This window comes from Nannobrachium achirus (assembly GCF_963921795.1).
Source record: "Nannobrachium achirus genome assembly, chromosome: 3".
NCBI classification, from domain to species: Eukaryota; Metazoa; Chordata; class Actinopteri; order Myctophiformes; family Myctophidae; genus Nannobrachium; species Nannobrachium achirus.
The window spans coordinates 17,589,939-17,662,027 of NC_137812.1; the positions used below are offsets into that span (position 1 = coordinate 17,589,939).

At 41.3% G+C, this 72,089-nt stretch overlaps 1 protein-coding gene and 1 pseudogene across 2 annotated transcripts; both read left to right on the forward strand.

The window, feature by feature from the left end:
- Positions 1-5,129: 5,129 nt before the first annotated feature.
- LOC308282034 (GTPase IMAP family member 8-like) lies at positions 5,130-31,300 on the forward strand (the record flags this gene model as incomplete). The annotated part of the gene is made up of 3 exons (XM_080722382.1): positions 5,130-5,156; positions 5,287-6,016; positions 30,199-31,300. Exons 1-3 carry the CDS (start codon positions 5,147-5,149, stop codon positions 31,298-31,300), a joined length of 1,842 nt encoding a protein of 613 aa, XP_080578508.1. The 5' UTR covers positions 5,130-5,146.
- A 9,715-nt stretch (positions 31,301-41,015) lies between these two features.
- Positions 41,016-51,617, forward strand: LOC308282035 (GTPase IMAP family member 9-like; annotated as a pseudogene). Its single transcript has 3 exons — positions 41,016-41,204; positions 45,252-45,928; positions 51,516-51,617. The product of its transcript is annotated as a GTPase IMAP family member 9-like (transcript).
- Positions 51,618-72,089: the final 20,472 nt, after the last annotated feature.

Genomic DNA, 72,089 nt, shown 5'->3' on the forward strand with positions numbered 1-72,089 from the left:
CCGCGGAAAATTTAGGCCCAGGCTTCAGAAGGCCTCGGATCATTAAAAATAGGTCTTTTGTTTCCTTGTTAGAAGGGACGAAGCTTGGGTCCTCGCGACCAGGGCCGCCGCTCTGTCCACCGGGTCGGAGCTGCGGCGGTCCCGGCCGCGACAAGCAGCTACTTGGTTAAGAAATCGCGGTGGATTCGGCCACCGCGGCTCGCTCCCACCCGGCCACCGCGGCGAGCTCCGCGGCTCGCTCCCACCCGGCCACCGCGAGCTCCCACCCGGCCACCGCGGAAAATTTAGGCCCAGGCTTCAGAAGGCCTCGGATCATTAAAAATAGGTCTTTAGTTTCCTTGTTAGAAGGGACGAAGCTTGGGTCCTCGCAGTCTATAACGTCACATTTATAGTGCAATCCAGGAACGTTAAGACTTCTCCTTGGACATGTTGATAGCAAAAATGTTCATAGAATAAAAGTGAGTGAGAGCACTGAGTGAGCAGCCCCAGAACAGTAAGCCAGTTGCAGATGGAAGTGGAGGCTAAGCAAATTAGAAACAAATGAGGGGCTGGGTTTAGAAGAGTAGCTCTGGTTTTTACCCGAAGGGCGGGGGGGGGGGGGGGAATCCGTGTGACACGGATCAACTCTCAGAACAGCACTGTTCTGAGAACCCGTGGAAAGCTTTTCATCTCTGTCTGCCCAAAACCAGAGAAAGACACAACGGTCAGAAATAGGACTTTGTGAGGATAGAAGGTGCCAGTGGGACCCCAAAAAAAGGTTTTAAAATAGAAAAAGTGAAAATTCATGGTGTAGGTCCTTTAAAGGAATATTTCACTTTCAAAAAAACTTTTGGTCATTTTATTGTTTAGTAAGGATTTTATGAACACCCTGAACAGTTTTTAATTTGCTTAATTCAATATTTAGTAGGGTTGGGACTTGATTAATTGCGATTAATTAATTACAGAAAATTAACGCGATTAAAAAAATTAACGCATTTTAATCGCACTTAGTTTTTGCTCCACAGAACCTTCAGTTTCGGGCATACCGATCATAGCAATGCACCAACCAGGAAGAGACAACAAACGCAAAGGGAGAAGTAGCCAATCAGAGCGGTTTGCTTGGCCCAGTGGATGCGAAATTTAGATTTAAAAAACTCACTTGTTAATTCCCTCGTACAACAAAATCTAAATATTTATTTTTAATAATATTTAATTGTATTTAATTTTTTCCATTTTCCAAAATAATTATAAAAAATAAATGAAAAACGTTATTGAAAAAACACGGCCTGCTCACGTATTAGGAGGGTAGTATGAGTCACCAGAAGAAAACAGTAAGACTCCCTAATCGGGAGATAAGCGACCGTAGGTCGCTTATCTCCACAAATAGGGCAAAAATGTGTTTTTCCAAAATCTTCCTGATCCATGTTGATGACATGAGTGTAGACATACTGTGTAGTGATTTTCGTGATTTTAGGGCCAAATCTGTAGGAGCAGTGTCCAAAAATGTGTTTTTAAAAATCGGCCTGAAGGTGGCGCTATATGGGACAGATTCATGTTGATGGGATGAGTGTAGACATACTGTGTAGCGATTTGCGTGATTTTAGGGCAAAAACTGTAGGAGCAGTGTCCAAAAATGTGTTTTAGAAATCGGCCTGAAGGTGGTGCTAGAAGAGGGCCATGTGAGAAATGAGGGGTGGGGTCTCCGCCTTGCCTTGGCGGCCGAATAGGTACCGGCCCCGGCTCTCCCGGACCCTCCTAGCCCTAGTTACGGCATTTTATGTGAGCTGCAGTGGAGGGGGTCCTCCACTGGGGGCGCCACCACTTTTGCATCCGTTCTGGAGCAGCAGGAGTCGGTGGTCCCCGGGAATTCCCCGTGAGCAGCCCCGTTGGGGTGGTCATTTGGTCATTTTTGCACATTTGGTCATTTTTTACATCTGGGGCGAGCTCCGGGGGTCCTTGGAGGTTGTAATTTGGAAGCCAAGGAGCGTGTGTGCAAAATTTGGCATGGATCGGGGCAACGTTTGCGGAGATATGAGCAGGGCAATAGTGTGACGTGTGAGGTGTGACAGACAGACTGACTGACTGACTGACGGACGGACGGACGGACGGACTCACAGCTGGTGGAGGTTTTGATAGTAAATGCGACCTACGGTCGCAATTAATCTGTCATGGTTAGAATGGAGTTTGAAGTTACAATGGTTGTGTATGTGGAGAGGAACTGGGCCTGGAGGGCCTGATAACATTTACATAAAATATCTAAATATTGAATTAAGCAAATTAAAAACTGATCAGGGTGTTCATAAAAGCCTGATTAGACAATAAAATGACCAAAAGGTTTTTTGAAAGTGGAATACCCCTTTAAGGCTTTTAGGCATAAATCTTTTTATGGAAACACTTCAAAATTCGAATACATTTGCATTATTCGCAAAAACATTTATGCGCTTGGAAGAGGTGGATTTTGAGGCTTTATCGAAAAAACTAAATGTGCATTAGTGAATGGAAACGGGTCAGCCAATAAATGGGAATAAATGATGACGTTCTGGTTCATTGTCCTCCAAGTTAACACTTTCCCTGCCGCATAACATCCATTGTATAGCATTAGCCCACAAAACAAACCGGTTTGTGTGGACACACGGAAATTCCTCCTGTTTTCACGTGCCAGCTGCAGCTCTTTACAATGAATACGTTTATGGAAATGCAACAACTGTCTCTCCACTATAACGACAACCACATTATAAGTTAATGTAATAATAACTAAAAACAATATTATTCTATATTTGTTTTACTGTATGTGTGGTGCTGTTCACTACACCACTAAGATACCCATGTACCTGGCAAAATACTTTAAAAACTTTAAAGGACCGGTTCACCTCTGGGACAACCTATTTTATTGTTGTTTGGGACACGATCAACACAATCGTGAGTACTTTTTTGTGTTCAATCTGTGTTTTTAGATATTTTCGGATTTCAGCATGCTTGTAGCATGCTACAACTGGTCATATGATGTATTTTGCATCATATGACCAGTTGTAGCATGCTGAAATACTAAAATATCTAAAAACACAGATTGAACACAAAACATTACTCAGAATTGTGTTGATCGTGTCCCAAACAACAATAAAATAAGATCTGGTTGTCCCAGAGGTGAACCGGTCCTTTAAGGATGTCCACAATTACAACACCAGAGGCAGCGCCACAGATCACGTTCAACCCAGAGTAAACTCAAACAAAGGGTCAAACTCGTTCTTCTGCTATACAACAAAAACGTGGAATGCCCTACCGAAGGTCTTAAAAGAGTGTGGATCACTAGCATCCTTTAAAATCACCATGAAAAACCACTTGCCAGGCAGCAGCCGTTCGCAACTGGTAAAACAAACCTAGCCCAGCCCTACCCTCCCCTGCCCCTTCTTTGTATATACTTAGTTTAGTCTGTTTAGTCTTACTGTTTTTTTGTTTTGTTCTTTCTTTCTTTTTTTTTACCGAATATATCTACTGCATAGTACTGTGTTCTATACGTCTGTCATTCAATGTTATATGAGATACTTAAATGGTTTCCTGTGGAAATAAGCGTAGTCTTTTCTAGGATCTCGATCTCCTTTTAGTAGACCTTGTACCAGTGAACTGTACCGTCATGAAACTGTACCTTTCCTATGCAAACTTCCAATAAAGTCTTCAATCAATCAATCAATCAATCAATCAATCAATCAATTCAGCTATTTGTCTATGATTTAATGCACTGCATTTTTTTTATTTTTTTTAGATGGGGGAAAAAACAGAACATGAGTCATACAATTCATACAATTAATTTGAAATGCATCAGCTCACAGCATTTAGAGGAAATGGCCCTACTTCTTGTAAACAACATCTATCTCTGGCTCCCCCCATCAAAGGAACTGAAAACTACAAACTGATAGATAGACACCAGAGGGCTGGTCCTTGTTGCTGAAGCTTCATAGCCTGTCTTTATACTTCCTCTGTCTCTCCAGATCTGGATTTGAAGGATTGAAGCAGGTAAGACACTGAGAACTCTTATCTTTTAGTGACAATGTGATAATGTGTGACCTAATCTCTTTAATTGATATTAATGACAGCATTCAGTCACTGGGCAGCATATATGCATTTTTCCAAATGTAACTTAATATCAAGCTGTGAAACTGTTGACAAAAGTTACTGTCACAGACAGTTGTGTACTCTATATGAAATGACAATTACATTTTTGCATATACATTTAAGAAGCCCCAGAACGGCCATTCATACTGTATAATATATGTGTGTGTGTGTGTGTGTGTGTGTGTGTGTGTGTGTGTGTGTGTGTGTGTGTGTGTGTGTGTGTGTGTGTGTGTGTGTGTGTGTGTGTTAAAGTTAAGTAAAATAATATGAATTAATATATTACTCTTGCTCAGACAGTAATATGTAACAAAGTGTATTACTTTAACCTGAAGGTAATAATACATTACTAATATAAAGTAACGCACACAAATCCAGGGGTGCTTCATACAACTTTTATAATATTTAGAATTTATAAATATCACTTCAGTTTAACCTCTTAGATCCTCTATAGTTATTAAAAACGGATCTGAGTTACTCTGTACTTGGTGCAGCATCAGTCTACAACAAATATCTTTGCCAAAAATAGCAGATCTACATGCATGTGACGAGTTGTGAGCTTGTAGTAGAGCGACTATTTTTGGCGAACATTCCCTCCAGAATAGGGATGCGGTGGTTCAGGTTTTTAAGTAAGAGTATAATGTTATTATCAATCTATCCCAAATGATATTGTCCTTGTGATATTATATTATTTGATGTGCATTTTTGTTATTCATTGTGCGCATGTTAAAAAACAACATTCCATACCCTCTGCAGGGAATCATAAACATTACTTTTTTGAAGAGGAATAAAAATCAGTATCCTACAGACAGGGAACAAATGTAGAAATGTATGTGTAAAGGAGGTGTCCCAACTATCTTGAAAGGGATGTGAATTGTCCACACAGAATTTATGGAGTGGAGTATAAAGCATCTGTCTTCCTATGCAGATTTATAAAACCTGTCTGTCTGTCTGTCTGTCTGTCTGTCTGTCTGTCTGTGTCTCTCTCTCTCTCTCTCTCTCTCTCTCTCTCTCTCTCTCTCTCTCTCTCTCTCTCTCAGAAAGTAAGAAAAAAGAAGACATGAGTAAATGTAAGAAACTTGCCATGAGACAAAGAAAAACTATACATTTTTTAAACAATGTAATGTACCGGTAATTTTCAAAGCCATTTTGGAAACCTAAAAGGTTAATGTCCATAACCATACCATTTCTATCCTCCAGCTCTCATATTAAATGATGAAGACGTTCGGGTTGTGCTCGTGGGGAAGACTGGAGCTGGAAAGAGCGCCACTGGAAACACCATCCTAAGTCATAAAGCTTTTGAAGCCAAGTTTGGAGCTATATCTCTGACAGTTAGATGTAAGAAGGTCAGAGGTGTAGTTGCTGGTAGAAATGTTGCTGTTGTTGACACACCCGGCTTGTTTGACACCAGGTTCAGCACAGAGGAAACTCTTAAACACATCAAACAGTGCATTTGTTTTGCTGCTCCTGGTCCCCATGTGTTCCTGGTTGTGATCAAGCTGGGAAGATTCACAAAGGAGGAGCAGGAAACTGTGCAAATGATACAGGAAGTATTTGGCCAAACATCGGCTAAGTACACCCTGATTCTCTTCACTCATGGTGACCAGCTTGAAGATGACCCAGTTAAAGAAATTGTGAGAAATACTCCAAAACTACAAGAATTAGTCATCAAATGCGAAGGTCGCTATCATGTCTTCAACAACAAAACCAAGGATCCCTCTCAGGTCACTGAGCTGCTGGAGAAGATCAACAAGATGGTGTTGGAGAATGGAGGAAGCCACTACACCACTGAGATGTTCCAAGAAGCAGAGAGAGCAATAGAGGAAGAGAAACAGAGAATTCTCAAAGAGAATGAAGAGAAGAGACGTAAAGAGGAGGAAGAACTGAAGAAAAAACACGAGGGAGAGGCTCTGAAAGAAGCAATGAAAATGTTGAAAGAACAATATGAACTAGAAGCAAGAGTTAAAGCTGAGATGACAAATAAATTCATGAATTTTGGATTTATGGCTGCTGGTGCTGGAATTGGAGCTGCTGTTGGATGTATGTTTGGCCCAGTTGGTGCATTAGTAGGGAGTGGATTAGGGGGGGGTATAGGGGCCGCAGCAGTGTTTCTTACAAAAGAGAGCTTTGAAGCTCTGGGAAAAGTAGCGTTGGCTGCTGCCTTAGAAAAGGGGAAGTGCATCATCCAATGAATTACAGGAAGCTTCAATAGGATTTATAATATGAAAAGTCAATAAATCACAATTTACAATTTATATAGTTCATATTTGTGAATTGTGTGTTTTAGTTCAGCAAAAAAAGTTTGCTTGATACTTTTAATGTTACTTTATTATATCATATCATATTTTATTACTTATTACACCTCTGAAACACACCTTTAGATATTTAGATTGATATTTGTTGGTATTGTAACATTAAGGCATTTCTACCCTTTTCAGTAGAGGTACAGTAACTGCATCGATGTTCTACTGTATTTCGATATGCAAACAGCTAAATATTTTATTGTTTGACTTTGTATGGTATCGAATCGTTTTGTAGTGCAAATAATCCCATCGAATCATTTTGATCGATACTACTTGTGCGTTGTATTTAGCAATTTTAAGAAGAAGAAAGTGGGGTTTCATTTTACTTTTACATTAAATATCGCTACAATTGGTTTATTGATATATGTGTGTAATCGTTTATCTCTCTATTCATGTCAAGGTTTGTCCATATATTTTCAAATAGATATAATGTCCATGATTTGAAATCATTGAATCGTATCGCCATGAATGAACCATTATCGTCCATGTATTGTCAACCATGTATCTTGATGCCAATCGTATCGCTGTAAAATAATAATATAATAATATAATAATAATAATATGGCCCCACGCCTTCGGGACTGTTTATCACAGTACATTTGCACATACGTGAAATTTGTTCTCTGCATTTTACCCATCCTATAACAACTAGGAGCAGTGAGCAGCCATATACGGCGCTCGGGGAGCAATTATGGGTTAAGGTCTTGCTCAGGGACGCATTGACACATTGCTGCCTGACCGGGAATCGAACCGGGGACAACCAGGGGAACTGGTTCCCCAGGCAGGCTCCCTAACCACTCAGCTATGGTCACCCACAAAAATAAAATGTATTGTTATACCCTATTTTCAATAAACCCTACTTTTCAGTAAATCATGTCAAGTGAATTTAATTATAGTGACCAGATGCAACTTGGAAAACCACGCCTTACAGTCAATTCATGTGTTGCTCAACAAGTGCTGTGTTTCGTTTGACAATGAACAATGAACAATGATACTAAGTTATTGCATTACTTTACGCTTTTGGCGCAGACCAAACATGCCCAAGGGCTAACGCCTAACAATGAAACAGTTAGCCCAGTCTATAACGTCATGTCATGTCATGTCAGAAACACAGCAGCAGTGTCACACAGGTTGCTACTAGGGACCCTAAACAAGGGTAGCTAGATAACCCGATAACATATTTATTGAGTACCCGGTATCAATAAGCTTTGGACTCAAGCTTGTTATTGAGCATAGCGGCCCATGATGTCAGTTTTAAACAATTACGAAAAAGAGGACTTAAAAATAATAAGTAATTGTAATATTAATATTAATATATTTCTCTTGCTCAGACAGTAATGTGTAACAAAGTGTATTCATTTAAAATGAGGGTTATAATAAGTAATACATTACTTATATAAAGTAACATATACCAACACTTACCCAACACACACACACACACACACACACACACACACACACACACACACACACACACACACACACACACACACACACACACACACACACACACACACACACACACACACATATATGCTATTTCACAACTAGTCAAAATAGCAGATCTTGTGATGCTTTGTGAGCTTATAGATCTTCATATTTCACTATTTTCAGTAGCCTATACCGCAGTGAATTGCTTTTACAATGTACCTTGGAAGTGCACGTTTGGCCTTTTCTTTAACAAGTTGCAAAGATGGTGGCTGCAGACGCAAGTGTTTTTTGCGAGGCATATGGGACATGGTTAGGCTGATGGTTTCATATCAGTCTTTTCGGTAGCACTTTACAATAATGCCCTGTTATAAATCATTTTTAAACATTTATAAGCAGTTGTTGTTGTAGATGAGTAATAAACATGAACAAACTATGAACAAATGTTTACCTAAACATTTATAACTGTTTTAAACATCATTTACATGTTATTAGGTATTAGTAAGTAGTAAACTAATCATGAATAAACCATTTATACACATTAATAAATGATTAATAAATCATTTGTAACTAAAAAATATGCGTTATTTATATGGTATTTGTAGATAAGTAACTAATCATTTACAAGCTATCTATATACCTTGTAAAACATTCCTAATATATCTATAAATCATTAGTAGATGTTATCAAGAGCCCTAATGTAAAGTGAAGACTAGGTCGCAAGTTACTATGAAAACCTCCACCGGCTGTCTGTCAGTCCCTCTGTCAGTCTGTCCGTCACGTCACACTTTTGGTCCTACTCTAATCTCCGGCACCGTTGCCCCTATCCATGCCAAACTTTGCACACACACTCCTTGGCTGTCTGTTAATGTGGCCTCCGAGTTTGTTCATGGTTAACATATGCTTTGTAAAACATTCCTTAAATATCTATAAATCATCAGTAGATGTTATCAAGAGCCCTAATGTAAAGTGAAGACTATTCATTATTTACCAGTAAGACTCCCTAATAGGGAGATAAGCGACCATCACATCGCATACACAAACTTTAGAAGGCAGTCGTAGCCAATCGAGAGGGAATATGGGAAATGGGACAGATCCATGTTGATGACATGACTTTAGCTTTGCGTGATTTTAGGCCCAAATCTGTAGGAGCTTTGTAAAAAAAAATTGTTTGGAAAAAATCTGCCTGATGGTGATGCTAAATGGGACAGATCCATGTTGATGACATGACTCTAGACATACTGTGTTCCGCTTTGTGTGATTTTAGGGCAAAACTTATAGGAGCAGTGTCCAAAAATGTGTGTTGCAAGAATCGGCCTCATGGTGGCACTAGAAGAGGGCCATGTGAGAAATGAGGGGTGGAGGTTGTGGTTTGGCAGTCAACTGTCTGTTAATGTGGCCTCCATGTTTTGTTCATATTTAACAGACATTCGTAACCAATGAATAGTCTTCACTTTACATTAGGGCTCTTGATTGCGGCCGTAGGTCGCAGTTTAGTTGCGACCGTCAGGGAGCAGTTTACTACCAGTAAGACTCCCTAATCGGGAGATAAGCGACCGTTGGTCGCTTATCTCCACAAATATCACAACCTCCACCTCTCACGTCATACGGGTAGCCATAGTTACACCTGGAATGTTGAATCTCCATATATGGAGATAACCTACGCATCACACAAAGTCTGACCTCACCAGCCCATACTTGGGCATGGACGACTTATATCTCCATATACGGAGATGGCCATATATGGAGATACGATGACATCACAGAGTCCACAGCTGATGATGTGGCGTGATGTCATACAATACACAAACAAGCCCTATATAAAGGGGCAATTCTCACCAGGGAAGAGAGCATTGCCTGGAATGTTGAATCTCCATATATGGAGATAACCTACGCATCACACAAAGTCTGACCTCACCAGCCCATACTTGGGCATGGACGACTTATATCTCCATATACGGAGATGGCCATATATGGAGATACGATGACATCACAGAGTCCACAGCTGATGATGTGGCGTGATGTCATACAATAAACAAACAAGCCCTATATACTGATGCGATACGATGACATCACAGAGTCCACAGCTGATGATGTGGCGTGATGTCATACAATAAACAAACAAGCCCTATATACTGATGCGGAGATATGAGCAGGGCAAAGGTGTGACGTGTGACGTGTGACGTGTGACCGACCGACCGACCGACCGACCGACCGACCGACCGACGGACGGCCGGTGGAGGTTTTCATAGTAAACTGCTCCCAGACGGTCGCAACCAGTAAGACTCCCTAATCGGGAGATAAGCGACCGTTGGTCGCTTATCTCCACAAACAATATGTCAAAATCGTCTAGGAAGGATGGTGTGAGTCATGCTGGCAGTATGACATCACACCGTACACAAATGACCCTTATATAAGACCGGCATTATCTACCGACAGATTAGTAACAAGATGTCAAAATCGTTGAAGGTTGAATCTCCAGATATGGAGATAACCAACACATCCCTCCATATATGGAGATAACCGACGAATCTCACTAAGTCTGACCTCACAAGTCCCATATTTGGACACGAACAACATATAACTCCATATATAGAGACATATATGATACTACTCATTGCGACTTTTATGCCCAATTGCCCATATATGGAGATATCATCAGCCATGCCCTTTTATGCCCATATATGGAGATATCATCTGTCTGTCACTTCTATGTCCAAATATGGAGTTCTGTGTCAGCCATTCCCACATATTTCAAATTAGTGACATACTACAAGGGGACAAATACTCATATTTGTTGATTATTTTGGTTTCTATGGTTACCAGATAAAGATATTTCACTTTGCACAATTTGTTGATTTTTAGTTGCTATGGTTACTTGATAAAGGCCTTTCACTCGTTTGTTGATATTTTGCCACACATGATCTCCAAATTTGGGCATGGTGCACAGTCACAGTGACATCATAGCTAGTGACATCACCAGCAGCGAAGCTAGCAGTGTGATTGCGGAGATATGAGCAGGGCAAAGGTGTGACGTGTGACGTGTGACCGACCGACCGACCGACCGACCGACGGACGGACGGCCGGTGGAGGTTTTCATAGTAAACTGCTCCCTGACGGTCGCAATTAAGGTTGAATGGACTTTATTGACAAGAATGGAAGCATACAAGCCCTATATACTGATACGGAGATATGAGCAGGGCAAAGGTGTGACGTGTGACGTGTGACCGACCGACCGACCGACCGACCGACCGATCGATCCGACCGACCGACCGACCGACCGACCGACCGACCGACGGCCGGTGGAGGTTTTCATAGTAAACTGCTCCCTGACGGTCGCAATAAAGGGGCAATTCTCACCAGGGAAGAGAGCATTGCCTGGAATGTTGAATCTCCATATATGGAGATAACCTACGCATCACACAAAGTCTGACCTCACCAGCCCATACTTGGGCATGGACGACTTATATCTCCATATACGGAGATGGCCATATATGGAGATACAATAAACAAACAAGCCCTATATACTGATGCGATACGATGACATCACAGAGTCCACAGCTGATGATGTGGCGTGATGTCATACAATAAACAAACAAGCCCTATATACTGATGCGGAGATATGAGCAGGGCAAAGGTGTGACGTGTGACGTGTGACCGACCGACCGACCGACCGACCGACCGACCGACCGACCGACCGACCGACGGACGGCCGGTGGAGGTTTTCATAGTAAACTGCTCCCTGACGGTCGCAATGAAAACCTCCACCGGCCGTCCGTCGGTCATCATCAGCTGTGGACTCTGTGATGTCATCGTATCTCCATATATGGCCATCTCCGTATATGGAGATATAAGTCGTCCATGCCCAAGTATGGGCTGGTGAGGTCAGACTTTGTGTGATGCGTAGGTTATCTCCATATATGGAGATTCAACATTCCAGGTGTAACTATGGCTACCCGTATGACGTGAGAGGTGGAGGTTGTGATATTTGTGGAGAATCTCCCGATTAGGGAGTCTTACTGGTAGTAAACTGCTCCCTGACGGTCGCAACTAAACTGCGACCTTACGGTCTCAACTACCAAAAGCTCCACGGGCTGTCTGTGCGTCAGTCAGTCAGTGAGTCCGTCACACTTTTGCCCTGCTCATATCTCCACAACCGTTGCCCCCATCCATGCCAAATTTTGCACACACACTCCTTGACTGCCAAACTACAACCTCCAAGGACCCCCGGAGCCCCAGGGACCCCCAGGTCCCTGGGGGACCCCCAGATGTAAAAAATGACCAAATGTGCTCACAGGTCACACGTCACACTTTTTCCCTGCTTATATCTCCGCACCCGTTGACCCGATCCATGCCAGATTTTACACACACACTCCTTGCCTCCCAAACTACAACCTCCAAGGACCCCCGGAGCCCCAGGGACCCCCGGAGCCCCAGGGACCTGGGGACCCCCAGATGTAAAAAATGACCAAATGTGCAAAAATGACCAAATGACCACCCCAACGGGGCTGCTCACGGGGAATTCCCGGGGACCACCGACTCCTGGTGCTCCAGAACGGATGCAAAAGTGGTGGCGCCCCCAGTGGAGGACCCCCTGCCACTGCAGCGCACATAAAATGCCGTAACTCGGGCTAGGAGCGTCCGGGAGAGCCGGGGCCGGTACCTATTCGTCCGCCAAGGCAACGCGGAGACCCCACCCCTCATTTCTCACATGGCCCTATTCTAGCGCCACCTTCAGGCCGATTTTTAAAACACATTTTTGGACACTGCTCCTACAGTTTTTGCCCTAAAATCACGAATATCACTACACAGCATGTCTACACTCATGTCATCAACATGGATCAGGAAGATTTGGGAAAAACACATTTTTGCCCTATTTGTGGAGATAAGCCACCTACGGTCGCTTATCTCCCGATTAGGGAGTCTTACTGGTCGTCCGTCGGTCGGTCGGTCGGTCGGTCGGTCACACGTCACACGTCACACCTTTGCCCTGCTCATATCTCCGCATCAGTATGACATCACACCACATGTGTACACAAACCTTTGTGTACGTTGCTGTGGCAACAGTCTGTTGTTGCTGGTCTGTTAGTGTACGTTAGCAACCACCTTAGCAACCATGGTTTTACCCTAGCAACCAACTGTTTACCCTAGCAACCAACTGTTTACCATAGCAACCATGTTTTTTTACCCTAGCAACCAACTGTTTACCATAGCAACCAGATACGCAGAGCAGGGATCTCCATATATGGGCATAAACAGGTGACATCACACTGATGTCAGATACTCAGAGCAGGGATTTCTCCATAATATATGGGCATAAAAGGGATTCTGTTAGGGATCTCCATATATGGGCATAAAAGGGATTCTGTTAGGGATCTCCATATATGGGCATACAAGGGATTCTGTTAGGGATCTCCATATATGGGCATAAAAGGGATTCTGTTAGGGATCTCCATATATGGGCATAAAAGGGATTCTGTTAGCTGTTAGTGATCTCCATATATGGGCATAAAAGGGATGCTGTTAGGGATCTCCATATATGGGCATAAAAGGGATTCTGTTAGGGATCTCCATATATGGGCATGAAAGGGATTCTGTTAGGGATCTCCATATATGGGCATAAAAGGGATTGTATCCCAGATGATGCCCTGTTAGGAGATCCACACTAACAGAATCCATATATGGTCCTACCGACAGCTGCTATAAGCCAACCCTGGCGATAAGGTCTGAGTCGAAGAAATGCTTCTTTCCTGGCAAGAATTGCCCCTTTATACTGTAGGGCTTGTTTGTGTATTGTATGACATCACGCCACATCATCGGCTGAGGACTGTGTGATGTCATCATATCTCCATATATGGAGACATAAGTTGCTCATGCCCAAATATGGGCTGGTGAGGTCAGACTTAGTGTGATGCGTAGGTTATCTCCATATATGGAGATTCAACTTCAATGAGTAACCATGGCAAACTGTCAACTGCCCGTATGTCTTGATAATTGGTAAAACAAACTTTTGGCCTATTTGTGGAGATAAGCGACCAACGGTCGCTTATCTCCCGATTAGGGAGTCTTACTGGTAACATCTACTGATGATTGCGACCGTAGGTCGCAGTTTAGTTGCGACCGTCAGGGAGCAGTTTACTACCAGTAAGACTCCCTAATCGGGAGATAAGCGACCGTTGGTCGCTTATCTCCACAAATATCACAACCTCCACCTCTCACGTCATACGGGCAGCCATAGTTACACCTGGAATGTTGAATCTCCATATATGGAGATAACCTACGCATCACACAAAGTCTGACCTCACCAGCCCATACTTGGGCATGGACGACTTATATCTCCATATACGGAGATGGCCATATATGGAGATACGATGACATCACAGAGTCCACAGCTGATGATGTGGCGTGATGTCATACAATACACAAACAAGCCCTATATAAAGGGGCAATTCTCACCAGGGAAGAGAGCATTGCCTGGAATGTTGAATCTCCATATATGGAGATAACCTACGCATCACACAAAGTCTGACCTCACCAGCCCATACTTGGGCATGGACGACTTATATCTCCATATACGGAGATGGCCATATATGGAGATACGATGACATCACAGAGTCCACAGCTGATGATGTGGCGTGATGTCATACAATAAACAAACAAGCCCTATATACTGATGCGATACAATGACATCACAGAGTCCACAGCTGATGATGTGGCGTGAATAAACAAACAAGCCCTATATACTGATGCGGAGATATGAGCAGGGCAAAGGTGTGACGTGTGACGTGTGACCGACCGACCGACCGACCGACCGACCGACCGACCGACCGACGGACGGCCGGTGGAGGTTTTCATAGTAAACTGCTCCCTGACGGTCGCAATGAAAACCTCCACCGGCCGTCCGTCGGTCGGTCGGTCGGTCACACGTCACACGTCACACCTTTGCCCTGCTCATATCTCCGCATCAGTATATAGGGCTTGTTTGTTTATTATATGACATCACGCCACATCATCAGCTGTGGACTCTGTGATGTCATCGGTATCGCATCAGTATATAGGGCTTGTTTGTTTATCGTATCTCCATATATGGCCATCTCCGTATATGGAGATATAAGTCGTCCATGCCCAAGTATGGGCTGGTGAGGTCAGACTTTGTGTGATGCGTAGGTTATCTCCATATATGGAGATTCAACATTCCAGGCAATGCTCTCTTCCCTGGTGAGAATTGCCCCTTTATATAGGGCTTGTTTGTGTATTGTATGACATCACGCCACATCATCAGCTGTGGACTCTGTGATGTCATCGTATCTCCATATATGGCCATCTCCGTATATGGAGATATAAGTCGTCCATGCCCAAGTATGGGCTGGTGAGGTCAGACTTTGTGTGATGCGTAGGTTATCTCCATATATGGAGATTCAACATTCCAGGTGTAACTATGGCTACCCGTATGACGTGAGAGGTGGAGGTTGTTGCGACCGTCAGGGAGCAGTTTACTATGAAAACCTCCACCGGCCGTCCGTCGGTCGGGGTCGGGTCGGTCGGTCGGTCGGTCGGTCGGTCACACGTCACACGTCACACCTTTGCCCTGCTCATATCTGGGCTTGTTTGTGTATTGTATGACATCACGCCACATCATCGGCTGAGGACTGTGTGATGTCATCATATCTCCATATATGGAGACATAAGTTGCTCATGCCCAAATATGGGCTGGTGAGGTCAGCCTTAGTGTGATGCGTAGGTTATCTCCATATATGGAGATTCAACTTCAATGAGTAACCATGGCAAATCACACCGTACACAAATTACCCTTATATAAGACCGGCATTATCTACCGACAGCTGCTATAAGCCAACCCTGGCGATAAGGTCTGAGTCGAAGAAATGCTTCTTTCCTGGTATAAGACCGGCATTGTCTGTCGTACATTTCGGTCAATTCCAGTGGGGATGCCATTGAAAAGTTAATCTAGTTGTACAAAGTAATCAAAGAATGGGTTGACTGGTAGGCTGGTTGACTGCTTTATCTGTGGAGAGTGTATGTCACTGAGAGTCCTTTTATAGCGATTGAAATCATGATGAGGTCACGATGAGTCATCTATGCCCAAATATAGATTTCTAGGTCAGATGGCCCATGGAGTTTGTGATGTCAAACCTAGCAACCCAATATAAACAAACCTGATGTCAGACCTGAAGTATCCTTTTATACCCATATATGGAGATACAGAGATCTCCATATATGGGCATATTAGAAAGCCCATATATGGGCATATACGGATGACATCAGGGATATCCATATATGGGCATAAAAGGGACAAGGGCTTACAGTTAAGAGATCTCCATATATGGGCATATCAGAAAGCCCATATATGTTCATATACTGATGACATCAGGAATATCCATATATGGGCATAAAAGGGACAAGGACTTACAGTTAAGAGATCTCCATATATGGGCATAAAGGGACAAGGACTGTTACAGTAGATATAGAGATGTCCATATATGGGCATAAATGAACAAGGACTGACAAACACTGAGTTCTCCATATAACCTATGGGAATATAAGGGACGAGTACAATGTGTAGCATTGTGAGCTTGTAGACCTATTTTCGAAATATTGTTGTACATTAAAAACTTGAAATGGGTCGTTCTGCATAGTACTTGGGATTTGTTGATGTAAATGTTCACATAGAGTGTAATAATTGGTAAAACAAACTTTTGGCCTATTTGTGGAGATAAGCGACCAACGGTCGCTTATCTCCCGATTAGGGAGTCTTACTGGTAGATTATAAGGAATGTTTTACAAAGCATATGTTAACCATGAACAAACAAGGAGGCCACATTAACAGACAGCCAAGGAGTGTGCGTGCAAAGTTTGGCATGGATAGGGGCAACGGTGCCGGAGATAGAAGTAGGGCCAAAAGTGTGACGTGACGTGACGTGACGTGACGTGACGTGACTTGACGGACAAACTGACGGAGGGACTGACAGACAGCCGGTGGAGGTTTTCATAGTAACTTGCGACCTAGTCTTCACTTTACATTAGGGCTCTTGATAACATCTACTAATGATTTATAGATATATTAGGAATGTTTTACAAGGTTTATAGATAGCTTGTAAATGATTAGTTACTTATCTAAAAATAGCATATAAACGATGCCTAATTTTAGTTACAAATGATTTATTAATCATTTACAAATGTATATAAATGGTTTATTCATGATCAGTTTACTACTTACTAATACCTTACTAATAACATGTAAATGACATTTAAAACAGTTTTGTAAATTTTTAGGTAAACATTTGTTCATAGTTTGTTCATGTTTATTACTCATCTACAAACTGCTTATAAATGTTTATAAATGATTTATAACAGGTCATTATTGTAAAGTGCTACCGTCTTTTCTCATCTACAATGTTTTTTATGACCACATCCTCTCCTCTCATGCTTTTCTCAGAGCTGTTAGCTGCCACCAACACGCACAATCATCAACTTTTCCTTGTCAAAAAAAGATTGTGGTGTTTGTTCCCACAGTCCAAGAAAATAATCAGGGGATATCTTAAAAAGTCCTGGAATATTTATTTATATTTATCCCATATAGTTAATTTAATGGGGCCTCATTGTCAAGGATTCTCCTAGGGAAATTGAATTTCAGTCTTTGTTAGATGTGTTACTAGACACCTTTACAAACAGATTGGTGAAGACATATTTTGGTAAGGAATTTATTCCAGGATTAGACACTATTTCTGAAGATATCCCCTGACTAAAAGCCAATGTAGAATTGTTGTCGTCTCTGACTATGTTTTCGATTCGATGGTGGTTGCAGAGAAGCAAGTGTTCTTTGCAATGCATAGGGATTGTGGTTAGGTTGAAGGTTTCACATCTGTCATTTCTCAGCTAGTGCTAAACATGATCTACAGCCTTCTTTTTGAACACATCCCCTCCTCTCGTGATGTTCGTTACACCACAGGCAGAGCTGTTTGCTGCAGTTTCCAACACAGACAACCATAAACTTCCTGTCCATGTATTCCTCTGACTCAAACTGTAGCCTACTTTGCTAGCACAGCACTGACGGTTAACCTCATCCTCTCCTCTCGTGCTATTCTCTACAACACACCAGACAGAGCCGTTTGCTGCATTTTCATATTTACCACCATCATCAACTTTCATCAACACCAAAAGTGTCCGCTGGTTTCTAACACAATGCATATATTCAATGAATGCAAACAGAGAATAAGTCAATAATTTAGTTAAAAGAAAACTAACAAAATGTGTCAGGCCTTTATTATTGTTAATATCAAAACTAAGGCAAGCTACATCAAGAAAACAGTGTTTTGCAGGAAACAATTATGCAACAATGATTCACAGAACCTTTCGGTGTGTGTGTGTGTGTGTGTGTGTGTGTGTGTGTGTGTGTGTGTGTGTGTGTGTGTGTGTGTGTGTGTGATAAATAAGGAGGGAGTCAAAGTCAATCAATCAATCAATCAATCAATCAATCAATCAATCAATCAAACTTTATTTAAACCAAATGCACTTCACAGAACAAAAGTAGAATGTGATTTGAAACACAAATCTTATAATCTTGTCTCTCACACAAAATATTTTCTGATGGGATCCGCGACCAAATACATTTTGTCCATGACATAACATTTTTGAGAACCACTGCTGTAGATGAAAAGTCCATCCTAACATAAAAGTTACAAGTGTGGGTGAGTTGTTAATATAATGTTATATTGATGTTCTACAGTAGCTACATATTGTTGGCTTTGCAGAGGACAGTGTTATTTGAGGACAGGAGGAGATCATGTTCAGAAACGTTTCTGGTTGGCAAGGTAGCTTTTTTTATGTATTTTTTATTTATTTATTTATTTGCACAATAAGAAAACAAACAATACATGTTAACATTATTAAAAAAAAGCTTGAAAATATGTGCAGGCGAGAAAGGAAGCCCATAAAGGGCTTCAATCAATGATAACACTAAAGGCATGTTTTCACTACAGTTCCGGAATTTTCCCTGTAAAATAATTAATTATAATTAGCATAACTTTCCAGTAGTTTTGTTTTTTGGGTGTTTTCACATGCCCTTATTGGCTCCTTTCAGCACCTGCTTGTCAAAAGAAAAGAAGAAAACGTAAAAAATCACGCTATGTGTTTTCACTGCAGGGAAATTTGTATTCTCCCGGTACTTTCAGCAAAAATTACTAGGTAGGTTGCCATGACATTTCGGACACCAAAACTTCCGGCACACAAAATAAGTGGCCTGTAACTTTTGAAAAAACTTCCAGAAGTTGGCTCTGTGAAAACGGGGCTTAGTGTTGAGTGAGGAATGCATTGTCACTACATCCTGATGTACCACAGCAGTTTAATTCTACAAGGAATATTAATCAAATACTAAATATTCCTGACAATGAAAAGGAGATGTATTAACTGGTAACTCCACCAGGTCAGGTTGCAAAGATCGGCCTCCTAGTGGTGCTAAGACAGACATGTCTGAACTTTCACGGCAAGTGGCATTTGTGGCATTTTGTTCAAAGCGAACCATTCCAGCAAACTTTAGATGCCAATCTTAGCCAATCTCTTTGACAAAACAAATAGGCTGTGAGGTAGCCAAATACCTCTCACCTATAGTTATTAGTGACGTGCATGAATGGATTAATGAGATTTCTACTGTCCCTACTACTCTCTAGCTTTTTTTGCTTTGCTTGAGCACTAAGCCCCTCAAAATGCATGTTTGATTTCCTCTTCCTTGATTCTCTCTGTGCTGCAGCATGAACGTTCCATCTTCGGCTCACTTCTGCTCACAGCATGGCCACACTTCTTGTAAACAACCGGGTTAAATACGTAGGGTTAGGGTTAGATACATAGATCTCTGGCTCGCCCAATCAAAGGACTTGCATGCTGACTGTAATCCATAAAGTGTCAGGTAGATGCCACAGAAGTGTCAGTGAGCTGAGCTGGTCCTTGTTGATGAAGTCTTTATACTTCCTCTGAGTCTCTCCAGTATTATAGGATTTCAACATTGAAGCAGGTAAGACAATCTCGATTTTAAGTGACGGTAATTTGTGACTTAACCTATTTAATTGATGTCAATGACAGCAATTTGTTCAGTGGTCAGCAGCTGACATAATTTTACAAAGACATTTTTGAATTTGTAAATTGTAATGTAACTTAACTGAGTATTTTAGTTGTTGTTTATTTTGGGGAAATTATGACTTGAAGACAAATATTTAACTTTTCACTAAACTATATTTCGGGCCAAAAAAACAACAACATAATGAATTATGAAGCAATGCCTCACAATGCTACTCGTTTTCACGGCTTGTAGATCGGCTATTTTCAGCATAGAAACCAAGCGTAAAATCTGGCATTACGACACCATTAATGCCCGCCAAAATACAATATAGTCTACAAAATCAACTGTAAATGTTGTCAACTAAAATCATATGATATGTAGTCAACTAATACTAAACTAAAACTAAAACATTGCAGGTGACTAAAATGTTACAAAAACTCAATCACATTTTATTCAAAATAGTTTGGCTAAAACTAAATTAAAATGTCCTATCAAAATCAACACTGACCTGGAGTATCAATACTTTGAGTCTTTGACTCAAGTAGCCTACTGGGAATGAATACATTGTTAACCGGTGGTGATAATTGAAAGCAATACTGCACTTTTATGCACGAGTTACTTTAGTTACGAATATATGAAAACGCTGCTAAACTTTATTGATGCACTTTATACATTGTTCTTGTATGTATGTTTTTATGCTTTGTCTCCTAATGTAATGGGTCACCAGCCCATTCGCCTAAAACGTATTCGCCTCAAATTTGGTCCTTTTGCCTGGCACTTTCGCCGTGGAGGAGAGTCTTTTCACCACCGTTGAAGAGCCATTTCGCCTAAATGTTCAAGGGTCCGTCTTTTTTATCCATTTTGCCTGGCTTAAAAGTCGGTTGTCTTTAACTAGAATATCGCCCGCCTTCGGCGGGCGAATCCTAGAGTTCGCACGCTTCGCGTGCTCACATGCACACACGCACAACTGCTCCAAGCCATGTTGCCCACAAAAAGCACTGTTTCTTCATGTATTTTGAGTGTGTGTGTGTGTGTGTGTGTGTGTGTGTGTGTGTGTGTGTGTGTGCCCCCTGTGCAGCTGACCCCTCTCTCTCTCTCTCTCTCCCCCTGTGCAGCTGACCCCCCCCCCCTTCCCTCTTGTAACCTGAGACTCTCTCTCTCTCTCTCTCTCTCTCTCTCTCTCTCTCTCTCTCTCTCTCTCTCCCCCTGTGCAGCTGACCCCCCCCCCCTTCCCTCTTGTAACCTGAGACTCTCTCTCTCTCTCTCTCTCTCTCTCTCTCTCTCTCTCTCTTGCTCTCTAGCGAATGAGCGGATTGTGTGGACTGTGGACTGTCCTGTGTCCTGTGTCCTGTGTCCTGTGCCCTGTGCCTATGCTCTTTGCTCAATTGTATAAGTAGATGAGGCAAAGATGACACGCTATGCAGCGCACTGGCCGGGCTGCCACGCTGTGGGCAGACAGACAGACAGACAGACAGACAGACAGACAGACAGAATTTGGCACAGAGCAGAGGAGAGCTCACCAGAACCAGACACAGAAAGTTTATGCTTGCGGGAGGATCTGCGCGCCTCCCACCAGAACAATTTTGCTGCATATCCTATTTATTTTACAAATCTTCTTCACCATAAAGCATACTAGCAGTAGGCCTATGATAGTCTTCCAAATCAAATGCTATGATGTATATCGGGACGTCATGACTCATGACCTATTTGCGCAGTGCACATATCAATTAATTAATTATTTGGATGCACCTGATTCCATAGCTCTATTCTGTATGTCTACGCTCAATTCTGCTGTCAGACCGTCCATGTTTGCATATTATCCCTTTGTTATTTAAATATTATAGTGACTGTGACAGGTGTTACCTGTCAAACGGTGACCATTACACACGGCTATGCGCACTATAGTAATCACATCAATACAGATTAGTGCTATTGGAATCAGGTGTGTCCAAATAATGAATTAAAATCTACCATTTGGGAATCATATGCATTTCATACAGAAGAATGTGAAGCATTTGCATGGCTCTTATCTCAGTTATGCCCTATGCAGGTACAGTGCATATTTACGGTAACTGGGGACACAGTTGAGGCATTACATTACAGTGATTATGCTTTTGTGGATATACTGTATGTCTTGTGCGTGGGTGTGTCTGCCGGTTCAAGGACATAGGTGGCCATATGCACGATTATTTTTACGTGGCCCCCTACTGACTGCACAGAAGTTTGGTGTTTATTTTTATTTTAGTTTTTTGAGGATACGAACTGATGGCCTCATCACATACAGTGACTTGAGCAGCCGTCTAAATGGCAGGTCACAACACAAAAAGTCTTAACAACTGCAGCACAGCCTCGGCACACAGACACAAATTAATAAGGAAAGACTATGGATTGCATAATGCAATTTGCACCTTACTGTACATTCAACTGCATGTGGCATATTATCAAAGTATTCTGTTGTGTCTTGTGTGAGATCTTTGTTTCATTAAATATTAAAATAATAATGCTAGTTTTAGAATGGGGATAAATTACATACGTTATGATGTGGCCGGTGGCCCCCTTAGTGGTTGTGGCCCTAAACGACTGCTTATTGCGAACCAGCCCTTTAGGGCGAGGTCGCCTATGTCGCCCTGAGGCGTCTTATAGTGTTGCTCATGCCTGGAACCAACCATGTGTGTGTGTGTCTGTGCTCGCGTGCGTCTCTCTTATTCTCTCATCATCTGTCTGTCTTAAATCCTCCTCTCTCTCTCTCTCTCTCTCTCTCTCTCTCTCTCTCTCTCTCTCTCTCTCTCTCTCTCAGAAAGCATTAAAGAAAAAACTGACATTAAGGCAGGTGAAGGTATGTATGCTATCCTACACACACACACACACACACACACACACACACACACACACACACACACACACACACACACACACACACACACACACACACACACACAAATGCACGCGGAACCTGACAGTCAGTTTTTTTTAAGACTATGGCTAAAACTAAACAAAATGTCTTGTCAAAATCAATACTTTGAGTCTTTGACTCAAGTAGCCTACTGGGGTTGAGTACTTTGTTAACTGGTAGGTGATTCTACCTTGGGAATGGGAATCTAGTGTACGTGCAAGGTTTTCACGGCAATGCCGTGAAACGTGCAAGGTTCCCACTTTTCAGGTCGAGACCCAAAAGAGACATTAGACATTTGCTCAGGACCCTAGATGGGAAAGTGTGACTTAAAGGTTCCCCACCATAATTTATTTTTTCTTTCATTTTTTCTATATATTTTTGAGCGGTGGTTACACCGTCTCCTATACGTGGCCGTGTGTGTATGCGTGCGTGTCTGTATGTAGCCCGAAGTACCTTTTCTGACCACACATGTTAAGGGAGGGGCGCTGTTGTTCCCCTGTGTGTTGCACACACACACACACACACACACACACACACACACACACACACACACACACACACACACACACACACACACACACACACGGGCAGCAACACGGATACTATTCTTCAATACTATTCAAATGAGGCTGGGAGGTGGGAGGGGAAAAGTGGTGAGAGGGTGGGGGTGTGGAAAAACCCCACTAAAGGCGCGCCAGAGCAAACAAAGGACGTTTTGGGTACTGCAGCTGGGGAGCCTAATAATAGAAGAGCAAGTTGAAATGACAGTGTATGGTCAGAGTGGCTGTTAAGGCTTACACCTGTCTAAGACTAAATTTTGAGCCTATATTTATAAAAATAGAGTTTTATATACATGGTGGAGCCCCTTTAAGCTCTTTACTTGATGACGGCATTTGTTCAGTGTCCGTGGATCGTTTTACAAATACATTGTTGAATTTCTATTTGTACTTCACCTGAGTATTTGGTTGTTGTTGTTTGTTTGTTGCAAAAACATTTTAACTCCATTACATTTTAAAGACAAATATAATGAATTTAAGAAACAATGTTTTGCAATGATAAGGTATTTTCACCGCTTTTAAATTTTTCCAACATTTCAATACAACAATTAATTAATATAAAAATAAACGACTATGTAATTTTTACTTTTGAATACCGGTACTTTATGACTATGACTATTATGACTATCAATGTGTATGGGTTTTGGATAAAATTGATAGGAATAGTAGCAAGAAGTTTGTATTGCACAAAATAAAATATTTTAAATATGTATGCTTATGCTCGCGTTTTACAGAGTTCCCCATAATGTAGGCTACCATATGTGTTAAGATAGTCTAGAACAATAGAGAACATTCACTTACATTGTGACCATTATTCTTAGTGAAGAGACTATCTCTCCACCTCGACATCACTCGGAAAAGAAGTGATGTTGATTAAGTAAAACCAGAGTAATCACACAAACTTGTGCTTCATCAGTCATTATACCTGAGCGTACTGGTGTGTCTTAAGGTAATATTCACGTCTATACATATGTAGTTGTGGACAGTGTTGTAGTGCTAAATTTGGAAGTGTGGGCACTCCCCGTGCACGCACGTGCGTCTGTGCGCGTGCACATAACGTTTTCGCTGGCTTAAAACGGGTCTGCGCGGCAGCAGAAATAGCCTTAGACCAGTGGTTCTCAACCAATAATTTGATGACTTCCCATTCAAAATAGCTCCACAACTGATATTTCCAATTAATTAATCCATTTTCAAATCTTATATTACCATCTGCTGTTAGTCATACACATTTCAGCACGGCTGGCGAGCCTATTTCAACCAATTGCCGGGTCAGAACGACATGAAAATATAATATCAACTGACTTGACTTGAGAGAAGTGTGGGCACTCCGTACCCCCGCGTTCCCCCCCCACTACATCCCTGGTTGTGGAAGCAGGTTGTATATTTGATCTACTTATCGGCAAAAATGAATATGCCTAGTTTGTGTAGAAACAAGCTGTATAGCTGTATGTCTGTCCTGTCTGCCTCAGAATAGGCTCTATAAGAACGGGCATCTTGATGTAAATGGTGAAATGTGCCATTTTGTTCAAAGTGTTAAAACATTTAATATTTTTAAAATGGTCTAAACTCTAAAGTAATGTAAAGTATAAATGATTTGAGCATGCACAGTACATCATTATCAGACTTAAGTTTATACCTTTCGACTTCTTTATGCTCTTAATGATTGGATTTATTTGCAGCAATTTGTAGCAATTGTAGAAATATTAGACTTTAATTGTCAAATGTTCAATCATGTTCTATTCATGTAGACCTATACTTTACATTAAGTTTTCCAATGTATTTATTTAATACCAAATAGCACATTTTACATAGCTCAAAAGCAATAGTGGACGATGGGGGGGAAAAAACTCTGTCATTCAACCATTCGATCCAATCAAAAAGTACAAAATGTAAACAATTCATGGGTTGCATTTGTAGTCCTAAACCGACCATATTGAGGACCAATACAGATGTTCAATTTGTCTGATTGGCATAGAACCAATGTTCTACGTTAATCAAAACACCTGTGTTGGTCCTCAAAATGCCTGGTGTAGGACTACAAATGCAACCCATGAATATAAATAAAATAATTTCTTGGTTGAACAACCTATCTCCATATAACTGGTCCTCTAATGCTCATTATGAAATGGTATGGAAAATATATAATTCTAACTCGGTCCATGTCTCGGGGGCTGTGGACACTTCGGAAACCCACCTACCAGGGGATGAAGTCGTCCTTTAACAAGGGTAGCAAACAGCGACGGATGGCTCACAACAAGGAGGCAGAAACACAGAACTCTTTTACAACAGCATAATCTAGAATGCATGTTCTAGCCTAGGCCTACTTTGAAACAAACATAATCATATTTCAACCCCCACCTTGACAAGCACTTGGAATTGTAGGCATTACATTTAGTTGGACTCGGTTCCTTATATAAATATTGTGAAAATGGCAGAGCTTGTAGATCGGCTATTTTCACAATGTTTGCCTCTTTCTTGTGTAATATTTGACAATTTGGTAATTAGTATTATAACTTGTGTAAATGTGCAGATACCCTGTATACACTTATTAGGCTACTACATGTTAGTTTGTTTACTGTTGAATGAGAAAACATTGTTGCTACTTGCTCCTAATTTAAGCTAATCATCTGTTGATCCCCCAAAATAATTCCCCGCCACTAGTTTGGGAACCACTGATCTAGCTGACTCTAACCACACACAGCATCCAAAGGGGGTTTTCACCATAGAGTTATAATAAGCATGATAACCTACACAGGTAATAATGCGTGTCATCGCGGGACCCATAGAATAATTCTGGGACCCATTTGAAAGACCACCTGTGGGTCCCAGGTAGGGTTGCCACCTTTGAGAAAATGAAATAAGGAACACCTCTTCCGGGCACGCGGTGCGTGCGTTCTGTGGCACAGCCGCCGGCCGGTGAAAAAATGCAGTCCCAAACCCATGAAATGCATAGAATAGTTATAACTATAACACACAACATGGTATAACCTATATTGTTTTGCAGTTTGAAGTGGCCAATTGTTTCTAAAATATGAATAAGTTAATTTTGTATGAAATAAAGCAATGTATGAATGATTTGAACCTGGCTCTTGTATTGGGTCACTTGGTGGTCAGTAAAGAGAAGGTAGTCAAGAAACCATTAAGTCATATACTTAAAGTTTAAAGTGCTTTATTAGCAACGAAGATTAAACATTTTTTACTTTAGGCTGAATAGGCTTCACTAGCCTGAACCTGAGCATAGCCTAGTTTAAAGTGCTTTATTAGCAAAGAACATTGAACATTTTTACTTTAGGCTGAATAGGCTTCACTAGCCTAAACCTGAGCATAGCCTATTTTATGAACATTGAACATTTTTACTTTAGGCTGAATAGGCTTCACTAGCCTAAACCTGAGCATAGCCTATTTTATAAAGTGTCTACTGTCTACAATCTACTGTCTTGGAAGTGAAAAATAAACTTTAACACAAATTAAAAATGAAAACCAAAAATTACATGTACACGGAACCCCACTATAGGCAGAGCGTAGAGCGCACCACAGCCGCAGCGACTGCGAGCCGCCTCACAGGCGGTCCTTCATGCCTCTCCCTCCTTTTGCTGTCTTTTCCTGTGTTTTATTTCATTCATTATTGTTAAATTCTGTGTTGAGGTTTGTGTGACAGACCTTTATGGGGCATTTGGTTAAATACGGAACAAACCGCGTTCCGTATTGGTTCAATACGGAACGCATCTTTTAATTGTCCAATACGGAACGATTCCGTATTATACGGAACGGGTGGCAACCCTAGTCCCAGGACCCATTATATTGAAAACCTATAGCAACATCACACACAGCTGATTAGACTGCGTGTTTCAGTCAAAGGAGGTTTTCACACAGTGGTGTGTTCTAGGTTTTTTCAGAGGGATATAATAATCATTGCCTGCACAACATGTGTGTGGTCATAAGCTAGTAGAGGGCTCGGCCCTGCTGTGTATTTTTTTAAGGCACGTCATACTACATATTGTGTATAGCATAACACGGTAGAACACACCACTGGTTGTTGCTAGCCTGGTTAATAAACCAGACCGCACAACAAAACCCCCTGGCGGTAGTGGTGGTGCGTGATAGAGGCTGGCACCGCCAGGCTAGGTTGTTGCACCCTGAATTTGGCATGCACTGTATAAACAAGAAACATGACAACCTACACAGGCCTTTGAATGAAGATCAGCTTTCTTATCTATGAGAGAATCTTTTTCAATGGCAAGGGGGGAGTGTACGTACACAGTACAGATATAGTTTATAGCAACATGACAAGATCTGTCCGTCTTCTAGTTTTAATGTGGACCTATTGTTAAATATGACCCCCCCCCCCCCTCTCTCTCTCTCCCTCTCTACTCAAAATCATCAAAACAGACATGAGTTCAGATTCAGGCAAAGCCGAGTCAGGAGAAGGTATGTATACTATCTCACACACACGTACGCTTGCACGCACGCACGCACGCACGCACGCACGCACGCACGCACGCACGCACACACACACACACACACACACACACACCAGAGATTCCGTTAGCCGGTATTTACCGGCCATTGGCCGGTTAAATGTTTCATTGGCCGGTAATTATAAAGTCCACCGGCCACCGTGGCCGGCTGGGAAAATGCCTCTTAGGCTATTTTATCATTTAATCTTATTATTCACATAATTATTTGTCTAAAGTAGTAAGCTACAACCATTAAAACCTATCATAATTTTAAATTTGTATCATGTTCTGTCTTCTGTGAGTCTGACGACAGCGGAGCTGCTTCATGCTGCGCTGTTAGAGGTGGGACTTTCGCGAACGAATCAAGTCTTTTGAACGGCTCTTTGAAATGAACGGTTCACAGTAGGGAGCCGTTCCTGAACAGTGGTGGGAAAAGCACGCTAGTCTTTTGAACGGCTCTTTGAAAGGAACGGATCCCAGAGATCCGGCTCACTTCAAATAGCCATAAATCCCATCTCTATGTTACGTGCATTGGAAATATAGGAGCTTCAAGCTCACAACAAGTCGAAACGCGCATCGCTGTGAGCTTGTATGTCTGCTATTTTAGACAAGCACACGGCCTTACGGAGAAGCACACATCACGTTTCACAGCTCCGTCAAGTTGATAGCCTTACATTAATGCGCTAGTGTTATAATCAGAACAGAACTGGGGTTCTAGACCAAGCTGGACCCAGAGTAGACGATAATGAAAAAGGGACCCGAACTCTGTGGAATCGTGGATATTATAATGACTTTCTGATCGCATGGATGTGATCCCATCGTGGTCAAAGCAACAGAGGCAAGTTAGTAACCTTCCTTGCACCAACATAACATTAACAAAACAAAACAAATGTTGTGTGTTTGCATATAAAGGTTTCATGAGACGGTGAAGCCAAAATCATATAGAATACAATTAACTTATTAATTTGTAGGCCACGTAGTCTACTGTGTGGCAGGGCGCGCAAACGGTTCGCTTGTGTTGCGCGCCCACTTTAACCTATTCACTTCTTTATACTAGCCTACTACATAACATAAGTAGTAAGGATATTATTTTGTTAACTCAGGAACAGATTTCAATTGCATCTGTGATAAAGAGCAATTAAGGAAGCCCAGCACATAAAATGGGGTAATTATTATGTGCACCATGCACATACAGTATCTCATCTGCAAACACGTGTGACGTTCAATATAATATGGCCGATAAATTAATTGATTGGCCGGTAAACTATAATCCTGCCGGCCACGGTGGCCGGCCCCAAAAATGCCTAGCGGAAACCCTGACACACACACACACACACACACACACACACATAGTCGTAGGCTGCATACATAACACATGCAGCCTATATACTATACTTTACATACTATATAAAAAAAATGTATCCACTTGAACCCCAGCATCCCAATGGTTCACCAAAAATAGGCGATCTACAAGCTCACTATGTGTTGCAAATGTGATGTGTTGTAACCGCATCCTCTGTCAAGACTGGCAATAAAAAGAAAAATAAACATTATGGTACTTTTTGGTAGTTTCAGTGATGTACCTCCGGCTAGTGCCAGGCCTGGCTTGTAGATCGCCTATTTTTTATTTTTTTGTTGTATTCCTAAGCCAATATAATGACGAGCAGTGGTTCCTTCCCTATGGAGACATAAAGAGCTTGCTTTGTTCCCTATGGAAACAGAAAGAGTCTCCTCAAATTGGAATGCGACAAAAACTTAAAAAAATATCAATGAATTCAAGTCTGCAAGGAGTGAGTAATTGATAGAAAAAAATGAAATTTTGGTGGTGCCACTAAAAAGATCAGCCATTCATTTTTCCCATAGAGATTTACACAAATATTTATATAAATTATTTTAAGCCTAGAATCAAACCATCCAGGATCCTGGTGAATCATGACCATAACACCTTTGATTCTGTGAAAAATGGAAATAGAAAACCGCTAAACAAAGGATATTTATTAAATGTAGGCTATACAGTATATAATTATAATAATAATAATACTTGTTATTATAAGGGTAATAATTACCCTTATTATTATTGTTACCCTTATTAATTATTATTATTTCATTATATTTTTTTCTTCTCACAGAATCAAAGGTTTTATTGTCATGATTCACCAGATCCTGGATGGCATTCTAGGCCTAAAATAATTTATATAAATATTTTTGTGAAAATGAATGTCCTCCTTTTAGTGGCACCATAAACCAACCATGCCTACTATAAGTAATTAATGTATAGTCATTAAATCTTTTTTCCCTTCTCTCTTGTCTCTCTCTCTCTCTCTCTCTCTCTCTCTCTCTCTCTCTCTCGCTCTCGCTCTCTCTCTGCTTTTACCTCAAATGTTCATTCATAACCTCTCATCATAAATGATGATGAAGTTAGGATTGTGACGCTTGGGAAGACTGGAGCTGGAAAGAGCGCCAGTGGGAACACCATCCTGGGTCATAAAGCTTTTACATCTAAGATGGCAGGTGAATCTCTGACAAAGATTTGTCAGAAGGAGAGTGGTGTAGCTGCTGGTAGAAATGTCTCTGTTATTGACACACCAGGATTGTTTGACACCGAGCTCACCACAGAGGAAACCCTTACAGATATCAAACAGTGTATCTGTTTAGCTGCTCCTGGTCCCCATGTGTTCCTGACTGTGATCAAACTGGGAAGATTCACAAAAGAGGAGCAGGAATCTGTGGAAATGATTCAGAAACTATTTGGCACAATGTCAAATAAATACACCATGATTCTCTTCACTAATGGTGACCAGCTTGAAGATGAAGATGTATCTGTTGAAGAAATTCTGGGAAATACTCCCAAATTGCAAGAATTACTCAGCAAATGTGAAGGTCGCTATCATGTCTTCAACAACAAAGCCAAGGATTCCTCTCAGGTCACTGAGCTGATGGAGAAAATCAACAGCATGGTGTTGAAGAATGGAGGGATCCACTACACCACTGAGATGTTCCAAAAAGCAGAGGAACTGATAGAGGAAGAGAAACAGAGCATTCTTAAAGCAAATGAAGAGAAGATGAGAAAAGAGGAAGAAGAACTAAAGGCAAAATATAAGGGAGAGGTTCTGGAAGAAGAAATAAATAAGATGAAAGAGCAGCATGAAAGGGAAGCAAGAGCGAAAGCTGAGACAAGCAACAAATTCTTGGCTTTTCGACTTATGACCGCTATGGGCAGTCTCTATGGAGGTTATTATGGGGCTAAAGCTGGATTTCACTTTGGCCCAATTGCTGCAAAGGTAGTGGGTGCATTAGGTCATGCAGTAGGGGGTGCAGTAGGGGTTGCAGTAGGGGCTGTAATGGGGATTGCACATGCTGCTGGAGTTGAGTTAGGGGACGTGGGATATTATGATGATAATCCTCTGATACTTGAAGAACATATCAAAGAAGATAAAGCTGAATTAAAGGAATTCATTGCAGGAGATAAAGACGAAGATGATGTCGTCTTTTTCTTGTTTGATTGATTGATTGATTTAAGAGTTTATTAGCAGTTTGCAATAGAAAAAAGTACAGTTTCATGACAGCACAAATCACTGCTACAAGGTCAACTAAAAGGAGATCCTAGAAAGCCTTACGGCTTATTTACACAGGAACCACTTAATGTATCTCATAAAACATTGAAAGACAGACAGATAGAACATAGTACTTTACCAGTATGATAACATCAATTTCAAAAGCAGAAAAAGGATAACATCGATTACAAAAGCAGAAAGGGGAGGGGGGTGGAAGCATGGGGACCTAGTCTATTTACATGTCTCAAGTAGCAGCCGCCTGAAGGTGACTTTTCATACCAATTTTGCAGATTTGCACTCCTTTAAGGCTTGCGGAAGGGCGTTCCACATGTTCGTGGTATAGCAGGAGAACGAATTAGAGCCTTGTTTAGCGTAAACAACCTGTGCATTGTTTGGAACAACCTATCCATTGATAAAGACATTGGGATCCAGAAGACAGACAATAATGGAACAATAAAGATAAAAATGTACAAGATAAATTCAGTCAATTAAACTACAGTGTTTTACACTCAATCCTAAAGTCCTTCAAGAGAGAACTTATGGACATCCTGACGAGGCTAAATATAACTGGATTACTGGCAATGAACCATATTTCTATTCAATGAGAACCCTTATCTGGTGGTCTTCCACATTGCCCAGAATACACCAAACACAGTCTAGACACAACATTCACATTACAAATCTTGACTGTCCCTTGGATAGACAATTTAAACATCATGGCAATGAGCCCTCTTCTTTTTTTGGCCAAAGGGATTGACCAGGTCTTTTAAAAACGAGTGCACATTTTTAAAACTAGTCTTGACAGAGACAAAGAGGATAACCCAAGCTTTCCGTACAGCTGCAGTATTGATGAGTTTGTCGTCTTTAATGCAGTCAGTTGGACTTTTCTGTTACATGAATTGACTGTCAATGGAGCTTGTCACAAATTAGATGCAGATATCATCTAAGTTGCTTGTGGCTACCATCCTCCCAGGGATCAATGAGGTTGGATTTTACTCCTTATTTGTTGTTTGGCTAATAGAGTCATTCCCTAGCATACTGTATTTGGTTATATTCCCCCTTGCCTTTTTGTTAAGCTTTTTAGCTGTCTCTGTTTGTACTTTAATGGTTTATAAGTATCTGAGTTCTTTGTTTATTGAGTGTCTGTCAGACCGCTGTAACCCAATTTATACCATCTGTGAATGCAATGCATTCAGTCTATTTGCCTTGATGAAGAGGACAAATGGAAGACAAGAGACATGTTGGTTTGTAGTGTTCTACAATGAATGGGCTAGTAATAAAGGCTTAATGTTTGCAGAAGAACAGCTGTAGTGTCTCTTTTAAAATAGAAGACATGGAAGGGTGTGTGTGTGTGTGTGTGTGTGTGTGTGTGTGTGTGTGTGTGTGTGTGTGTGTGTGTGTGTGTGTGTGTGTGTGTGTACACATAAAGTCAATAAGCATGTATCAATACACCCAATCTTTTGTTGCCTGTTGGAAGTAGGCTGTTAGGTGTGAAGTCACCTTTATGCTAATTGCTAAAAATAGTATACCTTTGTTTCTGGACAGTAAGTCCTTTTTAACTGATTTCCAATTAACAAAAAACTAATTTGTATTACTCCCAACTTTTGTTTGGGGAAATAACCAATCATGGTACATTATAAACAAATGCCTATATATTTATATTTATTGAAGAACAATTCACAAATGTATTTTAATGGCCAAAATGAGATCATTAGTACAGCTAATGATTGATCAGTTGATCAGTAATGATTACAATATTTAAGCTATTTGCAGTGGTGGCTTGGAATTTGTTCAGTTGTTTATTTAGTTGTGGGTTACATCCATAATGATGTTCTTACTAATTACCATCATAGTTACAGTAACATAGGGCGTTTTTTATTATATTTTTCCTTTTATGAAACTTCACAACAAAAACAGACAGGACTGAGCAAGCCAAGAAAAACAACCCAAAAAGAAAGCCAAACAGAAAACAAATCAGAAAAAGTAAATAAATAACCAAAGTACAATGATGAGAGATTAACACCATAGTATCTGAGGTGCTCACCTCAAAAAAGGTGTATGATCAGGATCAGTCTATGTTATGGGCAACTGGCGGCCACATGCAGCCCCCACCTTCACTTAATGCAGCCCACAGGTTAATATCGGAATAGGTTACTGATATATTATTGCTGTTCCAAACATGCAAACATGATCCACTTTAATTACTTAGACTAGTATTAACATTTAATTGTATTATTTTAATTTTTAATGTATTTGTATTTAAGTTAATTAAAAAGTGGGCTATAACTAAATGCATTTGAAATTAAATAAAGGATTCCAATTAAAAATAGATAAAACATAATTCAAACTTCCAATTAAAAACAATAGCAAAAATAGCAGATCTACAAGCTCAAAACATGTGACACAATTTGAGCTTGTAGATTGTCTATTTTTGCTACTTTTGCGTAATATTGATTGATTGAAGAATTTATTAGAAGTTTGCAATAGGAAAAAGTACAGTTTCATGACAGCACACATCACTGGTACAAGGTCAAAGGAGATCCTATACTAAGCTTTACGGCTTATTTACACAGGAACCACTTTATTTATCTCATATAGGCCTAACATTGAAAGACAGGCGGATATAGAATGACGAATGTTAAAATACGGGGATAAGAGATATGCATATGGGTCTGGACTGGCATTTTGGCTGGCATTTCGACTACTAAAATGTATTTTCTGGCTACGCCACTGGTGTGGAGTGAGTGAGTGTGGAAATTATAGTGGCCCTCGATCCTCTCCATCATAGCTGCCCCCCTGTATAGGTCGAGAGATTTGGTGGTTTCCGTCTATCTAAACAAATGTTGAGCCATCCAAGCTGGATGTAGTGGAGGCTAGCACAACAATCTAATGTAAACAGAACGCCTCAACTTTTGATGCTTGATGAGCTACTCCACTAGGTTATTACCCACTGCCTTCTGAGATCAACTCGTTTTAAACCTTGCATGTCCGGTCTGGAGCGGATACGGAAATAATTCGTGTGAGTATGTAAAAAGCTCAAAAACCACCAGTTACAGTAGGCGGGCTCTAGATCGGATACGAGGGTCGAACAGCAAATAGAACCCAAAGCTGGTTAGCTAGCCTTCGACCAATGAGCGCCGATCAGGTCTCCCGAGCAGCCAATTAGCGCCGATCTTCGGCATTTCGTCCTCGGTGACCTCCGCCACTTCCTTCGGTGTTTTAATTCTCCTCAGGCTCAGGTCCGTGAACTGAGCAAATATATAACTTCCGGTGTCAGAGCTGACAAATATAAGACTTCTGGTTTGAAGCATTCGCCTTCAAAGTAAAATGCTCGTAATTAATTCCATTGAAAAACGTTGAATTTGCAAATTATATGCTCATTAAAAATATAAATTAGGCATTTGAACAAAGCCATATAACAAAAAAATATGTGTATGTGTAAAAAAAAAAGTTTTAATAACAAAAAATATATCTAAATAGATAAATGCTGTTCACTGGAGTGCATAGCCTTTACAAATTAGACACTGGAGAACAGACAGCTCTTCGTGTCAGAACTTTTGACACACGCACACGTTCACAGAGACCTCCTCCTCTATCACACCACACTCTCCGCTAAGCGGGAGAGGCGGCATTGCAAAATTTGCTGGCCGTCCAGTGGGGCCAGGTGCCAAAAAAAGTCCTCAAATGGCGCCGTTTTCCGACTCTAGTGGGCACTGGAGAGGAGACGGCTCTTTGTGTCTGCACTTTTGACACACACACTCGTTCATAGAGACCTCCTCTACCACACCACACTCTCCGCTAAGCGGGAGAGGCGGCATTTCAAAATTTGCTGGCCGTCCAGTGGGGCCAGGTGCCAAAAAAAGTCCTCAAATGGCGCCGTTTTCCGACTCTAGTGGGCACTGGAGAGGAGACGGCTCTTTGTGTCGGCACTTTTGACACACACACTCGTTCATAGAGACCTCCTCTACCACACCACACTCTCCGCTAAGCGGGAGAGGCGGCGTTGCAAAATTTGCTGGCCGTCCAGTGGGGCCAGGTGCCAAAAAAAGTCCTCAAATGGCGCCGTTTTCCGACTCTAGTGGGCACTGGAGAGGAGACGGCTCTTCGTGTCAGCACTTTTGACACACACACTCGTTCACAGAGACCTCCTCTACCACACCACACTCTCCGCTAAGCGGGAGAGGCGGCATTGCAAAATTTGATGGCCGTCCAGTGCGGCCAGGTGCTAAAAAAAGTTCTCAAATGGCGCCGTTTTCCGACTCTAGTGGGCACTGGAGAGGAGACGGCTCTTCGTGTCGGCACTTTTGACACACACACGCGTTCACAGAGACCTCCTCTACCACACCACACTCTCCGCTAAGCGGGAGAGGCGGCATTGCAAAATTTGCTGGCCGTCCAGTGGGGCCAGGTGCCAAAAAAAGTCCTCAAATGGCGCCGTTTTCCGACTCTAGTGGGCACTGGAGAGGAGACGGCTCTTCGTGTCGGCACTTTTGACACACACACTCGTTCACAGAGACCTCCTCTACCACACCACACTCTCCGCTAAGCGGGAGAGGCGGCATTGCAAAATTTGATGGCCGTCCAGTGCGGCCAGGTGCTAAAAAAAGTTCTCAAATGGCGCCGTTTTCCGACTCTAGTGGGCACTGGAGAGGAGACGGCTCTTCGTGTCGGCACTTTTGACACACACACTCGTTCACAGAGACCTCCTCTACCACACCACACTCTCCGCTAAGCGGGAGAGGCGGCATTGCAAAATTTGATGGCCGTCCAGTGCGGCCAGGTGCTAAAAAAAGTTCTCAAATGGCGCCGTTTTCCGACTCTAGTGGGCACTGGAGAGGAGACGGCTCTTCGTGTCGGCACTTTTGACACACACACACGTTCACAGAGACCTCCTCTACCACACCACACTCTCCGCTAAGCGGGAGAGGCGGCATTGCAAAATTTGCTGGCCGTCCAGTGGGGCCAGGTGCCAAAAAAAGTCCTCAAATGGCGCCGTTTTCCGACTCTAGTGGGCACTGGAGAGGAGACGGCTCTTCGTGTCGGCACTTTTGACACACACACTCGTTCACAGAGACCTCCTCTACCACACCACACTCTCCGCTAAGCGGGAGAGGCGGCATTGCAAAATTTGATGGCCGTCCAGTGCGGCCAGGTGCTAAAAAAAGTTCTCAAATGGCGCCGTTTTCCGACTCTAGTGGGCGCTAGAAGGTACAACATGCTTTGTACCAAAGTGCAAATGTCACACAAAAGTAGCACACACAAAAGATCCCTGCAAACATAAATATACATAGTACACACCCAGACACATTGCATAGTCCTGATCAAACATTTGTTTTAAAATGAGCACAGTAAACACAAGACCGAAAAAATCAATCAATGTTAAGCAGATAACGTAACATGGTTAATTATAATGTATTATGAATGCATTATGAGGACTCATGAGTGCTTATAACAGTAATTAGTACACAGTGTTACACTGTGGGTCAGTGACGTGACGCCCCAAAAAATGTGTTTTTAAAAAAACTTTAAATTAAAAGTTATTTACTTTTGTTCTACTCACTCTCAACCTTATGGAAATACATTTTGTTTTTAGATATTTTATTGGAATCAGACTTTATTCAGCAGTTTGTTGTACTTGTGCCTAAAATCGTCATATGGTGTGACATGAAAATAATTGTTCATAAAATGAAAATGGAGTACATCTTTCTTAAGTTACTCACTTTATCAAAGTCCTTTATCATAACTAACCAGTGATCCACTATAGTTTTTTGAAAATTAATTATATCTGTATATTTTTTTCATAATCGACACTCTGTGTGAGGCCCATGTTCATGATCTTACAACATATTTTAAATGTATTCTGTCAAAACTTTCTCTAAAATTACACAAATATTTGTGACTCTTCCTGATAATATTCTCTATGTAATCCATAAACATTTTTTTGGTTTAATCATTAATAAAGGTATGATTTTTCACTATTTGGAATGTCACACCAAATGAGTACCTGAGACGAATAACAGTCTAAGTCCGTATTTTAACATTTTGGATAAAGATATTTTTTTGATTTACCAGACTGTAAACCACAAACTAGAACTTTTTAATCTCTTAAAGTCTTAATGTACTGCCCTCTCATTTTGTTGAATTAGATTTTTTGCCTTAACTCATATATATTAGGAATTATAAGACATAATACTTATGGAAAGTGGAAAAACAGTATATCTCCAGCAGTTTGTGGAACAACAGTCTAAGTCCGTACAAGCAATATTCAGCAGACAAAGGGAGCAGATAAAATTAAAACAGACAATTAAACAAAATGAGGGGGGATTGCATTAAGAATTTAACAGATCAAAAAAGATTAGTTTGTGGTTTACAGTCCGGTAAATCCAAATATGTATATATTAAAAAAAATCAAATATGGACTTATACTGTTATTCGTCTCAGGTACTCAAATGATTTAGTGTCACACCGTATGATCATATCTTCATGTGTCAAAGCAAACTGTGTTTTAACCTACCTATTAGTGAGTACTGAACTTTACTGATTGATTAAACAATTACCCAGGATAACATGGCCTTAATATTTCTGAACAGGATATTATTGTAGGGCTTTAACATGGGATAAGAAAGAATTGTAGTAGTAGATGGATGATGAGGATGTGCACAGGAATGCTACGCACACCTAAGTCTTCTGCCGGCCCACGGCAGAAGGATCCTAAAGAGACAATAAGGCGCATAGCCACACTTGGAGCCAAGGCAACATTTTATTAACACCAATTAGTGGAAACAGAACTCAGCATTCAGGTAAATTGCTTTTTTCCGAAGTCTCCTGAACTTGAACACAGCATTTTGTGTTGAACAAATGTAATTAGGAATCATGACATTACATCACATCTCCACTAGCTAAAGAGTGCTGGGTTGCGCAACTCCGAAAATAGCTGATCTACAAGCTCTCGCAGCACAACGTGTTGAGAGCTTGTAGATCAGCTATTTTCGCTAGTTTTGTCTCGGGTCCTACCTTAACACTGTCCACTGTCCAGTCCAGTGAGTGAAAGTACAAAAGTATTAGATCAGATTAGATTATACATTTAGACTGTATTGTACATCAGCCAGTCGTATTTGGTGAGGGTAGCAAACCGGCTGCCTTGTTGCGGTTCTGCTATGCCACAGACAACCTCCTGCTCTTTGTAGAAAATGCAGTCTCGCCCCTTTGGCTCCTCTCTCCTTGCTGGGTCATTGTTTAGTTTCTCCCTGTACTTTCTCGTTCTCTCAGCACTTGTCATTTTCCAGCTGACAAAAGAAAATGGAATGTATAGTTTAAGACAAAGAGAAAATATTGTTTAGATTGAAACAATATGTTAAGGTTTCTGTGAAGGGGTTTCTGCTCTGTCTGATGAATTTGAAGTATCACTGAATGAAGCTAAATTACATTTTATGTAAAAATGTTTAAAACAAATGTTTAAATGTACAAAAGAAACATGGAACTTTGTTATTTATTGTTATATCTGTAGTTAAATACAGTATAAATCATATGGTGTGACAATCAAGTCATATGGCGTGACAAGCAGACATGTCACACCATTATGATTAAGTGTCACACCATATTACGTTTTCTGCATTTAGGTTTACCTTGAGGCTACTATGTACACATTAGCATGCTAACAGCATGCTAGCTATAACAAAGCAACCTAGATCTACATGGAAATATGACCAAAACTTCAAATAACTTAAGCTTTTTTTAATGAAAAGGTGTCACACCAACAGACATCCAAAGTGGTGAGTTTGCCAAAGTTTCAACAAGATGGCATTTCATGAAAATGTTAAAATCATAACTCACCTCAGACACCTGTCTTGCAGTTGTGCTGGGAGTGCTGAATAGCCTTACAGAAGAAGGACCTCTCTAGCCAATAGGTGTCCAAATAATTGCCTCTTTAATTTGTCCAAACTAGTGTCACACCAAATGATTTTGGTTTGGGGGACAAAATGTTTTTGATCAGAAATGACTGAAAACATTATGCTTTGACTTTGAAAAGATATAGGCTCACAAATAGACATTTTTTTTAGCCTAAATTCATTTTCAAATGATTTTTAGCAATTCTTTTTCTTAGTTTTATTCAAGTTCCCACTTTGAGAAACAAGGTCAGGACAGTCACACCATGAGTTTTGCCATGTTTGGTTGAAAGTTCTGAAGAAATGAGGAATTAAATGTTTTAATCTTGAGTAAGTTCACATAAAGCTTAATGTCCTGCACAATATTCAGAAGGTTTTTGACAAATATATTTTTTATTTATACATGTTTGACACCGAGGACAGCGAAAACGTTACGTCACGTCACCCACCCACGTGTTACTGCATTTATCCTTTACCATATACAGTAAGTCATAGAATGGTTTATAATGTGTTATGATTATTCTTTTGAATGATTATTTATAAACACACACACACACACACACACACACACACACACACACACACACACACACACACACACGCCACAAAGAGCCGTGGCCAGACGGAAAATGGTGCCTTTTGAGGCCTTTTTAAGCGCCTGGCTGCACTGGACGGCCTGCAGTAGTTGCAATGCCGCCTCTCCCGCTTAGCGGAGAGTGTGGTGTGATAGAGGAGGTCTCTGTGAACGCGTGCGTGTGTCAAAAGTGCCGACACGAAGAGTCGTCTCCTGTCCAGTGCCCACTCGAGTCGGAAAACGGCACTGTTTGAGGACTTTTTTTGGCACCTGGCCCCACTGGACGGCCAGCAAATTTTGCAATGCCGCCTCTTCCGCTTAGCGGAGAGTGTGATGTGGTAGAGGAGGTCTCCCCGAACGTGTGCGTGTGTCAAAGGTGCCGACACGAAAAGCCGTCTCCTCTCCAGCGCCCACTAGAGTCGGAAAACGGCACCATTTGAGGACTTTTTTTGGCACCTGGCCCCACTGGACGGCCAGCAAATTTTGCAATGCCGCCTCTCCCGCTTAGCGGAGAGTGTGGTGTGATAGAGGAGGTCTCTGTGAACGCGTGCGTGTGTCAAAAGTGCAGACACGAAAAGCCGTCTCCTCTCCAGCGCCCACTAGAGTCGGAAAACGGCGCCATTTGAGTTCTTTTTTTAGCACCTGGCCGCACTGGACGGCCATCAAATTTTGCAATGCCGCCTCTCCCGCTTAGCGGAGAGTGTGGTGTGGTAGAGGAGGTCTCTGTGAACGCGTGCATGTGTCAAAAGTGCCGACACGAAGAGCCGTCTCCTCTCCAGTGTCCAATTTGTAAAGGCTATGCAGTATGCATTCCATTGAAGAGCAATTATCTAGTTGTAGACTATATATATTTTTTTGTCATTAAAACGTTATTTTTTCACAGAAACATAATTTTCGTTGTATAGCTTCAATTAAATGCCTAATCTATATTTTTTAATGTGTATATCATATACAAATTAATCGTTTTTCAATGGCTTTAGGGGTACTCTTATTCTGAAGAGATTGACACCGGAAGTCTTATATTTGCTGACACTAAATTTGTTCACGGAACATAGCCCTCACAAGGACCATAGAAAGCAGCAAGCAGCATACACAACACAATACAATAGATATGTATGTTTAGCCTTCAGGTTTAGCATTAGCGTTAGCATTAATTCCATTCCGGTTCTTTTTAACGAACACTTGAAGGTTTTTGGTGAGATAAACCATGGCGCTGCTGACGCCTCTGCTGGCGTTCCTCTACCACTTGCCGCAGGTGTACAAGTGGCTGCTGAAGCCCTACTATGTGGCCTCTCTCTTCATGTCCACTGCCTTCCTGGTGGTCCGCAAGACGCCCGGCATCTGCGACCGACTGGACAGCCAGCGAGAGGACGGCAACTCCTGCGACTTTGACTGGGTGGGTAATCTAATCTGGGCATGTGTGTGTGGTGACTGGTGATCCCAAATAAATGATGGTAGCATAGCATAGCATCATTGGATGGCACCCATCATCATAGGCTACTAGCGATCTGCTGTGATGGCAACACTGGCGTATGTGGTGGCATCCATCATAGTAGATATACTCTTTAAGCTGGTAGATCTGCTCCTGCTATAGGGTGATATCAGGACAATGCAAGTGACGGGATCATTCATGTGGGTGGTGTGTGTTGTGACAAGGTCAGACTCAGAAATGTCCCTCCATATAATGCCTAATGATGGGTCTATTAGTCGGTGCACCAAATGTTGTGTCTGGTCTGCCAAATGAAAGTGTCCAGTGCTTGTCAGTGAAGTGAAGTTAACCATGGCTTTAAACCAGGTAGATTAGATTTAACATGTTAGTTTTAAGACATCTTTTATCTAAACTGTAAAACAATGTTTAACATTATGCACTGTGTTGAGAGGGGAATACATTATGATACCAGTACAAATTATGACAGCTCAGTCTACATACAGGCTAGAGTTATATTGGAGGGGGAACAGATTTTGACAGCAGGGATACAAAATATGACAGACCTAGGCCTGTATGCATTATAGTGGAGGAGGGGGAACTCATTCTGATAGGGATACAACATTTAGCTTTGTAATGTAAAATACATGGGGCCCTATTATGATCCAGGTCTTATGCCTTATGCCTTAACTTCTTTGCCTTTTTTTACTATTTAGTTTTTGTTTTTTTAAATATTTCAAATAGCTGATCTGCAAGTTCACAATGTGCAGATGTAGATCAGCATTTGAAGTATTTAAAAATGTTTTTCAAAATAGTGAAAAAGAAGGTAAAGAAGTTGAGGCATAAGGCATAAGACCTGGATCATAATAGGGCCCATGGTGTTAATTTAACTCGAGTGTACAAATGAAACCAAATGGACCGGTAACACTTAAAGGGATATTTCACTTTCAAAAAAACTTTTGGTAATTTTATCATCTAATCAGGCTTTTATGAACACCCTGAACAGTTTTCAATTTGCTTGATTCAATATTTAGATATTTTATGTAAATGTTACCAGGCCCTCCAGGCCCAGGGCCTCTCCCCACACACACCCATTGTGACTTCAAACTTCATTTTATCCATGATAGATTCATTAAAAACACCCATTATTTTTCTAGTGACTCATATTACCCTCCTAATATGTGAGCAGGCCGTGTTTTTCCGCTAACTTTTTTCATTTATTTTTAATAATTATTTTTAGTATTCCATTTTTTCAATTTTCCCAAATAATTATTAAAAATAAATGAAGAAAGTAATCGAAGAAAACATGGCCTATTTGATATCTTCTTGATATCTTCTATTTGAAAACTTCCTCAGCGTGCTCAGCGTGTAAACTGAGTTTACACGCTGAGGAAGGCCTGCTGGCCGAAACGTCCGCATGTTCTGACGGCTGCTGGGGGTGATACCTTTTAATAAACAAGAAGAATTCAATCTAAAGTGAGTGCTGGCGTCCTTGTTCTACGTTCAATGTTTGCCTGAGCCGTGCACCCTAGACGAATGTGTATATGAACCACGTTGCTGACAAGTGCTCCTCTTCTCTCTTCCTGAAGTTCATTGTCTTGTCATGCTAAATCATCACTTTTTCAGAATAGGTATTGAGACACACACAATTATTTGTTTTCTTTTATCCACTTAAACTCCAGCATCCATCTTCTAGGGAGAATGTTCACCAAAAAAAAGGCGATCTATCTCACAACTCGTCACAAATGTGACAAGTTGTGAGCTTGTAGCAGGGCCGGCTTCACCGGACCCTCAGCAAGACATGATAAGGACTTCAGCTGCTGTCTGTAAAAATAAAGAATAACATTTATAATAATAACTAGAAACAGAGAATAATATTAAATAAAGTTTCCCCATGACTATAGTCTGGTTGTCCTGCTAGGCAACCACACTAATAATAATCACACCCCAGTATTTATGCACTCATAGCCTGTCATCGGCTAGCACCGGCAGCAGCGGTCCCAGGCTACCGTTGTTCCCTATTGAGCTTGGCACATTTACTGGGGAAAGCATGTCACAAGTGTCTTCTTATTTTTTCACTCTCAAAAAGTGCCTGGGGTGATCACTGCTTGCCTCCTGTGAATTGTTTTATTTTTATTTTTGTTTATTTTCTGTTTATTTCGTTGCTGAGTGAGGTCAGCAGACAAAGTGACGTGAGTGAGATGAAAAAACCTGGGTGAAATGTGCCAATCTTAACAGGAAATATGGCACGGTATATGGCACCCTGGGCCTACCAGTAGAGCGCCCCCCTTTGGCCGCGCTGTTTTCACAGAAAATTATTAATTTTTAAAGTAAAAAAAAAATGGTTAAAAACTGTTCTACACAGCGGCAGAATCGCTTAATATAATAGGGTTTATAAGCATAGTCCTACCTTGGGAGAAAGTTATTTCACAGTCACTCACAGTGAGACAAGATTTCCTATCCTCGAATAGAGCCTCTATCAGAGGCATGTAATGGAAATTGGACATACTCAAGTAAAGTAGCCTACAAATACCTCACAACTGCACTTAAGTATAGTACTTGAGTAATCTACTTACTTTACACCACTACAGCAAGCATGGTTCCCAAACATTTTAGCCTGTGACCTAAGATAATTAAAGGTTTGGGGACCCAAACTAGTAGTACGAAAATAGCAGATCTACAAGCTCACACCCCAGTGTTTGGAAACAGTGGTCTTCTGTAACCTGCACTAGCCCAACAGTGCAACATTAGCCAGCAGCAACTCTATAGTCACGACTCACCAGCTGCTGAGGACGAGAGGAGCAGAGGACGCTGTTTAATGCCTTTACGTTGTCTTGTCTTGGTCTTTTGTTTATATTCCTTTATGCCCGTTGTTTTCACGGGGAGCATGTCGCGATTTCTACAAGTAATCTTTCCGATAACCAAACCTAACCCTAACCCTAAGCCTACCTCCGTGGGGTGAGTAGCGAGATTTCCCCATTTTCACGCACGAGGCACGCCGCACTGTGACGCACACGGGGAGAGAGAGACGGGCGACCGTCAAATGGGGCGTCCATTGAAGGCCATTTCCTCTCTAAACGTTGCGCATATTTTTATCTATACTATCGATCATTCAAGTTTATTTTGAAATTGTACTGGAAATAGAAGTAGACAAATAGCCCTAGAGGGCTCTGCTTCTCGCTATTGGGAGAATTCCTTTTTCTCATCGGCGTTGCATGGTGCCCTCGCCAACTTGCCCTGCATACCCCCGTTTATTACCGCCCCTGAGCGCTGGTCCTGGCATGTAGATTGCCTGTTTTTAGTGTAGTGAACCTAGAGTGTACCAAGTAAACAGTTTCATCTCTGTTTTACGAAGTATAGAGAAGTCTATAGTGTAATCTAATTAATATATTTGTAATAGTCATCAAACCTTTTTTTTTTACCACAAATGTTCATAACTAGGGGGCACGGTGGCGCAGTGGTTAGCGCTTCGCTTCACAGCTAGAAGGTCCTGGGTTCGATTCCCGCCGGGGGACGCTGTGGGTGCTGGGGGCGTGTTTCTCCCTCCGCGTCCATCAGCACCCACACCCTAGGTGGGGTCGGCGATAGGGCCTTTCTGTGTGGAGTTTGCATGTTCTCCCCGTGTCTCCTAGGGTTGATACCCTCACAAAAACATGCAGTAATCCTGGTCTCTATACTGCCTCCCCCTGGCCAGCCGGGGAGCCTGATGGAGGGGAAAGGAACTGGTTGGAATAACGTGTTCCTTCCACGCGCTACGTCCATCCCGGGGAAATCCCCCCTGTCAGGTGAAAAGAAACAACTTGGACTACTCATGCACTGAAGGAAGCATGAGGTCAGTCCGTTGTCTCCCCAGGCGCGGCAGAGGGAGAGCAGAGCCCAGGATTACATAGGCAATTGGCACTGGGTGAAAATGGGTTGCAAAATCGTGGGATAAAAATTAAAAAGTAAAAAAAACAAATGTTCATAACTATATCATTTTCATCCACCAGGTCTCATCATATCATTTTCATCCACCAGGTCTCATCATTTCTCATCATAAATGATGAAGAAGTTAGGATTGTGATGCTTGGGAAGACTGGAGCTGGAAAGAGTGCCACTGGGAACACCATCCTGGGTTTTAAAGCTTTTAAATCTAAGTTTTCAGGTACATCTCTGACAAAGATCTGTCAGAAGGCCAGAGCTGTAATGGCTGGTAGAAATGTCTCTGTTATTGACACACCAGGATTGTTTGACACCGAGCTCACCACAGATGAAACCCTTGAAGATATCAAATTAGTTTAGCTGCTCCTGGTCCCCATGTGTTCCTGGTTGTGATCAAACTGGGAAGATTCACAGAAGAGGAGCGGAAAGCTGTGGAAATAATTCAGGAGGTATTTGGCACAATGTCAAACAAATACACCATGATTCTCTTCACTAATGGTGACCAGCTTGAAGAAGAATCAGTTGAAGATATTGTGCAAGGTACTCCAAAACTGCAAGAATTAGTCAGCAAATGTGAAGGTCGCTATCATGTCTTCAACAACAAAACCACAGATCCCTCTCAGGTCACTGAGCTGCTGGAGAAAATCAACAACATGGTGTTGAAGAATGGAGGAAACCACTACACTACTGCGATGTTCCAAGAAGCAGAGAAACTGATAGAGGAAGAGAAACAGAGAATTCTTAAAGAAGATGAGGGGAAGATAAATAGAGTGGTAGAAGAACTAAAGGCAAAATATGAGGGAGAGGCTCTGGAAGAAGCAATAAATATTATGAAAGAAGAGCATGAAAGGGAAGCACGAGTGAAAGCTGAGACAAGCAACAACAGTTTACAGTTTACAGTTTACAGTTTAGGCATTTAGCAGACGCTTTTAATCCAAAGCGACTTACAATAAGCAGATACAACATCGCAATAATAAACAAGATAATAGGTCAGTACATTAACAGCAATATAACAATGTAAATGGATATCTATCTAGAGAAAAACACAATATAATCAAGTTCTAAAGAAACCTAACAAACAAATGTTAACTCGCTTCATGTATGGTCATTGATTTTACTGTAGTGCTAAGGGTTTAGGTGGAGTCTGAAAAGGTGAGTCTTCAGTCCACGGCGAAAGGTAGCGAGTGAGAGTCCGTTGTTCTAAGTGCGACAGGGAGTTTATTCCACAACTTGGGAGCCAAGAGGGCAAACTGTCTCGGACGAGTGGATTTTTGCCCTGGAGTTTTTAGCGAGGGTTCGGTCAACATCCCTGTGTTGGCTGATCTAAGTGAACGAGTGGGGGTGTAGGGGTTGATCAGCTTTTGGAGGTATGGAGGAGCCATACCTTTGGCTGCTTTGAAGGTCAGCATCAGTGTTTTGTATTCCATGCGGGCCGCAACCGGGAGCCAGTGGAGGCTGCGGAGAAGGGGAGAGACATGTGAGAACTTAGGCTGGTTGAAGACCAGTCGTGCCGCGGCATTTTGGATCAGTTGGAGAGGTTTAAGTGCACATGCCGGGAGACCAGTGAGGAGAGAGTTACAATAGTCGAGTTTTGATATGACAGATGTCTGAATGAGGAGCTGCGCTGCCTCCTGGGTGAGGAACGGTCTGATTTTACGGATGTTATAGAGTGTGAACCTACAGGACCGGGTGACTGATGCAATATGTGCCTTAAATGATAGCTGGGTGTCCAGGACCACACCAAGGTTTCTAGCAGTCGGAACTGAAGTCACCAATGCATTATCTATGGAAATAGTGAGATCTTGCATGGGGCAAGACTTAGCTGGGAAGAAGAGTAGCTCCGTCTTGTCCGGGTTCAGCTTGAGGTGGTGGGCTGACATCCACTGTGAGATGTCGGCCAGACATGCAGCAATGCGCTCTTCCACCTGGGTGGCAGAAGGGGGCAAGGACAAAAACAGTTGAGTGTCATCAGTGTAGCAGTGATATGATAGATTGTGAGCAGAGATTACAGCACCAAGGGATTTGGTGTACAGGGAGAACAGCAGAGGGCCAAGTACGGATCCCTGGGGGACTCCCGTTTGGAGGGTTCGGGGGGATGAAAGCAAACCTTTCCATGAGAACAAATTCTTGGCTCTTCGATTAATCACTTATGCAGGAAGTGTTTTAGGAAATATGGTTGGGGCTGCAGTTGGATATCACTTTGGCCCAATTACTGCAAAAGTAGTGGGTGCAGTAGGTCGTGTAGTAGGGGGTACAGTAGGGGCTGTAGTAGAGGCTGCAGTAGGGGTTGCACATGCTGTTGTTGGGTTAGAACTTATGGAAGATATTGAAGAAGAATTTCCGGAAGCTGTAGAAGAGATTAAGGCTTCTGAAGCTAATATAAAGAAATTCATTGCAGGAGATATAGATGCAGACGAGCTTTTTGACTGAATAGTGCTTGTCAATGTGTCTATTGCATTGCATTGAGGTCTATCAAAACTTCAAAAGGGGGATGTTTTATCAAATTGAAGTCATTTAATTTCATGAGCACTCCTATTGCGTATTACTATGTTAAATTTAGCAGGTCAGTATGCCCATCTTTGCATACTTTTATTTACTGGTAATTTTCAAGGTTTCTGTACAATGTTAATTGATTTACAGTCTGCTTACATTGCCCACTCCAATGTGTGTATTAAAGTGTATTAAAAGCCTGACAAATACTGGTACATTGTGAACTGAATAAAATGTCAAACTTCCCTGTTGACTCATTTTAAACCGTCTGTGTGTTACTCCACTGTTCCCAATAATACTCTGCAAATGTTTATACAGAAGATGAATTGTGACCTTGAGAACTTGACACAAATAATCATGGCACAAATATTAAACACAGTTTAGCTAAGTTGTAAACAACCTGTCCATTTATAAAGACATTGGCATCCAGAAGACAGACAATAATGGAATAAATAAATATGAACAAAATGAACCCAGACAATTAAACTACAGTGTTTTACCCCTTATGCTCAACCCTACATTCCCTCATTCTCAAAGCATTGCCTCAGCACTCAAACACTTGAAATTAATGGAAAACATACAAATTCATAATATATTTTAGCTTAATGAAATGAACTGTTCAAAGGCACCGCTCTGTTCAAACAGGGTTTGATTATTCCTTTGTTGCCAATTCATAGATATTTGTGTTAGGGTGCCGCGGCGGGTCGGTCTGCCTCCCTCCCTCCAGCATCGGCCCATACAGTATGTACAGTATATTATATTGTTCCACCGTTGTCATTTGTACTTTCATCCTACTGGATGAAAGCTCTTTTTATTGATGACGATATCTGTGTCGACTAAAAGATAGTGTTAAAGTTTTGTACTTTTGTTACTTGATCCATGTACAAACCTTGTGGGGACTGGGGAGTTCATATGCACTTGGGTGGTTTAGACAAGGGTCTTCAACAGGGGATCCGGGACCCCTAGGGGGTTCTGGGAGCGCTTTGCTGTTTCTACATGTCATCTTTTCACACCCAACCCTAACCCTTACCCTATCCCTAACCTCCGTGGGGTGAGTCGCTAACCCTCCCGACGCTCCGTTGTCGAAAAGTTGCGTTGTCAAAAGAGCGAGATTTACCGGGGGGTCCTCAGGTTACTAAAGGAGTGCCCCAAATCTTCGTGTGAGTGGAAAGTTTTTTTCAATAACCACAAGCATTTTTCATTAACCCTTGCATCCCTGTTCTGAGGAGTACAAAAGCTTGTAGAACAGCTACTTTTGGCAAAGAGGTTTGATGTGGAGGGAAAAAAAGAGCAGACCAAGTACAGAGTGAAAGGTCAAGTTGACTATGTATTGACGGTTTAAGTGGTTAAATGTATGAACATAAATATTAACACAATTCCAACAAATAGCGATGATACAATTCTATGAAATCCCTGCAAGCCAAATGACGTCATGATGACGTTATGATAACGTCCTCTGGTGACTCCAGTGACGTTCCGAACTAGGCCTGAGTAGTTATGATATTTATCTGGCCTAGATCTGACCCTCTCTGATTAATCCAGGACGTCCGTTTTCGTGGGAAGGATTCATGCTAGTTGAAATCAGGTGATATTCTAGGCCAGATCTGACTATGGTTTGACTTGATCTGGCCCCAATTGAGACGTCACTGATTGGTCCAGGTCCTGACCGTGCTTGCTGGGATCTATGAAAAGGTTTAATTTGCAACACAATTTTAAACAATATTATATAAGTGGGGGTCCCTGCTTCAATTCTCTCAGCTAGTGGGTCCTTGGGCTGAAAAACGTTGAAGACACCTGGTTTAGATCAACCTGTGGGTTGGGACCCCCCAAATTATTTTGTGTAAAGTGAAGGCAGGAATTCAGCTCCATTCTATTCTAGTGTGTGATTAAACATGGTGCAGTACCATCATAATACCCAAGAGGACACTCTTTATCTATATTTTAGTCATTTATGAATCTTGCAATACCAGTATCTAAGTAGGGGAGACTGGGGGCAAAAGTAAGGGCAAATGTAACACACTCAATAATTCTAATCAGAAACAAACTAGAGGGACAAGACTTCTTCTTCTATTTAGTTTTTTTGCATTCCTAAGACAAAAATGTCATTACTATAAACTTACCCCAATTGATTCCGTATGGGGACATCCGGAATCAATGGGGGTACATTTACTATAATCAGATTATTGTCTATATGCAACAAATACAATTTTTGAGCGGTGCTAACCGCTCCTATAGACCGCTTAAAAAAAAACATGATGTCACAAATGATGATGACATGAGTCCGCTAGACCAATGAAACACTTCGATTCTGTTGATCTGTCCATGATGTCATAGTCACATAGGCACCCGATTGGTTAACTCTGATTTAGAACGCGTTTAGGCCGCCTAAATTACGTCATAAAAAATTATTGAGCGGTGCTAACCTTGAATTTCAAAATTGTATGAGTCATGTATTTATCTATAATACATGAAAACAAACCACACCTTTAGACAGAGCGCTTTAATCACAGGGCCCTGTCTAAAAGTGTGGTTTATTTTTATGTATTATAGAGATATCCAGCTCAAGACAATTTTGAAATTCAAAGAATATAAATAAACAGCTTATAATTATCATGTAGATCGAAGTACGAGCTTTACCATGCCTAACCAACCCTATATCCTGGACACTTCATGGGAGCGAAAATACAGTACAGCCATCATTTTGCAAGAAGACATCAAATATCGTCCCAACAGAAATAACACTCTGCCACATGCCAGACTTGTCATTTCGAATGACTTTGTCTTCAAAGTATCTGAACATGACCTTTCAGGGTCATTAAAATGCACTATCCTCATGTATTCTAATTGAGCGGTGCTAACCGCTCCTAGTATAGACCGTTTTTCTACCAAAACCATGATGTCACAAATGATGATGACATGAGTCCGCTAGACCAATGAAACACTTCGATTCTGTTGATCTGTCTATGATGTCATAGTCACATAGGCACCCGATTGGTTAACTCTGATTTAGAACGCGTTTAGGCCGCCTAAATACGTCATAAAAAACTATTGAGCGGTGCTAACCTTGAATTTCAAAATTGTATTAGATCAGGACAGGACAGGAGTCAGGTCAGGACGTTCTTTGAATTTTCTCTATAATACATGAAAACAAACCACACTTTTAGACAGAGCGCTTTAATCACAGGGCCCTGTCTAAAAGTGTGGTTTGTTTTCATGTATTATAGAGAATATCCAGCTCAAGACAATTTTGAAATTCAAAGAATATAAATAAACAGCGATTATCATGTAGATCGAAGTACGAGCTTTACCACGCCTAACCAACCCCATATCCTGGACACTTCATGGGAGCGAAAATACAGTAGAACCTCCTTCTCCTCTTTGGATCTGCAACTACTGTTGAATTTTGTACAATCGGTCTCTCATCTTGCCGGCCTTCTGGCTAAACTGGGACAGTGATCATGAAGGTGATACCTATAATAATGTCATGTTTGGCAGATCCTGGCAAATCGTGGTATGAAATTCAAATACTTCGGCTTTGCCGAAATAATTAGTATAGGGTCATAAACAAAATCTAGAGGCAAATAAGGTCCCTGGTTGCCTAACTGGCTCTGGTGGTAGAGCTGGTTCTGTCCAGAGATGGTTCCGTCCTCTATATGGATTCGTCGTTTGATTGCTCTTAGGGCTACTAGCATGGCTCTTACCATTTACCATCTAAGAAAGAGAGAGAAAGAGAGAGTGATATCTTCTAAGACAGTTCGGGCACTTACAGAAGGTCTTCTTGAAAGATTCAGTCAAGTCAGTGGTCTTGAACATAGCTGACAGCTGTTGTATTTGGTTGTACAGCTGTTGCTGCAAGGTCTGTGGTTCCAGAACATACAAGGCCTGCTCTTCTGGAGCCTCCTGACCCAGGTCCTGTTGCTCTGGATCCTCCTCACCCATGCTCTTCTATGGTTCGACCCTCCACCATCTTGAAGAAGGATCTTTTTTCTAGAACATCCTGACTCAAGGTCTGTGGTTCTGGAATCTCCTTGACAAGGGTCTATGGTTCTTTTGTATTCTTGCCCAGTTCTTCGGGCTCTTCGGGCCCAGCTCTTCGGGCCTGCAATTCTGGAGCCTCCTGACCCAGGTTCTGTTGCTCTGGATCCTCCTCACTCTTTTGGGAGTATTCTGGTTACCTCCAACATTGAATGACTTAATAACTCTTAACCTTTAATTGTATCTATTATTTATGTTGTGAATGATGTAAGACCTATGTCATATCTTCTAATATAATATTTTGAAAGCTTTATTAAATGTGTTTCTCAGTATTAACCAATTAAACTTCATCTGAGAGATGACGTTATTGTGATATCACAATAAATGTTATATAATAGGTTAATCATAGAAAAGGATACATTGGTAAATGTTATGGGAATTTGTATTAATGCAGAAGAGGCTATATTATCAAATACACAACGTTCCAAACTGATATTATTTAATATCTTCAATTTGTGAAGTCCACAGTATATCATACTCCCTAAATATTTTTGCACCGCTCACTTCGCACGGGTGCGATTTTTTTCTCCATGGCATGGCATGAGTAATCAATAGAAACAAGTTAGAGGGATGAGACGTCTTTTTTTTTTGTGCATTCCTAAGACAACTTCATTACAATAAATTTACCCCAATTGAATTTACCCCAATTTACCCCAATTAAATTGGGGTAAACAAGGAGAGGAAGGATTGAGGGGTTGCTTCATGTTCAGAGACACAGGGCAGTAATGACATTTGAAGCAGGATGTTAGTTTTCTGCTCCTGTTGGAGGGGAAAGGAAATGGTTGGAATAACGTGTTCCTTCCACGTGCTACGTCCGGCTAGGGAAATTTCCCCTGTCAGGTGAAAAGAAGCGGCTTGGATTCCTCATGCATAGAAGGAAGCATAAGGTCAGTCCGTTGCTCTCCCCAGGTTGGCAGAGGGAGTGTAGAGCCCAGGATTACATTAGACAATATTGGCACTGGGTAACAAATAAGTTCATATAATTATATAATTTTAAATTAATTAATTAATTAATTAATTAATTAATTAATTATGTAATTTTAAGATGTATATATAAAAAGAAAAATAGGTCATGTACTGTACATGATGAGTACATGATGTGCATGACGATTGAACAAAAAAACATTACATGAACACGCCTGTCCTGCCAGGCATGCCACAGAGAAGAGGTTGTTGTGTTGCATGTGCCACCGTATTGCCTATGACAACAATAAAAAAGAAGACAACTAACTAATATTTCACTGATTGTCAGTGTCACAAGTAGTCACCTAGATTACTACTTGGTTAAAACTATAATCCTACTCATTTTACATAATGCAGTCACACTCACAACATTGATTTTTGTGATTTCTATTTTTTGTAAGATTTATTAAAGCCATTGTTGCTCATCGTAATTATCAAAGCTTTATTCAAGTGGAATATAAAGACTTATGATATGATCCCTGGTTAGCCCGGTCAAAAGAAGAAAATGTTGAATTTTTGTATTTGGATTTTGTGTAAATGTACTTAATTTGTGACATGATGTGAAAGTAATAACAATTACCAAACACCGTGCTTCTGTCTTCATAAGTAAATGTAATAATAATAACTACACACAATGCTTTGTTTTATGTGTGGTGCTGTTTAGCTATTTGTATGCATGTGGAAAGAAACCTTTAAAGACTGCATGGTTCAGCCGAAACGTGTGGGTTATCCCATTTTAAATTGTATTATTCAAATTATGAATTAGCCACCACATAACAAAGGCTTTAATTTTTTTTAAAGAAGAGTGCCTTGGTTTCTTTTTTCCCCCTTTAGTATCTTCATGCAGCTTCCTACCAAAGAGCACCTTCATCACAGTTCATTTTTTGTAATCCTCCGAGCACCCAGTCTTTTTCTTACTGGTGGTGTGGGATTTGATGCACTAATAGCATTGTTTTGTTTGTTTCTTTAGCTGGAAGGATTAAAAACAGAACATGAGCCATACAATTCTTACAGTTATTTTGAAATTCATCAGCTCATAGCATTTAGAAGAAATGGCCCGCCTACTTCTTGTAAACAACATCTATCTCTGGCTCCCCCATCAAAGGAAATGAAAACTATAAACCGACAGATAGACACCAGAGACATGTTAGTGAGCTGGTCCTTGTTGATGAAGCTTCATAGCCTGTCTTTATTCTTCCTCTGTCTCTCCAGACCTACATTAGGATTTGAAGGATTGAAGCAGGTAAGACACTGAGACCTCTTGTATTTTAGTGACATGTAGACGGTAATGTGTGACTTAACCTTTTTACTTGATGTTAATGACAGCAATTAGTCAGCATATTTTGTCAGCCGAGATTTGGTCAACTCTGAAACTGTTGAGATAATATGGTGTTGGACTTGTCGGATGTTGGTGTTGGATCTTTATTTGTCATAAAATGATATCCAGCTAATAATTCGACAAATTAATCACAGAAGTTACTGTCACAGACTGTTAAATTACAATTACATTTTTTGCACACAAGGAGCCCAGAGTGGCCATTCATAAAAATACAAATAAATATCTTAAACATTCGCACAATTCACGAAACAGACAGAAAGATTTATTCCATCTTCCGCTGAGCGCAATATACCATTAATTCCAGAAACCAATACCATCCTTGTTTGTCTTAATAGGAACTATTTAATTGTGGGAAGCATTTTTTAATTTTTAATTTAGGTGATATCTATATTGTTGAATGAGATGTGCGAGTCTTTAATTTGGGTCCCCAGCAAAACGAGTTAAACCCTATGTACCGGTACAGTTTATTTCAAAATAACCGATCTACAAGCTCAGAATGCGTTGCATTCAAAAATACTTAAAATAGGGGCACCCGCTGGCCTAGCGGTATGCAGCCGTATATACCACATAGGCTCAGATGCCTGAATGCCAATGGAATACTGAAACAAGGAAACTTCAGAGACAAAAAAGATATGTACTTGATGAGTAATTAATGAAGGGCATGACAGGATGTTAACCCTGTAGTGTCACAATAGTTTAACTTGAATGCACCTAACTTTGATTATAGGTGCGCTAAATTATAGATTGAAGGAGATCCTAGGGCTAGGCAGTGGATGGAGGGTTACCATGGATTATGATTGTGGAGAGTTATTATAGTTGTTATACATTATTGGACACTTTGAAACACTAGTTGCGTTTCCATGAAGCCCTTTAGCGCATTAAGGCTTTTAGGCATAAATCTTTTTATGGAAACTCTTCAAAATTCGAATACATTTTCATTATTCGCAAAAACATTTATGCGCTTGGAGGAGTTGGATTTTGAGGCTTTATCGAAAAAACTAAATGCGCATTAGTGAATGGAAACGGGTCAGCCAATAAATGGGAATATATGATGACGTTCTGGTCCATTGTCCTCCAAGTTAACACTTTCCCTGCCGCATAACATCCATTGTATAGCGTTAGCCCACAAAACAAACCGGTTTGTGTGGACACACGGAAATTCCTCCCGTTTTCACGTGCCAGCTGTAGCTCTTTACAATGAATACGTTTATGGAAACGCAACAACTGTCTCTCAACTATAACGACAACCACATTATAAGTGAATGTAATAATAACTAAAAACAATATTATTATATCTTTGTTTTACTGTATGTGTGGTGCTGTTCAGCTATTTGTCTATGATTTGATGCACTGCATTTCTTTTTGTTTTTTGTTTTAGATGGGGAAAAAACAGAACATGAGTCATACAATTAATACAATTAATTTGAAATGTATCAGCTCACAGCATTTAGAGGAAATGGCCCTACTTCTTGTAAACAACATCTATCTCTGGCTCCTCCCATCAAAGGAACTGAAAACTACAAACTGACAGATAGACACCAGAGAGGTGTCAGTGAGCTGGTCCTTGTTGCTAAAGCTTTATAGCCTGTCTTTATACTTCCTCTGTCTCTCCAGATCTGGATTTGAAGGATTGAAGCAGGTAAGACACTGAGAACTCTTATCTTTTAGTGACATGTAGACAGTAATGTGTGACCTAATCTCTTTCATTGATGTTAATGACAGCATTCAGTCACTGGGCAGCATATATGCATTTTTCCAAATGTAACTTAATATCAAGCTGTGAAACTGTTGACAAAATGTGGTATTGGACTGTCACAAAATAATATCCAGCTAATAATTTGACTAATTAATCACAGAAGTTACTGTCACAAACAGTTGTGTACTCTATATGAAATGACAATTACATTTTTGTATGCATTTAAGAAGCCCCAGAATGGCCATTCTTATATATAAAATAAATGTTTTACCAAATATTCACACAATTCACAAAACAGATATAAATATCATTTAATTCCATCTGCCAATGAGCGCAATATACCGACGCCATCCTTGTTTGTCTTTCTATAAACTAAACTATTTAATTAAAGGAAACATTTTTATTTATTCAGGGGATATCTATTGTTGAATGTGATGTGTGCGTCTTTACGCACATTAGTCAAGACCTAGGACTACAGTAGCTGCGTGTTGGCATACTGTACCCACAGGGTGAAATGTATACACTGCCATGCAAAGTGTCCATGAACATAAGAAAACAAAAATCTTTCAATGGCCAGTCCGGGTTGAAGGAGCTGTCCCCACTATCTTAAAAGGCATGTAATTTGTCCACTCTAATAAATTAGCCATCTGATGTTGAATGTATCAATTGGATTTGGAATTTATGGAGTGCAGTTTAAAGTGTCTGTCTTCACATGCAGATTTATAAAACATCTCTGTCTGTCTGTCTGTCTGTCTGTCTGTCTGTCTGTCTGTCTGTCTGTCTGTCTGTCTGTCTCTGTCTGTCTGTCTGTCTGTCTCTGTCTCTGTCTCTGTCTCTCTCTCTCTCTCTCTCTCTCTCTCTCTCTCTCTCTCTCTCTCTCTCTCTCTCTCAGAAAGTGAGAAAAACAGTAATAGGCCTAACTTCAGAGCAGACATGAGTGTTAAAGGTAAGAATCTTGCCATGAGAGAAAAAAAGGTTTTCATTTTGAAGACAATAGCTGTGTGTTGGCTGCACTGCCATGCAAAGTGTCCATGAACATAAGTGGCATTTGTACATTTTATGATCTGAATTAATTCAATAGCTGCCGGGCGCCGCTAGGTGCCGCTAGAGTGCCAGCCATTCTCCCGTAGGCATTCACTATCACATCCGGGTCGCCAGCCTGAACTGGCTTGGCTTTTCACTCGAATGAGTGCTATGCTAGCGAGCCGGAGGAAGTTAGCTATCAGTTAGCAATCGACTATATAATTTTTTAGAAGAGCGATCTAAAGTTATTCAGCCGCCAAAATAACTTGTCTGCTGGCCTCGGAACACAATCCGGAGAAAATCCGCTGTAAAGATGTGTTTTTCTATTGGAGTGGGCGGCGTGCTGCGGCCTTTTCTTCCCATTACAGGCCGTGATAACAGAATCGCGGCCTTGTGCTAGGATGCTAAATTAGACCGGGGCTATCGTTGATGCCTCCGATTATTTAATTCATTTTACTAAAGGAACCGAATAATGTCGGTTCTTGTAATCCTTAATACGTCTTGCTGAAACAGCGTTTTTTTGGGGGGGCTCTAATATCATTATCAAAGATCAATAGCATCAGAATGTATTCAGCAAAATAACATATCTTCATTAGCTTACCTATGTTGTGCTCAGTTATGTATACAAAACATACATTGCAGTTATTGTATTCCCGTCTACTGTCTGGTTCTTCCTCAATTTAAATAATGTCCATTGTGTGAGTTTTAATAATCATGGGCCATGTTGCGCACACAGCTCATAGAGACACACGGGCGCCTACAAATATGGCCGTCCTATTGTGATAGCGACCCCACTTCGGGTAAGGATGAACTGTGAACTGCAGCTGCCAATGCAATCCCAATGAGAGGAATTGTGAAATATCATAGTTTCAGTGGTTGACTACTGAGGCAATAGCGATTTTTTTTGTGTTCTAACAAAGTGTCCCATGAGTTTAATTTTGCCTTTTTAAAGTGGCATATGTGTCATCTTGATACACTACCTACAATATACTTTAATATACTTCATCTGTGAGTCAAAAGTCCTAGCATTGGAAATCTTAAGTTTAGGTGGTCGCATGGTACACACGTCATGGACGCATCCCTTGAGGTTTTCATTACCCAGATACGCTTGTCTCTCATGTATAATTAGGCTGTTTATTTTTGGAAAATGATCGCATCTCGCTTCTTCCAAACGGAATCTTGCAGGTTATTTTTGGATTAATACTAACCTGGAGAATCCACTCTGTAGTTGAAAAGGTCGGGATCTTCAAAGTCGGCGCTCATAAACGCACAGCAGTAAAGACAGTGATGTCACTGAAAAGCGACAGGTTTTCTGTCTGCCGTTTCCCCTCTTCTCTGTTAACATTATGGGTAACCCATTCAAGTGGCAAATTAAACGTGACATACATCATGTATTTAGCAAACAAGAAGATATGTTATCAGGGTCAGGCCATACATTTGAAAACACATTTTTATTTAAATCAATATAGTCTTCAGTTCGTGTATGATTATTTTAATATTAGGCTAACCAAGGGTGAATTGCAATGACTTTCTATGGGCTGGCTTGCAGTTCACCGTTCTCCCTTACCCGAAGCGGGGCCGCTGTTTCAATTGTGGGCGTGAATTTGTAGGAGCCCGTGTGTCTCTATGGCCTTAAGGCCACAGTGTATGGTGCTGACCACAGGTGCGCTTGGGACCTGCAGGCCGGTGTTGCACTGGTCATTGCACGCTGTATCACTCCATCCACCCTTCATTTCACAACTCAACAAAGTTTACAAAGGCTGCCGACTGCCAGGTGTCATACCAGTGTGAATAAACATACTGTAGGAATGAGCCTAGATGCATATGGTCCATTGTGTGACCTGTAGTGTAGGTGTTTGTCTTTAAAATAGCATCCCTTCAGTGGAGATAGATTCACCAAAGCAACATTGCTGCAGGCTGAAAGCCCTTGTGCTATGTAAATGACAAAGTGTGTTACATGCAAATTCACATTTAGTTAGACCAGGGTTTCTTAAAGTGTGTGCCGTGGCACCCTAAGGTGCAGCATCTTTAATAGCTGCAAACAGAGCCTTGTGGCCGTGAGCGTTGGTTGGTGGTTGTTTTCTGTGGCACAAATCAAAGAAGCACAAAACAAGGGCTATTAGTGAAACAGTCCTGTAAGCAGGCCTCGAATTTCGTCATTTTAGGGGCAAGGCCACTTGGCCTTTAGTGAGGGCACAAAGGCCAAGTGCCAGGGCAGGAAGGCCATCAATTAAAACAGTGATTTTAAGTCCACGCCTCAACGGTCATAATTAATTTTGCTTAAAGATTAAGTACAAACAAAAACTGTTGACATTTTAGACTAGTTTTAGTCATCATGACAATTATTTTACCCCTTTATTGGACAAAGATTGCCATGTAATCATAATTATTTCACACAGCATTTCCTCTCATCCTTCTGATGAAAAAAACTATTTTAGGAATACAGTACAAGACAATATGGAACACCTGTCCTGGTTATATAACCAATGTCTAGTTCAACCAACTGATCTCAGTACATTACAGTAGTACACTATATACAGTACAGTACAGTCAAGACAACACCAGGCAGTAGACATTGTCCACTTCATCCAACTGAACCCACAACCCAGTAGCCACAGCCTAACATTACTACATCTGCAGTTGGAGAACCCTAACCATGCACCAGTCCAGTATAGGCAAATAAGCATGTACCACACACACACACACACACACACACACACACACACACACACACACACACACACACACACACACACACACACGTGTGCACGCGCATACACGTAAACAAACGCATGCACGTGCATACACGCTAGCATCGCGTGCACACGCATACACGCGAGCGTCACGCGCAAACGAGAGGGCGAGCCGTTTAAGTTTGTGTGTTTGTTGTTGCTACAAGCTAGGCTAACAGTAGACCTATATGGATTTAACATTTTTGTATGGATTCGGGGTTTTTTTTGGGCTAATGCTAGAGTTCAGGTACGTGTACACAGCCGTTCACGCGTTTTACAAACTGCTCAAAATGGCGGAAAATCTAAGGGCGGAGCTTACTTAACAAAAACACAGATGGCTTCCGCTTGAGTCAAGGCATGTGTGTAAGCAAGTTGCATGTCTTTAAACGAAATGAAGCATGACTTATGCCCGTTTAAAGTTGGAATTTTCAAACGCTTCGTATAGTGCCCCCTTTTGGCCAATTGGAATAAGATTGGTTTCAGTGATATTTGGACTAACCCTCTACAGCTTTGCCAAATGCCATGAACGTGTCACTCTGTATGTATGATTTAGAGGCAGAAGAATAATTTGCATAAAACTGCAATATTCAGTGAATTATTAAAAAATAATGTTTCACTTAAAAAAAATCCGCTGAGAAAGATCGACCGTATTGATCCAACGTTTATGTAAAAAAGGTTTTGCGCACGTGACGTGAAAATCCCAGGAGGAGATAGATTTTTACTGTTTTTCATATAATTCAAAATGGTGGGAGAACTAAAGGTCAAAGGTCAAAAGTCAGAGTGTAAAAGTTGTTCGGCATGAGGAGACGCATAAGTGTATACAGGTTTCATGGCTGTACCTCAAACAGAGCATGAGCTATACCTGTTCAAAGTTTGCATTTTCAAAGGCTTCCTACAGCGCCACCCTTTGGCCGATTGTTGCAAGCTTCGTGTTTTAGCCGTTTGGCATAGTCCTCTGCCATACTGCCGAGTTTCGTAAAAAGCGACTGCACAGTCAAGCCACTAGAGAAAAAGTGGCGGAAGAATAATAGTAATGATGAAGTACGATATCAATGAGTGGCCTTTGCCACTGCGTGGCTTGGCCACTAATAATAATAATAATAATAATGATAAACTTTATTTATATAGCACCCTTCATGCAGAAACTGCAACACAGAGCTCTTGACATAAAAGCAAAGCAGGCAAAGAACAAAACAAAAACAAAGCACGAGTGCTTCACAATAATGCATAAGTAAAAGCAAAAACTTAGCAAAGCACGAGTGCTTCACAATAACGTATAAATAAAAGCAAAAACATAGCAATAATAATAAAAAATCTAATAATACTTAATAACAACAATAATAGCCAACAGAACAAACAGATAAGGTGAGAGTGTGGCAAGCAGCGGGTAGAGTTACAGGCGCGTAGCGTCCCTCTGCCGGGCCCCAATGCGAGGTTTCACCATGCAAGGTTTCACATTTACTTTGCAAAACTTGGTAGGAACGTATCCATATCGTGAAGCCTCCTTTTGAGCAACAAGTTTTTTTGTGAGTCTCGCATTGTCTGTGTCGTTTCTCGTTTCACATTGTCGTATTCACCTTTGTGTAAAACTGAAAAATGATAGTTTCCCATGGGCTTGCTGTGTTTCGTGGTTTGTTGTTGGTTTCGGTGGGCGTGCCGTTAAACTTCATTGACATCCCCGCGTGTGCCCGGCGGATGTTTGATTGACGGCCGGGCTGTGTGGACACACACCCACACCAACACACACATGCACAGTTGCACACACACACACACACACACACACACACACACAAACACACACACACACACACACACACACACACACACACACACACACACACACGCACACACAGCGGCCTGCCCCCCTGATGACAGGCTCCACTGGCCACTGCTCTCGTCACACAGCCATTTGATAACCAAGATTTTAGATGCACATTTGAAAACTGGTGCCTGTTGATCAAAATGTGGGACAGAGAGTCAATTTGCATGAAAAGTCATTGAAATGTGGGACATATGGTCACCCTACGTGGCTCTCAGGCTCTCATTTGACCAAGAAAGCCTTGGTTTAATGTTTTATTTTAACTCTATATTCTATTTATTATTAACTTTCCTTCATAAATAGGTGCCCAGCCTATTTATCTTATTTTGTCATTATTTGTCCCAGGACCGAATAAAACCCCCATAACCACCATACACCAAGTCACCTCACTTGTTCTTCCCACATATAGCGAAGTCAAGACACGTCCCTGGCGGCTCTACAGACATAGCAGAGCCGCGTGATATTGAAACGTAACGGGAATCGGGCAAGACACGCCCCTGCCTGCCTTTGATCACGCCCATACCTTCCTCTGATTGGGCAGAGTCCGTTGCCATGTGAACTGCCTTGACAACAAGGTGGCGCCGCCCTGTCTCTGCTGCGCTACAAGCTAAATTATGTATTGTTTTTATGTATTCATCCACAACATTATATAGCCTAAGTATAGTTTTTGGAATCAAATATGAAAACCTGTGTATGTTCCAGAGTGAATCAGGGGAAACTATAATATTAGTGACTTACATCATTATTGGTTTTCTGGTTCCCCAGCAAAATGATAGTTGGGAACCAAATGGACCCTTTTGGGTATGTAACTCGGAGTGAGTACAAATGGAACCAAAAAAGTGGGGTCCGGGGACCCCCGGAGGTCCTTGGGGGAGTTCCAGGGGGTCCCCAGCTAAATGATAGTTATGAACCAAATGGACCCTTATGGTTATGGGTATGTAACTCAGAGTGTAGGCCTACAGTACATGTTTACACTCAATGAGTATAACATTGATTTTACAATATAGATTTGGGTCTCAGAGATAGAAATGCCATCAAATGGGGGTCCGTAGCCTAATGCATGCTGCAAGAGCCTTAAGGAATTGTCTCTTATGGGGGGTCCCTGGCTTATCTTTTAAAATGGAGGGGGTCCGTGGGCTGATATGTGGCAATTTGGGGGTCCTTGACATTAAAAGGTTTGAGAACCACTGACTGACTTTCATGATTTCATGAACTCACACCAATAACTGCATCCATTTGAGAGGTAAATGTAACGTTTAGCTGCACTAATTAATGCAGAGCAGCTTATTGCAGAAAATACGTGATTTAATTAGTCTATTTAGCGGCAGTAGGTGAAAATGCCTTGGTTACAATGGAGGTGGACGAGCAGCAGAGGTTTATATTAAACCTTCATTGGTGTGACGCTAAGCAAGCACTTAGTTTAAACGTCGGTTTACTCATTTAAAAGACTGAATATTAGCGTGCAGCGCCGCAAAGAGCTAAAGACAGGGGGGCGCCATCTTGTTTTCAAGGCAGTTCACATGGCAACGGACTCTGCCCAATCAGAGGCAGACAGGGGCGTGTCTTGCCCGATTGCCGTTATGTTTCAATATCACGCAGCAGGCCCACAATATTCTGTTTTGCAATGAATATAGCAAAATCAATCAGGTCAACTACAAGAACTTTTTTGGGAAAATTAAACAAATGAAATACAATAGAAATTATTCAAAATAAATGAAAAAAGGTTATCGAAAAAACACAACCTGCTCACGTATTCGGAGGGTGCCAGGAGGAAAAAAGGACAGGTGTTATCATTGAATCTATCATGGTTAAAATGGAGTTTGTAGTTAAAATGGGTTCATATAGGAAGGGGGCAAACGAGGCGAATGGCGGAAAAGACGTTTTTTTTTGTGTGAAATATCCCTGCACCTGTTGACGTCTACGTGCCTCTGCAGTTTATATGACAGGATCATATGAGGTCATTCTTTATTAAAAGAAGAAATTGGGTTCTGCTTTGGGTGATTGTTTCTTATAGGTGTACCTGTTGTCTTCCTGAAAATGACTCAAATATGAATGATGGCAGACATATTGGGTTGCTATAAAATGAATGACTAGTGATGTAATGCATTTCCTGAAGCACCACGCCACATTTAGGCCTACTAATGTAGCCTACAGCAATTGTGTGTTGCAATGTGATATGTAAGTGATATTCTTGGGTTAAAACAAAAATGTCTTGGGGTGTCTTCCTTTGACTTCACCAGTCTCATGGTCCTACGTTTGGAAATGGTACCAGTTCTGAGATAAAATAATGCTGCCACTCATAACAGAACACCAGGAGCTCCCAGAGCCTCTGTGTGGTGTGAGACCACACAACAAAAACTTTCTTTTCAATTATAACTGTAACTGACTTTTAATCTGTGGATGAATTCACTCTTATTATTGACCTAAATATGACTAATGATGATGATGATCTACTGATTTAAATAAAACTGTTTTGTACTTTGTTAAACCATGTTTCTGCCTAACTTGATATATTGTGAACGAACCTGGGTGTGGAGTAATCATTGTGCAAGGGTTTATACAGTATAGTTAAATTAGGTCTTTATATAAATATGTCCTAGGGTGAAATTCCCCAGGTGGCGTTGTCTGGCTATTGTTTAATTATATCGCCCTGTCACATATGCAAGACACTATATGCAACAGACATAAAATACTGTGATACTATTCACCTGGACAGTTTGATGCTGTACATAGTAAGCCTTGCCGAGCCATGAGGCCCATATGACTTGGCCGAACCATGAGGGTCATAGGGCAGGAGCTTATCTCCTGTTTCTGTAGCGTGAGGCAGCTTGATGTACAAGTACACTCCCTGGACATGACGCTTGTATGTCGCAGGTACATGATATCATTGTAATCCTTGGCCATCACAACATGGATAGGTGTAGACATCACATAGTTTGTATTATAATGCTTGGTTCAGGAGTTAGGATGCAAAATACATTTAGTAATGGCGGCTATTAAAATACACATCGAGGGGCATTTTTGGGAAGGCTCCATATCAGACATTGTTCAAGGACCCAAACTGTACAAGTCTAACACATTTCATGGTTTTATGCTTATATCAACCCCAGGCGGAATTCTATCCACCAACCTACTGCATAAAAGGCATATGCGCTAACCACTAGACAGCCACACATTTGGTGTCAGTCATGTTTGTTAAAAAAAGAAGAAAAAAAAACTGTGTAGGCTGAGTGCCTTCGATTAAACAATGATTCAATAGCCATTTGCCACAGTATTTTATAGAGTTTTCCATATTTGAGGCTCAGGCTAAAAGTAATCTGAGTAAATGTAATCTGAGTATTTCTGTCATTTTTATGTGATCGTATTCTTTCACTCAGCATAGATGACCAGTCGTGTTTAGAAACAAAAAAGTTCCATGTAATGTACCTAATATATATTTATATATTCTGGGGGCTGACACCAAACCAACACTCAGAAACAATTGAACGGTGTAGCCACACTGGCACATTTATTTAGAAAAAGGAGGACAAGCAGCAGCGGAGCTCCGCTCCGTAATACGAATGAAGTAGATAATCAATGAGGAATTAGAGTAGTTCACCTCCAAAATGACTTTTTTTCCTACTCAGGCCATGGAGACTTGAGTTCAATAATAATATGTTTAGTTTTTTGTCGCATTCCTAAAACAATTTGCTTTCAATAAATGTACCCCCATTGGCTCCGGATGGGGACCCACATGCATTCGGGTCCCCATCCGGAATCAATGGGGATAAATGTACTATAATCAATTTTTTGTCTTAGGAATGCGACAAATACAAAAAATAATTATTGAACTCAAGTCTCCATGCCATGTCATTTTGGGGGTGAACTACTCCTTTAAACAATAAAGCTAAGTAATTCAGGTCAAAGTCAAAAACAGTCTAACAGTCTATTCAACCCAGGGCTAGTACTTGCAGTCCTTAAGAATGCTCGTTCCACACCATTCTTTTGCTCCGAAATGCACTCAGTTGTTCTTCACGGTTAAGTGGGATTGTTACAGCGTTTGCTAGCTGTCAAATGCACCAATCACTGGTGCATGTTCTCCTATATTCCCTGAAATGACAGATACGCAACATTAGGATTTAATTTAACTATATGGCATTTAAAAGGACATAGAGTGTATAATTCTTTTACCACTGTCAGCATGGAGGAGTCAGTGGAGAGAGTAGGCACTTAATTTAAGAGTCGGCCCAGCCCTGCTCTCTGCAGGTGTGCTTAGATTAGGCTGATTGAACGATTGATTGGGCGTTGCCTTCTCGGTGCTCAGGCCAGCTCTGTCTCCACTGAATCAACATGCTGTTATCTGAACAGATAACGGCAACCGAATAAATCGTTACTTTATAAAGAAACAAACTTCATTACTTCAAAACTCGAATACTAACAGAAGTGAATAAACAAAATTCAAGCCCATGAATGAACACAGTTGGGTGTCCAAGGTAAAAAAAAATATTATACAGTTAAAACTATCTTATTTGGGATGTTCCTTTTAGGCAGGGTGTTTAAAGGACCAGGTCACCTCTGGGACAACCAGATCTTATTTTATTGTTGTGTGGGATACGATCAACACAATCCTGAATAATTTTTTGTGTTCAATCTGTGTTTTTAGATATTTTAGTATTTCAGCTGATTTCAGCATGCTACAACTGGTCATATGATGCAAAATGCATCATATGACCAGTTGTAGCATGCTGAAATACTATTCTAAAAACACAGATTGAACACAAAATAAAATAAGATCTGGTTGTCTCAGAGGTGACCTGGTCCTTTAACTGTACTTGTACTGTACTGCATTACTATTGTATTGACTATACTTGTACTGTACATCATTTTGTCTAATAATAATCAAGCAGTTTGAGCTTGTGGCTCTGCATTTGTTTTGTCTGCTTGCATTTTAGCACAATAGGGAAATCCCATGTTAAAGTTAGCCTTTTTGCTAAATCACCAAACAACTAGCAGACCCATTTCAACATATTTGATCAAAACAAGCCATTGACAATAAACCATTGCACTGTTAAATCACCACTGAGTAGATAGGCACATAATGTAGCACTGAAGGCAGCAACCAGCAGTATGGGCCATGCCAATCTGAGTTCCCAGAGGTTCTTTTTTTTTCGCCACTAGGGGGGCGAGAAGAACCTCTGGGCCAAAACTATGATATTCCTGGCCAGGAAGTTGTCCCAGGCTCAGAATCTGAGCCTGGACAATACAGGAAGTAGAGCCCTGTGCAAACCTTCAAAACATTCAGAATAGAAACCAACCAAAAACACTACAACAATATGCAGCCCATGTTTCAAAGTGAATCCTACCAGACTAGGGCCATGCAGCTTCCAAAGAAAGGAGGGAATGGCATCAACTCAACCATTATTTATACTCTTGCTTAACAAGGTTGCCATGTTTGGTTGCAATTCCAGGGTTTTCATGGCTATGTTTTGTGAAATGCTTTTTAAATGCATTTGTTATATTGCTGTTGATGTATGACATATTATCCTGTTTATTATTGTGATGTTTTATCTGCTTATTGTAAATCGCTTTGGATTAAAAGCGTCTGCTAAATGCCTAAACTGTAAACTGTAAATGCATGAGGTAAGGCTTGAACTGGGGACCTCTGGAATGATAGACAAAGGCCTTACCAGGTGAGCTATGCACAGCTGTGCACAGTGAGAAAATATTACTTTGAATGTTTGTTTTAGAGGCAGAAGAATAATTTGCTTAAAGTGATAGTTCGCCTATTTTGTAACCACAGCTGTATGGAGTACTCACCTATAATGGACTTGTTTCGAGGGCATTATTTGGTCAACTGAATGCAGTGGTCAGAGATGTGGTCAGTTTTCTGCTGAATTAAAAGTAGTTCCATTGAGTTGCCCGACCCATTTTTTTGTAATAAACTAATCCACAAAACCGCCGTCATTATTATTGTTGACATATTTCTACTTCTACGAGTAATGCTCGTTCAACTTTGACCCCTCTGTAACATGGTACTATTTCTTCTCTTGAGTAGATCACTGCGCCGCATTCAACTCAACGGGTGCGTCCCGCGGCAGCCGCAGCACACGCCCCCAAAACAGTCTGCACTGATATCCGCCTGGTCGCTCCTGAAAGCTGAAATCTCGCCTTCGATCCTAACTATTAGCTGGGGACCCCCTTATATTCCCTCAAAGACCCTGCCCTGGGGGTCCCCGGATCCCACTTTGAGAACCAATGGTACAGACGATATATTTTATTAGTCCAGTGTTGTTTTACGCTCGGCAATCGGTAGCTCTGGTCCATAGCGTAGCGCTATGTCACCGATGAGCCCTTACGCTTTAGGAAAGCCTGCGCACCCTCTCCTCTGTAGTAAAAATACAAAGTACAGTTTCGTTTCTCACCAAAACAAAGACATCTCCATAGAGTAAAAAGCCTGCTTTCAGAAGTGGGGGCAATCTGTCTAAATTTCACGTCTAAAATGCACTTTTTGCCATAAAAGAAAAACTATTTCATCCGAAGGCAAAATCTGGTCAATGGACTTTTCTATTGACTAGATCTGTAGAGGGCGGTGTGGAGTAGCTAAAACTTCCAGTGAAATATTTTCTTTTCTGGACCAAATGTGTATTTTAGACGTGAGGTGGGGGGCTTACGAGTGTTGCCACTAAGGACAGTAGGCTTTCGACATCTTAGAACCGTCTTTGTTTTGGTGAGTAGTGAAAGTGTATATTTTATTTTTACTACAGACGAGAGGCTGAGCAGCCTGGGCTGCCGCGGCTCTGAGCGCAAGTGCTCACCAGTGACATAGCGTAGTGTTAGATACGGGACCAGAGGGGAAAGCTCGCTGGCTCTAACAAGCCAAAGTTGTCTGGTGTCTTTATCCTTGGGGAAACGGTGAAGACGTTTTTCTTTTTACCCAGAAATGCGTGGATATATCTCCCTTGTGTTAGCAATGGCAGATAAGGTTAGCTAAGCTGCTATTCAAGGCTAGTAGGAGCGATCAGCAGCGACCACACAACAAACAGCGACTGCTGCAGCAGCTCGCAGCAGCACAGAGCATACGCTGTGAGTGATGCGGCGCCATAGAGATATAGTGCGGCGCAGTGATCTACTCAAGAGAAGAAATAGTACCATGTTACAGAGGGGTCAAAGTTGAACGAGCATCACTCGTACAAGTAGAAATATGTCAACAATAATAATGACGGCGGTTTTGTGGATTAGTTTATTACAAAAAAATGGGTCGGGCAACTCAATGGAACTACTTTTAATTCAGCAGAAAACTGACCACATCTCTGACCACTGCATTCAGTTGACCAAATAATGCCCTCGAAACAAGTCCATTATAGGTGAGTACTCCATACAGCTGTGGTTACAAAATAGGCGAACTATCACTTTAAAAATGCAATATTCATTGAATTATTCAAAAAGAACGTTTCAATTTAAAAAAAATCCGATCTGACAGATCTTTAGATATTGATCCAAAGTTAATGTAAAAAAAAGTGCTGTGCACGTAACACGAATATTCCACAATAAAAGCGGGTTTAAGAGTTTTACAAACTGCTCAAAATGGCGGAAAAATCTAAGGGGCGGAGCTTAACAAAGACACAGATGTCTTCCGCTTGAGTCAAGGCACGTGTGTAAGCAACTTGCATGTCTTTAAACGAAATAAGGCATGACTTATGCCCGTTTAAAGTTTGAATTTTTAAACGCTTCGTATAGCACCCCCTTTGGCCAATTGGAATAAGATTGGTTTCAGTAATATTTGGACTAACCCTCTACATCTTTGCCAAATGCCATGAACGTGTCACTTTGCATGTATGATTTAGAGGCAGAAGAATAATTTGCATAAAACTGCAATACTCTGTGAATTATTAAAAAATAATCTTTCACTTTAAAAGAAATCCGACCAGACTGTATTGGTCCAAAGTTTATTTAAAAAAAAAATTGTGCACGTGACGCGAAAATCCCAGGAGGAGATAGATTTTGAATGTTTTTCATATAATTCAAAATGGTGGGAGACCTAAAGGTCAGAGGTCAAAAGTCAGAGTCAAAGTTGTTCGGCATGAGGAGACGCATAAGTGTATAGAGGTTTTATGGCTGTGCGTCAAACAGAGCATGAGATATACCTGTTCAAAGTTTGCATTTTCAAAGGCTTCCTACCACCCTTTGGCCGATTGTTGCGAGCTTCGTGTTTTAGCCGTTTGGCATAGTCCTCTGCCATACTGCCGAGTTTCGTAAAAAGCGACTGCACGGTCAAGCCATTAGAGAAAAAGGGCGGAAGAATAATACCCGATTACTATTTTAATAAGTGGCCTTTGCCACTTCGTGGCTTGGCCACTAATGATGAAGTACAATATCAATGAGTGGCCTTTGCCACTGCGTGGCTTGGCCACTAATTAATATATTACTCTTGCTCAGACAGTAATATCTAACAAAGTGTTTTACTTTAAAGGTGATACACCATGCATTTAAAAAGTATTTATGTCATATTGTTTATGTCCCAAAAACGTTTTTCAAAAGGTTTGAGGATAGAGAGCCGTTCATTTTTGAATGGCTCTCATAGCATTTTCAGCATTTTTTACCACCTTTGGCCTGAACTGCACTTTTTCAAACAAGTCAACCATGAGGATTCCAAATCTGACACCATTTTAATCATAACCATGGCATCGCCCGACCTGAGTGAGTGGGAGGGGGGTGCGTTGTTGGAGGAACATTAAACTGGAATGGAACCTTATGCTGTTTAATAGTTGGCACCGCCAGCCAGCACCGGACTGGGGGAAAAAACGGCCCTGGCATTTGAGGTCCTCAACGGCCCTATGTCAAAACCACGCCCACTGAATGAAGACACTTTACATTATTTTTGGACATACAAAAAAAACAACAGTATAATAGTGTTCTAAATATATATATAGAACGAAACAATGTAATTCTGGCCTCGAAAACTAAACAAAATATTTATATGTGATAGACTATATATATATATATATATATATATATGTGTGATAGCCTATATCAAATTCTGGTTGGTAAATAGCTCTGCATGGTTGCATTGTCAAGCTTCTGCATGACTGTATCCTAATTAGATCAATCTAAAATAGTAGGCCCCTAGATGTTTTTTCGTTTATAATATTCCATGCTAATTATTATTGAACCATTGTACATGTTAATATTTCACCAACATACACATAGGACACTCTTTTCCATCATTTTTACAGCGATCTAGTCTCAGTCAATGTTGCCAAACTCTGTGAGTGAAACAAGCGACCAGGTCTATGAAAACAAACAAACAGTTTCACCACTTGAGCTCTATTACATTAGCTATTTTCTAGAAGAATGTTGAAAGCAAAGGCCAAATAAGCAACTACACTTCAGAAACAAGCCCAAACAAAAGCAACCCGCGACTAGAGACTTTAAAGGAAAACAAGACCAAAGTCGCTTATAATGAGGAAACCTGGCAACACCGCAGTTTAAGGCAGCATGCTCACGTGCATCTCGTCTGAATGCAATCTTCCGTCACCCGACTTTTAATTGCCAAGTTTGCCACTAAATGCCACTGACTGCCTATCTGCCAGGAGTTGGAAAGCGTTTCTTGTAGGCTGTTTTTGGTGAGAAGACACCTCAACACTTAATATACAACATCCTCACACACACCACAGACAAATGTTCAAAACCAGACGGAAATAACTGACCACTGCCTCACATCAAGTTCAAATTCACACGCAAAGACCATGCAGCCAAAACACTATCATTGTAACACAACGCACACACCAACACAGTGCTGGCACTGTGCGTAAAGACGCACAGTGGAGAGCTGCACAATACTTGTTTATATCCTACCTTATTGAATGAGCATCCGTCGCAGTGCACGGTGCACAAAACGTGATAAGCGGCCATCGTATGGAATGATACAATCCGAAACGGGTGGCAGTGCGCTATTCTCCGCGAGACCGCGACCAGGTCGAGATGCAGTCCTTATTCAAACACACAAGAGTCTCTTTTTCCATTGCCATAAAGCTCCGTGTTCATCATCATCATCACCTATTCCTTCTTGGGCCGCGGCTGTTCCAACGCCACGTTGTTTCGGCGGCCGAGCTTCTAGTAATAATGCACTGTCCTCCACCTCCAGTGTCTGTCCAGCGCCGGGCTCTGATAGCTCCACTTCCCCGAAAATAGGTGACTTGCCTGTGGGTAGACCATCCGATGTAGACAGCACTACTGGCCGGTAGCGACGCCTCCTCGTCCTAGCTGACAAAATAATTATTTTCAGCAGGCTACTGCTGGGCTGCATCTGCCTCCAGATATTTTCGTTTTTTATCTCTTACTTTCTCCGCAATTTGCACGCACGGCTTAACACTGGTCCCATCTTCTATTAACGTAGATCCCGCCACCATTTTTTTAACGGGTTACGTTGACGTACGGAGCAAACCACTTGAGCAGGGGGAATGGAGTCTCTACCTCCCTCTACCAGTCACAATCACTTCACCACCCCCCCCCCCCCCCCCCCTTAATAACAATGTATAATGGACTGGGCCGGCCCAGTTGTCTCTATTAGGGCCGATGGGTGGTGACTGCGTGCTTTTATAATTATTAGTATTATTAAATCTTTTTGGGGAGGGCTCGGTCGCGGCCCCAGAGACTGTCGGCCCTTCTGGCTTCTGCCAGAAGTGCCAGACCGGCCAGTCCGGGGCTGCCGCCAGCTGTTTAATAGTTGGCATCAATCTGTTGATTACAGTAAGGCTGGTCCACTGCGTGTAGTATACAATGTTGTCTTTGTCCAAAAGTGTCACTGTAGATCACACAGGGAACTGTCCAGCTGATCCAAAATCTGGATGTGGACCAC